Source organism: Xenopus laevis, chromosome 1S (genome assembly GCF_017654675.1).
Source record: "Xenopus laevis strain J_2021 chromosome 1S, Xenopus_laevis_v10.1, whole genome shotgun sequence".
Taxonomy (NCBI): Eukaryota; Metazoa; Chordata; class Amphibia; order Anura; family Pipidae; genus Xenopus; species Xenopus laevis.
Window position 1 is genome coordinate 54,456,785 of NC_054372.1, and position 72,089 is coordinate 54,528,873.

At 39.3% G+C, this 72,089-nt stretch overlaps 1 long non-coding RNA gene and 1 other non-coding gene across 2 annotated transcripts; both read right to left on the reverse strand.

Moving 5' to 3' along the window:
* Window positions 1-17,539: 17,539 nt before the first annotated feature.
* LOC121398337 lies at window positions 17,540-21,673 on the reverse strand. The gene is made up of 2 exons (XR_005964267.1): window positions 20,787-21,673; window positions 17,540-18,691 (listed from the first exon to the last, which is right to left on the reverse strand). It is a non-coding gene; the product is annotated as an uncharacterized LOC121398337 (long non-coding RNA).
* A 30,715-nt stretch (window positions 21,674-52,388) lies between these two features.
* On the reverse strand, window positions 52,389-52,576 carry LOC121399602. Its single transcript, XR_005965204.1, has one exon. It is a non-coding gene; the product is annotated as a U2 spliceosomal RNA (small nuclear RNA).
* Window positions 52,577-72,089: the final 19,513 nt, after the last annotated feature.

The window sequence follows — 72,089 nt, forward strand, 5'->3', positions numbered from 1 at the left end:
CCTCATGAATCTCAAATCGGTCATATAGCAAGAAGGGTCAGAACCAATGTTAGCATGATTATTTCTCATAATTCTTTATCTTGTACAATCTTATCAGGTAAGTAAGAGCCTTTGAGGGAGTTCCATGGACAGACATACAGTATGTTTCCAAAAGAAGGAAGGGCACTGTACCTTATGGTCAACTTTTTGCTGGCATTGTATACAGTTTTTATTAAAGGAAAACTATACCCCGAACAATGTGGGTCTCTATTAAAATATATTGCATACAACAGCTCATATGTAAAACCCTGTTTCTTGTAAATAAACCATTTTCATAATAATATGTTTTTTTAGTAGTATGTGCTTTTGGGTAATCATAAATAGAAAATTGCCATTTTTAAAAAAAAGGCCCACCTCTTGGGATCCTAGGATTGCACACAAACAAACCATCATCTTAGGTCACATGAGCCAATTAACAGACAGAGTTGTGCCTTTTGCTTCCACACTTCTTCCTGTTACAGTTATAGCTGCAGTATTTCTGGTCAGGTGATCTCTGAGGCAGCACAAAGACCATCATGAAATAGTGGTTCAAGGCAAGAGATTTATAAGGGCAATATTTACTTAAGTATATATACCTGTTTGGTAAGATTCTTTAATATGCCACTTAATATGATATAAACTATCTGTTGCTTAAGTATTCATTTTGAGGATAAAGTTTTCCTTTAAGCATCAGTCAAAAAGAAAAAAAAAATTCCGGTTCTGTTTTTTTATTTTCCATACTAACTTCCACTTCTCCCTATTTAGTTAATATATACTGCCATTTAGATCTGAAAAGAATCACAGATATATGCAACCAAGCATATCCATGGTGATCCCTGTGTAGCGCTATAATAACTAGAGTGGCACCTGCTGTATTATAAGCTTACTTTCATATATTTGTGCCACGGATGAGACCCTTTCCTTCAGGGAGTAAGCCCTCGCAACGGTGTGGAGGCAGGGTGTAGTGCAACTGTAACAGTGTGCTGATACACAAGAATTGGGCACCAGAGGTTCTTTATGCTTAACCAAGGAACTTATTTATTTAGAAGGTCAATCCACAAAGGAGCATATAGAGAACATATAGTACAAAGGATAGCATTATACTTACAGCACCAGAGAACACTCGATCCCTGCAGGCAAGGGAACAGTTACAGCAGTAGGTAAGCAGCAATTTCGAAGGTACCCCAGCTTTCAGCCTTTTCCCTAAGTGGAACCCAGGAGGCCTAATAGATCCCTGGCATCTGTACACTTAGTCCCTACTTGGGCAATTAGTACCCAGGATCTTAATCCCTTTGACTCTCCTCGTCGGAGTCTTGAGCTGCTTAGCTAAATAACCTATTTATCACTCCTAGAGTGATCTATTAATGAGTATAGCTATCCACTTTACTAGGGCCTAAGCACCTAGGTTCCACTACCCATTCCCTTCCTGCCTGCTTGTTAAGGGCTAAAGTAATGGACCCAGACAGCATGTTTACCTAGACCTTTATACTATAGCACAGTGCCATCTAGCGTACACTGTGAGAACTACAGGGACTTACAAAAGCAGAGCATGGACACAGGTCCCCATTACGACCCATTTATGTGTCGATAATACTGAGGATTTGCCTGCCAATACTATGTGACGGGGTCTAAATTATCACATCCCTACACCTGTATTTGTAACAATTGAATAAAGAAACTAGGGGAAGACCATCCCCCGCACACTCCAAACAAATAATTCACAATTTTAAAAACAATTTCCTTTTTCTCTATTGTAATGAAACAGTACCTAGTATTTGATATAATTAATCCTTATTAGATCCATACTGGGGTTTTTATTATTTATTTAAAGGAATTGTAGCAGGTATGGCAATCCGAATTACATAAAGACCCCTTTTCCAGAAAGCCCCAGGTCCTGATCATTGTGGACAACAGGTCACATACCTGCAACTGTTTTCCCTTTAATTTTTTAATTAATGAATGATTATTCCCATTCAAAACTTTCATTCAAACAAAAGTTTACAAAACGCTAATAGCTATAATCCTCTGAAAATTTGGTTGCATGTTATCTATCCTTGCTTGGGCCTCCTTCCTAGACATAATAAATATTGTCTGCATATTGTCTTTATAAAATATGCACTTAGACTGTACAGGTATCAGAGATAAATTGCTAAAATTGCTACAGTAAATGACTGTATCTGATTTGATACTTTATCCTCACATACTCCAGAGACATTATGTTCTCAGAAACCCTAACAATGGCCCTGTTTGGGGTGCAGCGTTGATATAGTGCGTGTTTCATTCTGCACAGGCTATTACAACATGGACTGAAGCAGCCTGATTCTAAAGACGTAATTTTATTATTCCCACTGAATTCTATGCTTTGTCGAAAGCTACAATGACAGGTATGGGATCCGTTATCCGGAAACCCGTTATCCAGAAAGTTCCGAATTACATAATGGCCCACTCCCATAGACTCCATTATCATGAAATAATCCAAATTTTTTTTAAATTATTTCCTTTTTTCTCTTTAATCATAAAAACTAAGATCCAAACTAAGATGTAATTAATCCTTATTGGAAGCAAAACCAGATTATTGGGTTTATTAAATGTTTACAAGATTTTCTAATAGACATAAGGTGTAAAGATCCAAATTACGGAAAGATCCATTATCCCCATCTCCCGAGCATTCTGGATGACAGGTCCCATACCTGTACTTTAATTCTCAAAACCAACTGAATATTAACGTCATTAGAAATCACTAAAGGAACAGTAACAGCAAAAAATTAAAAGTGCTTTAAAGTAATGAAAATATCATGTATTTTCCTGTACCTTTACATGTTCTAGTCTCTTTTAAACTCCCTCTGAGTCAACCAGCCATCAATAGTTACATACGGTAACCAAGTCTATTAAAAAGGAAACCTTCATTAACTCAGTTGTGTAAACAGATGAAAAATAACAGTTCAATTACTGCCTGTCATCATTTTGCTTCCGTCGGCTGTAATAAATGAGCCCCACTATCTTAGCTGCCCCCTAAAAGCAGTGGCATACCCAGCAATACATGGTTCTTTGTCACTTGAGCATTTAGTATCTCCACTGGCGCTGGTCAGTGTTTTTGAATGACAATTACCTGAGGTTTTTATTGCTAAATACTCAGGTAAAAAAACATCCGGAATCACAATCCGGAAGCCATTGACCTAGGGGAATATCCATGTTACTCAGCAACTAAAGAAAAGCAGCATTTAATGCTGTACAACTGTTTTCTTTGTCCTGAAGCAATGAATGGAGTCTCAGTTACTTTCTGATTACTTCACATAATACTGATTAGTTTACATAGATCTTGATATTTGGTGATATGAGAAATATGCATTTTCAAGTGTTTCTGAAGTGTGTATATTGCAGCAAGAAAGCAAATCCCGTGTCCTGAGCTGTTGAGCCGAGCTCCTCTGTAGGGGCTTGTATGCGCTCTGCAGCGGGGAATGTTCCATCTGCTCTCCGAAAGTAAAACATTATCTTGGAATGCTTCCTCTGATGAGGCATCCTGATTGCTGCAACAACTTGTTGCTAAGGTTATTTCAGGTCTGGAATGGATTTCAGCACCTACATTAGCATTACAAGTGGTTATCGAAGCTGAGCTCATCTGTTAAAAATCCACTGGGCAGCTCAAGCTTGCAAACATTTGTTTGCTTTTAACATTTTTTTTCAACTTTTTTGCTCTTTACAATAAAAAAACAGCTATTTATACAGATGAGAAAGCAGCTCTACATATATCTATTGGAGATATATTCAGCTAAGGCATCACCATTATCCCCCAGAAAGGGACTGGTGATCTGCCAATTTGGTTAAGGTGGAATTGCACTCCCCAGTACATGTTGCAGCTGATTTCTATCATGGTATGGAAGCATTTATCTGTGTATATGTGTTCATATGATCTATAGAAGTTTATATTTGTATGTTGTATGTGTTAAATGTATTCAAGACCAAGTGAGCTAAAGGACAGTACAGGTATGGGATCCGTTAAGTGGAAACCCATTATCCAGAAAGATCTGAAAGGTTGTTTCCCATAGACTCCATTATAATTAAATAATCCAAATTGTACAAAAATGTCCAAAATGTTTTTTAATAATCCAAATTCTTAAAAATGATTTTTTAATGAAACAGTAGCTTGTACATGATCCAAACTAAAATATAATTAACCTTCTCTGATGGCAAAATAGCCTATTGGGTTTATTAATTGTTTAAATGATTTTCTAGTTATCAGTTATCCGGAAAACTCCAGGTCCCGAGCATTCTGGATAACAGGTCCCATACCTGTAGTACAACTCCCAGCGTTAACTCCAGATGCAATGGCTAGACCACCACCCATTTCTAAAGGCATAAGACCACCATAAGGGCAGGGGCACACAGGGCAGATTTGGGGAGATAAGTCGCCTGGCAAATAATCGCGAGGAAACTTCAGACGACTTCTGAAATCGAAGTGCAGTGAGCGCATTGGCGCAGGCGTTTTCTCATTATAGCAGTTTGGGGAGATTGTTGTCCTGCAGAAGAGGCGATTAGTCGCCAGGTGACTAAATCTCCCCGAATCTGCTCGTGTGCCCCTGCCCTTTAAAGGACAAGAGACACTACTTGCAAGCTAACTTGTCCAGATCAGTCACACTTCCACTGTACTTATGTATTTTACTTACCCACAACCCACTTTTTGTGTATTTTTACATAGCATTATTTTTATTAAAGGAGATTAAAATGAATATAAATCTAATTGATACTTTGTTTTGCTAAAGACACACACTTACGTCAAACTCGGTTAAAAAACATTACCCTACCCCCCTTAAATCCGTAACTCATTTAATAGCAAAAGGCATTGCAATATTAGTCGACCCTAGCGAGCATGAAAAAAAAAAAACGACTGTATGCATATACAAGTTATTTATATAGTGCTGTGTACACATCGCTTAACACAGCTCTGGGAAGTAAGAACAGGTTGGACTTCCAGGAAAATAAGAATAATAACCAGAAAACATAAAGAAACGTGCTCACACCTGAAGAATGATTTCTACACTGCAAGCTCAAGTGAACATTTCACTCACTACTACCTTTTTTCCCCATTTCTTGTTTTAAAAGAGACATGGTTAATAGCTTTGTACACATATTTACTGGCAGACCAAAAAAACATCAGGCACAAGTCATCACTGTGAGCACCTGAGGGCAGAGAAATAGGCCTGAGCCTAGGGTGGCACAAATTAAGCCGGACGTGAAGTCTGTCTGTCTGGAGCACTAGGCACAAGGCATGCACAAGATGTGCTCTGCTTAAGGGCTCTTACTCACGAGTGGTTGTAGCTGCGCTCCCCTGCGTTCCGTTTTTCTGCATTCAGCCGCAGGGGAGCGCAGGAATAGACGCATTACATTTTTTCCAATGGGGCTGTACTCACACAGGCGCGTGTAGGCGCCGAACGCAGGTTGAGACGCAACATGCTGCATTTTTCCTGCGTTCGGCGCCTACACGCGCCTGTGAGAGTACAGCCCCATTGGAAAAAATGTAATGCGTCTATTCCTGCGGCTGAACGCAGAAAAACGGAGCGCAGCTACAACAGCTCGTGAGTAAGAGCCCTTAAGAAGAAGGATGTGCATGCACACGATCCTAGGGGAGGGGGTGATAGAGGATGCCGGCCTCCAGAATGCACAAGTAGTAATCCAGCCCTGTACGGAAAAAGAGTGCAGGGACCTGCCTATCTTCAGCAGCATTGTATTCATGAGTGATGGGAGGAAACATGTACCAGTACCTTAGCGCAGGCTGCTAAGAAGCCTTGTATTTACCAGGTTCCTTTCTTCTGATACAGCTGGACTCTATACACTCATGTTACTACTCACATTAGACATTGAATCCTCCATACAGTTACAGACATAGTGCAGCAACATAGAGAATGAGCACTAAGAGGAGCCATTCTTGCACTGTGCTTAGATGTCTCCTGCATGTGTTGTGATGCAGTGAAGTGTTTTACCCCAAATCCTCTTGTTCCTAAAGGCATGTAAATAAGAAAGACATAAGGCATGTAAATAAGAAACATATACAAACCTATACGATTACCTGTCTGGTACAAGAGCTGTGTAATGTTTTACCCAAAATTCCTTTCTAAAGGCAAATAAACACACTTATAAAAACATTTGTGGCAAAAAAGTCACTACAGTCTGAGCAACAGTTAGAAGCAAAAAGACTTAATAGTTCGGTACTACTGTGCGTATTGTCTCTATTTCTTACACCAAATCCTTTGGGTGTGTTGGTCAGTATAGCTGTGTAATTTGAAGGCTCAGCCAATTAGAGCAGGTAAAGCAGTCAGTGATACAGAATGAATCTGTTGTTTGCAGCTGGAAACAATTTGAGAAACTCATAAAGAAATTTCTAAGTGTATAAACTGCTGTAGGGATAAAAATAATAAATACTAAAGCGATTGGTCAAACACTCACTACTGGATAGTAGATTGATGTAATTGTGACAGCTACCTGATTAACTACCTTAATATTGAATCTGACATGCATTTTGCTATCACTATTCTTAATTAACAGAAGGCCGACCTTTTACGTGTCCCATGTAATCGCCATCCTGGATTCATTTTGCCCTGGCTAGCTTTCAAACCACATGGTGTTTCCCACGGGAGGGCAGCTTATGGGAAGTCCACCCTGGGATTACAAGATCAGAGACTGTTTCAGACTACGATACAAATCTTTTAATTCTGCGATGTAAGTATATAAATAAGAGTTTGGCTGCAAAGAGGGATTTTCTTTTATATTCTGTATATTCTGTACGTGGGAGAAGGCATGACTCGGTGTACTCTGGCACACGTATGTAAGAGCCTCATTTTTCACTTCTCAGCAAAGTAAAGTTATCCATCGCTTAACAGAGATTCTTCCTGTTTTCAAGCAGTTGGGAAGGCATGACTTCCAACCCAAATACTTGACTTGGCAAGCTGCCTATGTGTTGATAGATGCTTTTATAACCACTTCATTTCACCTGATTTCCCCCTCCCCCTTTTCACAGAAACAGAATTTTTAAAGATAAGAACACATTTTGCAGGAGTACCAATGCTAGGCACGAGAGGTGGGGTCTGCAGACAAAATGCCGCTGGTTATGATATTTCTCACAGATAAGACCGAACAGTCTACACGTACATGAAAAACATGAGAATAAAATCAGGAAAAAATTGGGTCTTGTCCAGAAATATTCACCTTTTTTTTCCACGTCTGAGAAAGATGTAACTGTATCTCTGTCACACTGCTGTATTTTCCCATAGACAACCTGCACCTTCGGATTAACATTGCCACGGGTGATTAAATTACCACCATTTTTTTATTAAGGCTGCCAGCACACAGGTTAAGTACATAACAGCTTGATTTTTTTTTCTATTATTGTGCACATAAGACTTAGGTGTGTGCCAGTGCAGGTAGACAGAGAAGAATGCAAGATTTCAGCTAGTTAACTAGAAATAATTACTACTGAAAGTTGTTATAATATTTGTGCACAATTTGCATTTTATTAAATTGCCTCTCTGTAATGTTGTGAAGATCAGAGATCGGGGAGCACCGACCATCAAACATGGAGGATGGTGTGCAGGGTCAAGTAAAGTAAATACATATCAGAAAAAGTGAAAGAACTGACCCATAAAGCTGCACCCTTCCATCCATAACATCTGATAACTCGTGTGTACTAATGAAATAAAACGTAACTTTTAATAAATTACTTAAACAATTGTCCAGTATGTATAAGTTAAAAAATAGGTTAGTAGCAGGAGGACGAAACGACAATAGGTAATACTGTGGGTTCTATTAGTTATTAGGATTAGTGTGGTTATCATATAGACAAATTAAAAAGCCGCCTGCCAAGGTTATTCTATTGCATACTCAGTATGCCCTGATGTAAATTGTAAAGACCAGCAAATCACCTATTCAATTCTGATGCCAACCCCTTCACCCACTTGGAGATCCCTCCCGTAAAGTGGTTGGGTAAATGCACCACATGTATTGTGCCGTGACTCTATTGCCTACTCAGTATTATATAGACCGGCAAAACACCCATTTCGATTCCGATGCCAACCCCTTCACCCACTTAGAGATCCCTCCCGTAAAGTGGTTGGGTAATGCACCACATGTAATGTCCCAATGACCCGGTGCCTTTGATAGAACTGCCTGTCACGTAAATTATAGTGTGCCTCAGGCACAACTAAGCAGATGCAATTGGCGCTGATACTGAACCTCGGATCAGATCTCAAACCCCTTTACCCACAGCGAGTCCCCTCCCGATCCGTAAAGAGACCGTTTCCCCTTATTTCCAGTCCCTAACCGTCGTCCTGCCTAACCAAAAGCTAAAAGTTTGCCTGACGCGCGTTTCACCAGTTATTTAACAGTTTTTCTCTTTCTGCATCATTTGAAATCCTGGCAGGGAAGGAGGGACTAAACACTGATGTTACAAATTGTAACAACTTCTCCACAGCTTACAGACAGCATGTAGGAACTACATAACCCACAATGCATTGCACTGTGATGTTCCTTTCCTTATTGAAATCACGTGTGCAGGGAATTGTGGGGTTTGGAGGATGCAGGTTGAGGACAGATGGTTGTTGATACAAAGTAACAGTAGTCAGCCAGCTCAGCAAAGTAGAGATCAGCAGGAGAGCAGGGGGTTAGGCTTAGGGACAGGGTCGGACTGGGGGGCCCGGGGCCTACCGGAGGGCTGCTGCCCCATGGCCCCCCTCCGACCCCCGTGCTGTCCAGGGCCCCTCTCTGGCACCCGCTACCTACTTTGAGGCAAAGCGCCTCTCTGCATACTCGCCCAGGCGGCGCATCGCGCATGCGCAAAGATCACTTTTGGAAAAACTGTTTGGGAGAGGGGTCTGGCCAGTCCGGCACTGCTTAGGGAACTGTCAGAAACGAGTGATGGGCGAATTTGTCATGGTTTGCTTCGCAGCAAAATAATTTCGATGCCCACTGACTTCAATGCGGTTCACAAATTTTTCGCCGTTTCGCGAATTTCACAGGAAATTAGAGAAACGGCATAGAAGTCAATGGGCATCAAAATTATTTTGCCACGCGTCAATTTAGACGCCCGTGACAATTTTTATATGCACGTCTATTTTTTCCAAATGCATTAAAGTCATTGCGCATCCGAATTATTTTGACATCTTTTCTGACGCGCGCCTACATTTTTTTTGACATGGCAGTTTTTTGCCGCAGTTTCGCCAATTTATTCGCTGTTGCGAAACATGAAAATTCGCCGTCAAATTTTCGACTGCTGAATTTTTTCGCTCAGAATCAGAAACCAAAATCATGAAAAGTCTGCATATTTTTTAAATGATGTATTTTACAAAAGTTACTTGAAATTATGTGTACTTTTCAAAAAGCTTAAGTTATGTTTCTGTGGAGTTCCCCTTTAAAATGTCTATGGGAGACAGCATCCTGTAATTAGGAGCTTTTGGGATAACTGGTTTTCAGATAATGGATCCCATACCTGTACCATGTGACACATGTGAGTGGTGACTTTGTTTCAGCGCATATGTAAAACATTTAGGATGAGTATTTGCCATTGCTGATCTATCACTATTACAAGGGAAAATAATGTGTCAGTGCTTATTAGACAATTGGGGGAATGTAATATGTTTTGTTAGCACAAAAAAAAGTTTGCCAACACTATTGTGAATCTTGACTGATTAAAGACCTCAAAGAGTTCCTCGCACAGTTTGCGAACAAGTTTCTTTTGCGAATGTTCGCAGTGTATGTAATTAAATCTTGCAAACACAAACCATTTTTTACAACAAAATATGTAACAAAACTCCAGAGCAGGTGTTAAAGGTTCACAGTGCGCATGTAAGGAACTTACCCTGGTGGTCTAGCGGCAGCAGGGTCCACGCCGCGTCCTCGGCGTGGACGCCTGTCATGTTGCGCCCTGCTCCATGCCGTTTCCTCTAGGGCGCGCGCGTGCATTATTTAAAGGCGCAGTAGCGCTGGCGTGATGACGCCAGCGCGCAATTGGCGCGAAATTCAAACAGTTTAAAAGGGGAATTTGGTTTTCAGCAAATTGCCCGTAGTTAGGTTCAATTTGTTTGTTCCTGGGTGTTTGTTCTATGAGATTCCTGTTTGTTCTACTGTGTTTGACCTTGCCTGCCTGAAACTACGTTGTTCTCTCCAATCCTGACCTTGCCTGCTTTCCGACTATTCTACGATCTCTAATCCTGATTCTGGCCTGTCTGACTATTCTAACTGCTTGTGCTGGCCTGGCTGTTCCTGGTGGCTTCCTATCTTCCAGCATCCTTGTAAAACAGTCGTGCCCCATTGCCTGCCAGAACTTATGCCTTGCACCTCTCGTTAAGTCCAGGTGGCATCTGAGTAAGCCGAGGGCTCCTCCCGAGGCCAAAGGAGGTCACTTAACTGGTGAAGTCGAGCCGAGACCAGGGTGCTTGGCATCTGTTCTGGTGTAGGGTGCCGACCGTGACAGCGCAATTAAGAGTCGCAATGCAATAAAAGCCTAACGAAGAATATTACATTGTAACAGGCAAATTTTTATTCACAAAGTTTTGCGAATTTTATTATATTTCCCCCAATGACTCTAGAATTCAATCCCTGTATTAGTTTGTGGCCTTGGGCAGGTAACCTAATCTCTCTTAAACTGAAAGTTATATAGTGCAAGAATTGTGCCTGAATAGTCAGTGTACAGTACTGCAGATATTTTCAATGCATGCAGATTTCAGGGCCATTTTACCTATAGTGGATGCCTTTTGTGGGGCCCTGCTACAGGCATAAAGTAGCACTGATCCAGCCTATTGTGCCTTAGATGTTGCCCAACAACTGCCAGTAACCCCCAGTAGACTTTAGCTGTACTCCTCCAGTTATGGCTAAAAAGCATCCTATTAGCAAGCAGTATTCTCTGAAGAGCTGCTGTTTTATACATCAAGTCCATATTTTACACAGCACTTAGTTATACTGTATCTATGTAATAAGTCCCAGAAAACTCTGTCTACAGCAGTGGGTGAGAGTTTTGGTCTGGGAGGCATATCTAAGTTGTGGGCCTGCCCAGATACCACTCTGTAGACCCCAAAAGGGCCAGGGCTTGTTGGGAACTGACCTCTGTCTGGGGAAAGATCAGGTCCAGACTATACACAATATGATCCAGGGTCCTCCAAACAGGTGTTCATGAACAAAGGTTCCCAGAAATCCTTAACGATTAAAAGCAGTTAATGAATCCTGGGAGTTGTAGTCCAATACATTAAGGCATCTTGTCTAGCCTTTGCCTTGCCTTGTTATGCTTATGATTGTTTTTAAAAAAAGTATGCAGAATGAAGAATAAAGCTCAGTATGAAAGAAATATAACTAACTAGCTGAGGGTACTGAGTATGGCATTGGATTGCACTATGCTACAATTATGTATGAATTGGAGAGTTTTGCTAAAAAGGAAGCACACATTTTCTGAATATTATAGGCATGTGCTTTCTGCAAGCCTCTGCTTTCATTAGGGAGATTCTAACGTTTATGTTAACAAAGGAGGAAGAGCTGAAGGGAATAAGAATAAACATGCTTATGTAATGCCTCCATCTTAGCTGCCAAGAGCAATGCAGTGTAGAAGGGGAGAACAAGCTAGAACATGAGCATCTTATCGACGAGATCCTTTCATCACCTCCTTTCTGATATATATATATATAGGAAGCCCCTTCATTGTGGGCAGCTGTGCCAGAGAAATCATGCTTACTTAAAGGAATGTACGGTGCAGTTTGGGAATGAAGACATGTATTGTTAATGGACCAGGAGATGTGTGGAATGTTCAATGAGTTCCTTATATCAGCAGTTTGAGGCCCTGCCTTTCCCCTTCCACACTTTGCATTTTGTGAACAAACCTCATCAGATGGCACCTTTTTATATTCTGCTTTTTATTGTTTTGATTTTATATTGTATGGAGTTTGCCACACCACTGTTAATAGCAAATATTACCATTAAATTAGGTGTTCATTCTCCATTTTGGTATGGCAGCTTATTTATTGAGCAGCCTATTTGTTTATACGCTAGTCATACATTTTAGAATGCACTGCAACTGCCATCATCCCATTAGCAGCCCTATTGTTACCTTTGTAACGGAGCAGAGTATATAGCATTAGAGATCATTATAAAATAGATGGTAGAAATTACATAAAAGAATATTTTATAAATTGTTATCAGACCCTGTGCTAGTGAAGTGGTTTAATGAGTTTAGCCCTGCAATGAGTGGTTAGAGATGTTACCTGTGCTTGGTGGAGTATATAGGTTAAACATACAGATACATAATACATAAAAGATACAGATACATAAAACTGAAGTGAAGTGTTTGGAACACGAAACGCGTCAGGCTGTTTGACACAATTAACTCTTCACTTTTGAACATCTGCATGGTGGAAGTTTTGCCTTTTTGAGTGCCTGCTCCATATTGGTTCGTCTGTGTGTGTCATAAAGACTTGATTGCAAGCCCCTCTGGGAGAAGGACTGAAGTGAATTAGTACAATGTCTTTGCTAGGAACATTTTAGATCTATATACACAATGGATTATAATAACAACACACACATATAGTATATAATGGCCATTATCCAGAGGTGTAACACGGGGACCCACTGCAAAAAATCTTTGGAGGGCCCAGGCACACTGCAAGCCCCTACTTGGCCCTCCCACAAATTCCACATACCCACCAGCCTCCTTCTCCCATCCCCTCTTGCAAGATTCGGTAGGAGCACAGCTGGGAAGAAGGGAATTCTTAGACCTGTAGAGGAAGCAAATCCTGTGATCCGGGCCCCCTACGACTATGGGGTCTGCTTCCTCTATATCAGTGATCCCCAACCGGTGGCAACCCCCTTGGATGTGGTCTCAAAGCAGGTGCTTATTAAGGTCCTTAATTTCTGGATTGGAGGCAAGTTTTGGTTGCTTAAAAACCAGATGTACTGCCAAACAGTTCCTCCTGTAGACTGCCAGTCCACACATGGGCTACTAAATGGCCATTCACAGCACTTATTTTGCGACACATGAAGATTTTTCATGCTTGTGTTGCTCCTCAACTCTTTTTACATCTGAATGTTGCTAATGGGTAGAGAAGTTTGCGGGCCCCCGCTCGATAGTTACGCCATTACCAGTGTCAAAATCAGTAATCAGGTTGCACTCTAAAATAAAGGGTTCACAACCCTTAAACCTTCTGCATCATACAATCCAGAATATGTAAAATATAATAATAATCATGTTTAATTCGCACTGCTTTTGAGTATTACTCTTTCAAGCAATTTTCTAAAATGGAGAAATATTGGCAATGACCCAGACACACAAACAATAAAGCCAATATTGGATCAATATTTAATTGAGTTGTAGTCATTCAAGTCTAAGTGCTGGAAAAGCAGAAGTTTAAAGAAAATAGGAGCAAATGATTTTGTGCTTGGCTTTTTTCTGGGCCACATACTGCTCCAAAATGAAATCTGCTAAATTATAAATTAGGATGTCTTTTTCTTTAAGTTTTGGGAGAAAATGTATTGATAGTGCCATACAGTGCTACAGAGATACAAAGCCAAAGACATTTGCATGCAAATGATAGCACATGCAAATGAGTGGGTCATTTGTATGCATAAGGCTGATGGGCTTGCATTTACAATGCCTTTCAAGCAAAACAGAATCATTTCTATCCAAGCTTTAACCTCATTACTAATAGGAAACATCTTGTCCAATTTAGTCCTGTTTCCAGTGAAAAGAATGGAACTTTTTAAGAGTTGAGAAAAATGTCTTTTCAACATTGTATGTGCACACAAACATGTTAGTGGTTTTAATGCTTAAAGAAAGCTTCTCATGAGAATCAGCCGAATTCCTCCTCAAGAGAAGTAATCAAACAATATCATGTAGAAAAGCTAGCTGCACCCTAGACAATCTTAATAAAGGAACGGCTATTTCAAAGTGCATCAATGTGCTCAGTCTGTGCTACCGTTTCTCTACTTGTCTACTAGGCTTGCACAAATGGATGGGATGTTATAACTCTAAACATGTAGGACTTAGATGGTAAAATGTCCGAACAGTCTTGGAATTTTGTGGGAAGGTAAAGGTAAATAAACTGATGATAGAAGATGAAGACTTTCTATATGTAATTATTATTATAGGTATCAAGCATGTCTCTAATACAAAGCAAATAATTATTCTACCCAAACCTAATCTTTCCCTCAGTTCCACATTTGTGTTTACGATACAGATTGCCTCCCAAGAGTGTATGTTAGCAATCACATTGGACTCATCCATCAACTTCTCAGCCCAGACTGAATTAGTCACTAGAACATAATGCTTCGTTTTTAGAAACAGCACCAAAATATGTCCCTTCCTCTGCCCCATGTGCCACTTATTACTCACATCCTCTATATTTCTGTTCTGCAGTAGTTCTCTGGATTTAAATCTCTATTTTTTAAAATCTCTTCTAATCCATTCTCCATGCAGTTGATCAAACCTTTTCACCTTCCCCAATAAAACATGAAATACAAAGCCCTCCTGTTCAAATAATCCATTATTTTGCTGTCTCTGTATGTTCATCTACCCAGTTAATTTTTTACAGGTTTTTTCTTAGCGTAACTTCCGCCGGAAGCAATGTAAAATAATGGTGTCAAGTCTGGCATTCGCATGGTGTAAAATTACACACACACCTTGATAAATTCGCCACAGCTTTTTACAATGTTTTTTTCTGCAAATTTAATTTACACAGTATAATACATATGCCCCTTACAGTTTAGGTTCTAACCCTATAACTCATAACTGGAGTTTTACTCTTTAATGTGCTATAATATGTAGGTAAAAAACATAAATAATAGTTGCATCTCAGCAACCGAACGCTGGCAAAGTTTCGCTAGCGTTAATTCGCCAGCGTGACCATTTCATATCAATCTTTCACTAGCATTTAATTCTGCCTAGCAAAACTAGGCTTAGGTCAGTTTGAATAGGGCGAGTACATATAGGTGATATATATGTCTTAATTAGAGATATTGGTGCATATGCTTGAAGTGGCCACCTATTGTCACAAATGTCCCAGAAAGCAAAATAAAGACAAAAGAGATCCTCTAATGCCCTAAACATGAGCCCACCCTAAAACAAATGTGACATGCCCCTCAAATGGTTGGGAAAAAAATGTTAACACAAAAATCTTTAATAGTTAGGACTTTTGAAGGCAATTCCGCTATTAAAATATGAAAAAACACCAGCGTTTTTTTACAATTTATATGACTTTCTGGCATACAGGATATGATGTCACTGACATAAGATTGAGGAGGATGTAGCTTCATCTTATAAATTCACCTGTTCTAGGGTGGTGAAGTAATCTCAGCGAAAGAGGTAACGTTATGTAAAATTCGCACTTTAGTGAATTTGCAGAGTAACCATTGTGCGCATGAGTGAAAATGCGCCTGGTGATAGGGCACGAAACTGTGCTAGCGACAGTCTCTTTCGTTTGTGACTTGTCGTCTATGTCTGTTAGTAAATTGGCGATGTACCTGCGGATTACATTTCTGGTGAATATACACTAGCGACGGCTACCTTGCCCTTTAGTGGATCTGCCCAATAGGTGAAGTTGTTCAGCTAAGCATAAGCCACCCTAAAATGGTGGTGCTACTCCAATAGATGGTCAAAGATATAGATAATTTTGAACAATAATGCCCATATCACTCTTTCACCCTCCAAAATTACTCATCTGACTTATCATCCTCTGGTTAAATCACACTAAAATCTAATCAAGAATGTCCCGGTACATTTCTCCATTCATACTTTCTACAATTATATGAAGTCTGCCAGTAGTATATGCTGAAAAACAACCCAACACCATGATGTTCCCACCTCCAAACTTCACTGTTTGTATGGTATTTTTGGGGGTTATGTGCAGTGCCATTTCTCCTCCAAACATGGTGTATGCAATGATATCCAAAGAGTTACATTTTGTTTGGTCTCATCCGACCAGACTATATTCTCCCAGAATTTAATTGGCTCCTCCAAATGTTGTGCAGCAAACTTTAAATGAGCTTCAACGTGCTTTTTCTTCAGCAGTTTAGTTGCGTGGTGAGTGTGCATATACTGTATGCCATGTCACTTGAGTGCATTACATATTGTTTTCTTTGAAACAACTTTACCTGCTAATTCAAGGTCTTTCTGAAGCTCCCTGCAATTGATCCTTGGCTACTGGACAATCTTCTGATTATTCTTTTGACTCCTCTGTCAGAAATCTTGTGAGGAGCACTTGGTCATGGCCAATTTAGAAATTATGTTCTTTCCATTTCCAGATTATGGCCCCAATGGAGCTCACTGGGGCATTCAGAAGCTTAGAAATACATCTGTAACTAATGCCATCAGTATGTTTTGCAACAATAAGGCTGGGAAGGTCTTGAGAGAGCTCTATGCTTTTACCCATCATGATATGGCTTTTACCCATCATTAGCAGGCCAGAAAATACATTGAATGTTCTTCAGTGGAGTGATACGACCCAAGGCAACCCGACCAGCATGCCCCGCCCTCTGTACGCATGCTTGTGCCCACGAGACAGAGAGGGGTGAGTGACAGAGGGGAGGGAAGAAGGGGAGATCGATGGAGGGGAGGGATAGCGACAGAGGGGAGGATGTCAGGAGGGAAGGAAGGGGAGTAAGACTGAGAGGTGTGGAGTAGGGGTAGGCAGAAGACAATTTTAGAGGGAGCTGTCTAGCTCCCCCCATTACTGTGATCTAGGCAGCTGCCTCTTCTGTCTACCCCTAGTTCTGACCCTTCAATCAGTCCATTAATATATTTAACCTATGACAGATATTTGCTCCAAACAGACAACAATAATACATGTACCCAGTGAATGCCATAATCTCATACTCTGTACTTTATATAGTAAGCAAAATGCCTCCTGTTTGTATCCACCAAATCTACTAACTAATCCTTGAGTCTGAGCCCAGTGAGTAATATGTATGGAGTACCTGCTAAAATCAGGCATCTTACTGGATGACTCGAGTATCCATTACATTGCATGTTATTGCTATAGCTCCCTGTATTCATAGTCCTCTGCACTCACCTTCCAACTTGGCCAAAGTTTTACTTGTAATTCATTCAGATTCACATTACACCCCGGTATAGAAATCAGTGCATTCTGTAAGTAATTATTAATCAACCTTTTAGCATCAACTGCTATGACAGATAACAGTAACCTCACTTCCTGCAGGTAATCACTGTCAGTGAACAAACTGAGCATGTGCAATGTCACAGACAGCAAAAAGATGGCCTTCAGATCAAAGATGGGGAGCTGCTGTGGGCAACTTTGAAACCATAAATAATTGTTGTCACAGAGCTACTAAACCACTGGGTTGTACAATAAATTTGGTATATAAAAGACAGCATTTCTAGCCATAATCTGTTTAAAGTTATAGTTTTCCTTTAAAAAAAACACAATATGTTTTTTTCTACCACATTATAAGCAATAACCGGATCATTCCTTGTAATGGATTATTTTCCCACATTGCCATGCATAGCCATAATTAACATGTAAGAAAACCAACAGAGCTTTAAAAGAACATCATTTATTTTACAACTCTTTTTTACACCTATTTTGGTGAAATTACTGCATATTACACACCATAATAAACACGGCCCCTACATCTTTCTTTCCCATGAACATAAAATATACCATTAAGTAAAATGATTATTTTCTCCTGTAGTGAGACGGTGCTTTCTGCTGCCTAATTCCGCACACTATGGTAATTGCTCTTGTACTTCAATTATAGATCAAGAAAAAACGGATCTTGTTTTCACTCTCAGACTTAAAGTATGTCACTGAAACAAGTTTAGATTTTGTTTCCTATAATTAAATTTTTGCTAACACATGACATGCATTACTGCTGCTTGTTAGACTTGGCTGTCATAACCTTAAATACATTATACTGTATATCAATGAATAGCGTATAACATGCCAATAAAATATATAATGTTTATTATATTTTCCACTAGCTTGTCCCCCAAGACAATCCTGCATGCAGATTACATTCCATTACTCTTAGTATAAAACTCCTCGCTTGCTACTATTGAGAAACGTCTCTGTGTCACACAATAGAGGGAATTCAGACAGAGTTTTTTTTTCCATACATTCATAATGTCGTCTATTAACCAAAATATCTTCAGTCTAGACAAAAAATAATGACAAAGAAAAGCAAAGTTCCACAATGCGAAGAGCAGAACTTTCCAGTCAACTTCTGACTCATTCAATCCAACATCAACGTTTTAACAATGTTTTTGTGCTATTAATTGGGACAGTAACAGTGCAAAGGAAAATGAAGGCATTTTGCAAGGTTCCCTGTTTTGTATAAGGCAATTAATTAAATATCACAGTGCAGGAGGATCTACTTTCCTCTGACAACAAGATATACATGATAATCCTGACTGGTAACTCTCTGCTTTTCCTTTAAGAAACTGGAAAAACAATTGCATAGCGTGTGCTTTACTTGAGCTAGGGGTAACCATGGTTGATTTGTCTTATTTTTATCGATTCACATACAAACAGAATGGTTTCCCTTCTCCTGCTTGAATGGTGATCTGGCTCACAGTTTTACTGGCCACAGGTGCTCCCCAGGGTCAAATGACGAAATCAGTGGGCCCACCAGATATCCTTAGACCATTGGTCCATTCTCCAAGCTATTTTTCTTGCACCTCTCACTTAAAGGGATACTGTCATGAGAAAAAAAAAATCAAAACACATCAGTTAATAGTGCTGCTCCAGCAAAATTCTGCACTGAAATCTTTCTCAATATAGCAAACAGATTTTCTTATGTTTAATTTTGAAATCTGACATGGGGCTTGACATATTGTCAGTTTCCCAGCTGCCCCCAGTCATGTGATAAACTTCAGTTACTCTTTACTGCTGTACTGCAAGCTGGAGTAATATCACCCCTCCCTTCCCCCCCAGCAGTCTAACAACAAAACAATTGGAAGGTAACCAGATAGCAGCTCCCTAACACAAGATAACAGCTGCCTGGTAGATCTAAGAACAGCACTCAATATTAAAATCCAGGTCCCACTGAGGCACATTCAGTTACATTGAGTAGGAGAAACAACAGCCTGTCAGAAAGTAGTTCCATCCTAAAGTGCTGGCTCTTTCTGAAAGCACATGGCCAGGTAAACTGACCTGAGATGGCGCCTACACACCAATATTACAAATAAAAAAATACACTTGCTGGTTCAGGAATGAAATATTATAGTGTAGAGTGAATTATTTGCAGTGTAAACAGTTTGATTTAGAAATAAAAAACATCATAAAAATCATGACAGAATCCCTTTAACCTTTTTATTTTCTGAGTACTTTTTCATTACGTGATATACTCTTTTCCATCTATTTGGTCCCTTTGTTTCCATACAGAAATAGGAAATTATTACACATGGTTAGAAGCAGGAGGGCTCACTGACACCTGGGCCCACCGGAAGTTTTCCTGGTATCCCGGTGGGCTTGTGTGACACTGGACAACATATTGGGCTTCAATTCAATTCGAAAGACTTATTTTTTAAATAAATTCCATATTTCCCCTTAGACTTCTATTGAGTTTGCATGTGATAAGTTCAAACGGAATCTGGCCCATTCTTTCTTATGACACCTTTAATTGGGTGTGCAGGAACCAAAAAAGTAAAACTGTGCAAATCTTTTGTGATGTAGGATCTTTTCCCAGAGAGCCAATATAATAGCTAGTAAACTGCATGCAGCCTGTTGTAGTGGTATTTCTGGCACGCCTATTTAGTGTGGTGTCAATAACTAAGTTAGCATGCAATTCACTAGTATGTGTAGCTACAAAATACTAATGGAACCATGGAAGTAACACTTCATCATGGTAAATGTTGGCCCTGTACTGTGCTTCTTGCTCGCAATCCATCACAGACTGTGCAAAGAGACTGATTTCTTAATGGGGTGGTTCACCTTTAAGCTAGCATTTAGTATGTTATAGAATGGCAATTTTTGAGCAACTTTTCATTTGGTCTTTATTGTTTCTTTTTTATAGTTTTTTTTAAATTATTTGCTTATTTACTTTTTCTTCAGACTCTTTCCAGCTTTCAAATTGGTGTCGTTGACCCCATCTAAAAAATAAATGTAAGGCTACTAATGTACCGTTTTTGCTACTTTTTATTTCTCATCTTTCTATTCATATTCTAGTCTCTTATTCAAATCAATTCATGGTTGCTAGGGTAATTTGGCCACTAGCAACCAGATTGCTGAAATTGACAACTGAAAAGCTGCTGAATAATAAGCTAAATAACTCAAAATAATGAAAAATAAAAAAAAAACAATTGCAAATTGTCTCAGAATATTACTCTCTACTAAGGGGCATTTTATACTAAGGGGGAATTTCGAAGTATTTCTGAGTTTTTTTGTACTCCCATAACTTAGAAATTCGAATAAAAAAAATTATCAAAAATATCAAAGTTTTTTTGCAGGTGAATAGGCTGTATTCGATCGTTCGAATCAAAGGAAGAGCGTATTCGATCAAATTCGATTCAAAGTATTTCCAAAAAAAACCTTTGATTTTTTTCAAAGTCCACCAATTGACTCCAAATGGGTTCTAGGAGGTCCCCCATAGGCTAAGACAGAAATTCGGCATATTTTAGATTGCGCATGGTCGAAGTCGAAATTTTAATCGAATTTGGACTATTCGCTTGTCGAAGTATACAAAAATAGCTCGAAATCTGAATTTTTTTACTTCAAATTTTCAATTCGACCCTTAATAAATCTGCCCCTAAAAGTCAAAGGTGCACAACCCCTTTAAATGAGCCCTCTTACCTTTGAAATTAAGAAATGTTCATATCTACAAGTGTTGCAACTCCAGGCATGCAATAATCCAGAGGAAGATAAGGATTAAGCAAGGGACATGTACTGATAATAAAAATAGCCGGAATTAGCATTATAATTTTGCAGAGGAAATGCTTCACATGATCGTTTGAAAAACATGGTTATAGAGCTTTGCACAAGAATGAATATTATTTCCTTTTGTCTAATATAAAAAAAAGAGAAAAGATTACAAAGGATCAAATTATATCCATTAAATATCACAGTAAAAGTCTTATAGATGCCTGAGTGTAGAGAGAGTACGTTCATCCAGAGCACCAAAAAGGTAAATCCGTCACTTTCTAAAACAGGATTTTGGCACACTAGACCATTTAGCTGTTACGGATAAGAACCGACAGCTGCTGGAGGGGGACGCGCTTGACATCCATATTATAATCGTTATATAAAAAGACATCATATTATTTCACTAGTGCCCATATTGCAAAGAATAAAACTTCAAAGTGCTGCTATGTACCACCTGCATGGAAACCTTCAGCTGCTCCGTGTTTCTGGGTATTCCAGCAGCTGTGACATGCACATGTTTACAGTTCTACCACTGTTCTTGCTTTGAACAGTCAGCCAGTGAAATTTCCATAACTAGGGGGTCTCTGTGCATTTTTCTCCAAAGGTTCTGTTAAGTCAGAAGTGTTGAAAGATGTCACACAGGGCAGACCCTCCTGATCTGTCCATCTCTCCTCACCCAGAGGGAAAGGATACTCATCACAAAAAACAGACTGCAGTGCAATAATGAATAATGACTTGTGCCAGCTGGGCTGGAAATTACAGGATAACCAAACATGACAAATCCACTTTCGGGTAGTAAATCTATGAGGCTGTTTACTCGGGAGATCTGGAGAACAGGCCTTGTTTTACTCTAGAACACTGTAATTGTTTGTGACAGATTTAAGGCTAGGTACAATACTAAGAAGAAAAAACATATTCAGCATGTTGGTTACTTTCCAAACGGGAGTTAAGTGGCAAAAGATATCCTTAATTGCTTGCCTTTTATGTAAAGGAATGTGTATATTTAATAATGTTTTATATAGTGCAAAAACAAACATAAAATCAGTCATTTTCTTTATTTGCAAAATTGCATTATACTGTATGTATTTCAGCCAGGGACACTTTAGTGAAGTCTAATTATAAAGCCCTTGGTCTAAATATAAGTACAGGTATGGGACCTGCTATCCAGAATGCTTGGGACTTGCTGGATAAGGGATCTTTCAGTCATTTGGATCTTCACAGGTATGGGATCCATTATCCGGAAACCCGTTATCCAGAAAGCTATGAATTAGGGATGCACTGAATCCACTATTTTGAATCCTGAATCCTTTGTGAAAGATTCGGTTGAACACCGAGCCAAATCAGAATCCAAACTTGCATATGCAAATTAGGGGTGGAAAGGGGAAAACATTTCTTACTTCCTTGTTCTCTGACAAAAAGTGATGCAATTTCCCTCCCGCCCCTAATGTACATATGCAAATTAGGATTCGGTTTGACCAGACAGAAGGATTCGGCAGAATCCTGCTGAATACGCCAAATCATGGCTGAATCCCGAACTGAATCCTGGATTTGGTGCATCCCTACTATGAATTACGGATGCATGCCCATCTCCCATAGACTCCATTTTATCCAAATAATCCAAATTTTTTTAATAAATTTTTTCTCTGTAATAATAAAACAATACCTTGTACTTGATCCCAACTGAGATATAATTAATCCTTATTGGAAGCAAAACCAGCCTATGGATTTATTTAATGTTTAAATCATTTTCAAAGGTATGAGGATCCAAATTACAGACAGATCCATTATCCGGAAAACCCCCGAGCATTTTGGATAACGGGTCCCATACCTGTACCTTATGACTGCTAAAAAATCATTTAAAGATTAAATAAACCCAATAGGATTGTTTTGTCTCATTTTAATTAATTATATCTTAGTTGTGACCAAGTACAAGGTACTGTAATATTATTACAGAGAAAAAGGAAATCATTTTAAAAAAGTGCAAATGAATGTAATCTATGGGAGATGGCCTTCCTGTAATTCAGCGCTTTCTGGATAATGGCATGGTACAAGGTGTATATTTAGGCTGAGTGCACATGGGTATTTGAGTCTGGCTCTATTAATAGTCGCTTTATGGCAGCCAGTAGGGAGGGAAATTGGGAATGTGACCTTCTATATTCCCATACAATAAATGTCAACCATTTAAATAAGTGAAAAGAGGTTGATGTTGGTATATTGGTCGCTGCAGTCTTCTGAGAACAGCTGTCCTATGTGCCATCAGACAAAACATCACAGATACTGTAAATACTTTTCTACTTTAAAAGGGAAACAATTGTTTGCTTTTGGTTACTGAATCATATATCCAAGAATGTGGCTATTATTAGTGAACTTTATTATAGGCATGGCATCTATTTTGCAGAATGACTGGGACCTGATGTTTTCTATATAAGGAATCTTTAAATAATTTGGAGTAAAATCAAATAAAACATTTTCAAAATAAAATAAAATAATTTGGAGCAGAATTCCTTAAGGCTATTTAAGAACATTAAAATGCAAAAAACTCACTGCCATTATTTGTATAAAAAATATTGGGAAAAGGCAAAGCGGTTTTGCAGAATAAATTGGTGCTTGAAAAAAAACCAAAAAACAATAAAGTTAAGAGATGATCGGGGGAATGTAATAGAAGTCGGTAAAGGAAAAGTTGTGCCTTTGTGCAAAAAATTTTGCTTTGCTTGAAATTAATGTAGCTTTTGCGAACCCGGAAACTGTTTAACGACCAATTCCGACAGTGGAAGACCATTTGCGAATTTTATAGTTTGGGCCAATGCGCAGTAAATGTAATAAAACTTCTTACTGAAAAAGTCGCTGTGTTTGCGAGATTACTACACCTTCAAGCACTTCTTAAGAGTGCGCAATTAAAATTCACAATGCGATAACAGTTTAAGGAACAATATTACATTGCGAGATGTGGCTTTTTATTCTTATTGGTGCAAATTGTTTTTCTCATTGCGACTTTATTTACATTCCCCATATCTCCCTTATGTAAAAAAAAGGCACTAAGTAAATGTAAATGCCGCCTGCTGATTGTTTATCACCGAGACTAAACTTCAATGGAGAGCAAATAGCCATTTCTCATGCCAATTCACCTTCAGGCAAGGGCCACTGCTCCATGCCTTCCAAAGCGGGCCAGCCCCGCACTTTATTTCTATAACCACCAACAAAAAATGTACCGACATACATATCCTGATGTTTCTTGGATCAATGATGAGTTGGGTGTTGTCTGGTAACCCCTACACCCAGCACTCAAGGGTTATCATCAGTTATCATTTGTAAGGACGGTGGCATTTAGAAGAACAAGTAAAGCTGGACATAGACACAAAGTCCCATCATTTTTCGTAGGATGGGGATGGGATTTGTTATTTTACTGCTTTATTTAATCTGAATGGTTAGTGGCAGGTCGGAAGATTGGGACGTCCGATCATTCGTCGGATACAAGGGTAAAATCTGCACGTCTATAGCCAGCTTAAGGGAGAGCCAGAAGAGCAGGATGAAGTAGGGCCCTGTACTCACCCTCAGTCCAAGCTCAGGGCTTGGCTTTGCCCACAACTAGAGTTGCCATCCAGCCCGTATTTTACCGGCCTAGCCGGTAAAACACCTGCCAAGGCCGGTATTACAAATTTACCGGCAATGCAGTTGCCGGTAATTTGTAATACCCTTTAAAAAAAGCCCCTGGCCTGCCCCAAATTCACAAAGAACTTACCTTTTTTCCAGCACTGTGGACGTCTCTGCGATTTCGCTCCGCCCCTTTTGTGGCACACCACATAGCTCCACCCCTTTTGCATCATGGACCGCCCCCTTTTGGTGCCCGCCCCCACTGGCCGGTAATATTTTTTAGTAAAGGTGGCGACCCTACCCACAACACATGCCTTGCAGTTGCGATTCAGCTTACGTTGCAAGGCGCATGCTGCACTCTCATTACCTGCCACAAAAGTGAATTAATACACATGGACTACGTCTAAACCCCCTAAAAACTAAAGGATGAAGTGACGTTATTTACTAAAGGGCGAAGTGACGTTATTTCAAGACTTCGCCAATTTACTAATGGGCGTTGGCGTAAATTCGCTAGCAAAGGGGATAGACTGTAGCGTTACTTCGCACTCTAACACCAGGCAAATTTTCACTCTAGCGAATGGGCGTAACTAGGCAAATTCACTAAGATGCGGATTTTAATGAACGTTACCTCTTGCGCCAGACTTGCCTTCGCCACCTCAGACCAGGCGAAGTGCAATAGAGTAGATAGGACTTCCTCCAAAAAAAATTTTAAAATCTTTTTAAGTCCCAAAAAAACGCTGGAGATTTTTCAGTTTTTCAGGGTGATAGGCTGCTAAAAGATCATTTCCTAACATATGGCACATAAACTATAAACTGGGCTCATGTGTAAGGCAACTCTATTTTCTTTTAATAAGGTTTCCCGGGCTTGTGTAGTGTAATGTATTTGCTGCAACATATAAATCAATTGAAATCTAACTTCCCACCGTAGCAAGTTAGCCAACGCTAGTGCAACTTCGATTTGCTTGCCGAATTAACGCTAGCGAAACTTCGCCATTGTTCGGTGCCCTGGACGCAACTTCGCATTTTAGTGAATTAGCGTTGTCCTGGCGAATTTTCACCTGGCAAAGTGTGGCGATGTGAGCGAAGCCGTCGCTGGCGAATTTCCGGAGGTTAGTGAATTTGCTCCTATAGGAGGTAACTCATTTTATGTTAAATGCTTATTTTTATAAGGAAAAATAAATGCCTTTATTAAAAAAAAAAAAAAAAGAAATAACTGCACTATTTAGAACAGTGTATTTTTTCTGCATTCCTATCTGTACAACAAAGTACAAAGTTACGGTCAAGCCAAGTTATTTTAAAGCCTGTTGCAGATTTTCCAGGGCAAGTGTCCTCCTCCAGAGATAAATGATAGGATGTCGCAGTGCAAGAGCTTGTTGAAACAATGTGCTGAGAAACCACCACAAAAGGTTCTGTTTCCTGAAGAAAAGAAAAGGCCCTAATGTATTAATTTGCTGTCAGGCGAGTTTTCTTGTTTACGTGCAATGCAAACAAAAGATGGCTTGTTTCAGCCCTGTAGCAGGAAATGCGCTTGCTGGTCCTCACACAACCCAAATCAAGATGTATACGGGCCACACGTTTGCACTTAACTCTCAAAATAGTCACAGCAGCTGCATAAATATACCCATGTGTTATTTGTCATTTGGCTTTCGAAGGAACCCGGTAGCGCTGTGGTCATTAACCAGGTTCCTTCCTTTTGTGAAACACTGTATGTTTATCATATTGTCATATACTTGTATTTTATTGAAAATCTCAATAAAAAGAATTTCAAAAGAAAGAAAGGTTCCTTCCTTTTGACGGAAAATGATTTATATGATTTACTGACTCTGGATTTGTGAAAAATCCTGAAAGGGCCAGAGTTTGCAGTGAACTATACAGTAGATCAGTAATCGCAGAGATCTGCCCAAAACATGTTACAGGTATGGGATCCATGATCAGAAAACCGGATCTCCAGAAAGCTTCGAATTACAGAAAGACCATTTCCCATTGACTCCAATTTGATCATATAATTCAAACTTTTAAAAACAATTTCCTCTTTCTGTGTAATAATAAAACAATACCTTGTACTTGATCCTAACTAAGATATAATTGATTTTAGTTAGTTTTTTAGTAGACTTAAGGTATGGAAATCCAAATTATGGAAAGACCCATCATCTGGGAAGCCCCAGGTCCCGAGCATTCTGGATAACAGTTCTCATTTCCAGGAGCTGACATCATAGGCACTTTTCAGGCATTTTACCATGAAATCTGTTATGGACTGTGGGACTACATTCAAGTATCATGGGGTCCTATACGACTTTTGGCAGGGCTCTCATGCCAAGTGGACCCAGGGTCTTTGCAATCTGCCCAACAAGGCCTCTTGAGTGACTAGGCTGGCCCTGCCAACTAAGCAGGATGGAGGACCATGTTTAAAAAAAATAAAATGATTATCTAAACAAATAATGTCTGGCCACACCCTATGTCACCCATGGGACTCCCTATTTCAGCAAAACACTCCCCACGCACAAAGGCCACATACTTTCAGCTAATCTCTTTTGCAGTGCAACACTCAGGGTAGAACACTACGGGCGATTTTACCTTCCGTTCCGATGCAATGAGACTAATTGCAGGCATCATGTCGGATGCGCTGAATGCAGCGTTTGCATCCGACAGTCGTGTCAGATGCAATCAGCTTGTCCGTGCGACAGTTGCATTACTTACATTAGATTCGGCACATCCGACGTGACGCCTGCGATTAGTCTCATTATGTCGGAATGGAAGGTATCGCAGGTAAAGTCGCCAGTGGAGTTCTACCCTAAGACACCCTATTACAATATGTCCCCCCCCCGACCCCACTCCCGATAGTGGCACGGCGGAATGCTTTGGCACCATGTTATTAGGATACACGGAGCCACAAGTAGCCCTATGTGCCATTATTCACTAAGAACATAAAGTGTCAGCAGATATAAATAGTGGCACTTATTAACTGTTGTACTTTAAGTAGTTTGAGTTCTATGCAGCAAAGCCTAAGAATCTTACACGTCACAGAAAAAATTTCATCTTGGGTGGAAGGCAACTGCCAGTAATTTCATTGCTTCAACTAACAATTTTCAACATAACCCAAAGAATGATGCACAAACCTACACACACTCACATCAGTGGAAAGAAATGAGCAATAAAGTAACTGAGTGAGTTGTAAACAGCAATTAAATCACTGAGTGATATAGACACTGATGTAGCTGGTCTTCTGAGATTCCCTAGTTTTAGAATTTTAGAAAGCAGATTACTCATTCTGAGCCAAATTATTTTAACATTCTATTTTGTTACATGTATTTATATTCAGGCCCTCGCCAATTAATTTTCTACATCATAAAATCCATACAAATGGCTGTAATGTACAGGTATAGGATCGGTTATCCAGAAACCCATTATTCAGAATGCTCCAAATAATGGAAAGACTGTCTCCCATCGACTTCATTTTATCCAAATAATATGAATTTTTGAAAATTACTTCCTTGTTCTCAGTAATAATAAAACAGTACCTTATAGTCAATCCTAACTAAGATATATTTAATCCTTCTTTGAAGTAAAACCAGCCTATTGGGTTTATTTAATATTTACATGATTTTCTAGCAGACTTAAGGTATGAAGATCCAATTTATGGAAAGATCCGTTATCCGGAAAACCACAGGTCTCGACCATTCTAGATAACAGATCCCTTACCTGTATAACCACAGAAGTAAGGTTTTTTTTTGTTCTTGGATCTGTGGCATGCCCTATGGCTGCTGTTACTGGCAACATGTGGCTCTGCATAATCTCTCTTGATATGCCCACATTGAGGTGGGGGAAATCTGGCTGATCCAATCATGGGCCCTAGGGCCCAACGATCGAATCACAATGCAGTCAATACGGGTGGTCGGATCACAGGACAGCATCAACTGACAGATGCGACCGCGATCCAATGGGATTTTTTAACCTGCCCGACTTTTCGGATGACAATCGGGGAAGCCTGTCGGTGGGGCCCCACATACTGGCCAATAAGCTGCCAACTTGGTCTGTCGGCAGCTTTTATCAGCCTGTGTATGGGGGCCTTAAGAGCTGGTAGCAAAAGGATTGAAACTATATCTAGTTGCTAGGGTAAACTGGACCCCAGCAACCAGACTGGCCAATCCCAAAAAGGAACAAATGTTAAAAAAAGGAGTTACCATACTTTTTCCTCATTTTGTAACTCTTGTTTGCTAAATTATTGCTGTATATAAAAATGATGTGATCATTTACTGCTGAACTTTGACATTCATATATAAGATACAAATGAGCTGATAGGTTACAGAACACTGTGCTGCATATAAAGGGCTGCAGCCTGACAGAGTGCTAGAGGCTTATATGGGGGAAGCCAGTAATTAACCAGAGCAGGTAATTATAAAGCTATCACTTTGCAGAAAGTACTTTTTTTCTCTATTTACTGTTTCTGGGTTTGTATAGCAAGCAGGCTAGCAAGCAGGCTAGTAAATGACAGGCACAAAGGCATCTAATTGCAGTACATCCGGCTAAACCTACCTGAGGCTCAACAGCCTAAATCCATCCCAGAGTGTTACTGGTCTCCATAAACGCAGGCAGTCTAAAAGGCTTTCAGGGGAATGTAATAAAAGTTGCTAAGAGCAAAACAATTCGCACCAATAAGACTAAAAATCCACATCTCGCAATGTAATATTGTTCATTAAACTGTTATTGCATTGCGAATTTTAATTGCGCATTGCGACTTTTAATTGCGCATTGCGAATTTTAATTGCGCACTCATAAGAAGTGCTTGAAGGTGTCGTAATCTTTTGGAGCAAACATAACGACTTTTTCAGTAAGAAGTTTTATTACATTGACTGCGCATTGGCGCAAACTATAACATTCGCAAACGGTCTTTCACTGTCGGAAGTGGTCGCTAAACAGTTTCCGGGCTCGCAAAAGCTATATTAAATTCGCACAAAGCAAAATTTGTTCGCGCAAAGGCATAACTTTTCGCATTGCGAATAGTTTTTCCGTTAGCGATTTTTATTACATTCCCCCGTTTATCTGCTGTTTGTACCTCTTGTTACTGTGACCACATAGAGCTGGGGGCAGAACTGAAACATTAGCTTCTTTCTTTTCCAATGAGAATGCTTCATACTTTCCTCTCTAACAATATGTCTCTTTCCATAACCTATTAATTAACATGCTCATTACTTCAGAGCCTTTTAGTTCCAGGAAACTTGTGTGCTTGGGGCAAGCTGGCTTAAACACCTCTGAGAAGCAGACTTTACTATCAGGGAGGCTATTCAGCAAAGGGAAGATAATTAGAAGGGGTCATTTTATTGTATTTTTTAGCCAAGGCTGGGAAATGAAGTTGGTTGGTGTAATTCAGTACCAGTATTTATAATAATCCTATTTCACTAAGGAAAAGGCCTTTTGGCAACATTATTTTGAAGGTTTTTACAAGCAGAATGGTGGGAAAGCAGGACTAACGACCAATTAATAGCTTATGCATGTTGATTGAGTGATGAAAGGTGCCTTTTGGAGAAAAAAAAGGCCACATGCTAAGCGAGTGAGGGAAATAGACAAATGAATGCATTGGCACAGAGATGCTCCAAAAAATGCATTCTTATTATTAGTACAACCCCATTTTCAAAAAAAAGTCAGGACACTATATAGAATGTAAATAAAAAGAGAATGGGATGATTTGCAAACCTTTTATAGCCTAGTTGTAATTGCAAATAGTATAATGACAACATATAAAATTCTAAAAATTATACATTTTATTGGTTTCCGAAATATATATGTTTGTTCTGAATTTGATGCCAACAACATGTTTAAAAAAGTATAGTGGCAAAAAAAGACTAGAAAAGTTGTGTATTGCTAAAAAGTGTGGATCCCAGAGAGACTTTTAGAGGTAAATATGGGGAGGGGGACTCTGTGACACACTGTGTGGGCAAATATTGCATCAATTTAAGAAAACCTTTGCTCAATTTTAAATTGCAAAAACTTTGTGGATTTAACTATCTATAGTACATGATATCATTAAAAGATTCAGAAGGACAAGGCTAAAGGCCAATATTGGATAGCCGTAATGAAAAGAGAAAAAGAAAGAAAAGAACCTTGTTTTGTAACTGTATCAAATGCTACACCTCTGTAGTTCAACCACTTCTCTCCAAAAATAGATTCAATTCGTTGTATAGTTTAGAAAAGGATACCCTTAATTATTGCAGTAGTCCGAATTGAAACTATGTTGGTAATCTTTAAGGTAAACTGATAACACCAGATTAGCAAGTTACAATGTTGCTTATTGTTAAGGTCTAGTGAATTTAACTCCTCTCTACTGGATATGGCAATTCATGTGCAACATTCACCTTCAAACACCTTTTGATAATGATTCTAATAAGGAAACAACTTTACAGTTGGTATCATTTGTTATTTTATTCCGGTTTGACCCACACAGTCGATAACCAATTAAACTAAAAATTAAGAGTTGATTACTCCCTATTCAATCACTTATAATTTAAGGTGCCGGTTATCTTATAAGGATTCCAAATTCATTGAATTCACTCTCAATATTCTTAATCAATTTAACCAATAAAAGGTTTACTATTGTAATTCATTAAAATGTATAATATAAAGTGACCTGTGCAAACAATTCAATGTTGAATAATTCTGATGTGCTCTGATTAATAAAGTGCCATGTGCAATTAATTAATTCACCATTCCATTTAGTGGCTTGTGCATAAATTAATTAAAATCTAGGAGTTAATCACTATGGTCAAAACCTCCTGGTTATCAACCTCTTAATTAAAAGTTGAGAAAAGTGAAATTGTATAGAGGGTGGAGTTGCTTCCAAGAATATAACTATAGTTTTTTCTAAGTCCCTAGGAGCACCACAACGATGTAGAATGACAGGACCTGTAGGGCTGCGGTCTCAAATGTACCTTTCTATCTGTTTGAAAGAGGCTATCATAACCTACAAAACCGCAAACCCCACAGTCCTTAGAAGAGAAAATAGATGAGTAAAAGAGTCTGAGAATATTAAAAAGATTTTTTGTTTCAATCCCGCCCCACCATCCGGTGGTTTAAAGCTAAAAACAAGGAGACCGTCAGTTGCCCTGACGCACGTTTCGCAATTCGCTTTTTCAAAAGGCAATTACCGCTCGCTTTCTATCGCGGTTCTTTATAGCCGCATCCACTTCCGCATATCCTCTGCACTAACGTCATCCTCTCGCGAGATCACGCGTCCAACTGTGACAGACGTGCATCTATGCGAGTTTCAATGACGGGCGCATATCCTAATTCCCAACCCCAAATCCAAGGATGCAAGGGGTTTCTTTGTAAATTAACCCCTACATTACTGGAACTGAAGTGATAATTTTGGGGGATTGGATATGGCGGTTTCTATACTAATAATGATACCTTCAGGCCTGTAAGGTATAATACTGTCAAATTATTACTATCATTGTATATTTTGGTGTTGTTCAAATAAATGCTGTAAATAAATTATTTTCATTAATACCTCGGGGTGCAACTGTATTAAGATTAAAAATCCAAAAGGTTTCTCTTTTGAGAAGTTCTTGTTCTAAATTTCCACCTCTAATTCCCAATGTCACTTTTTCTATCGCCCAAAAGGATAGTTTTTTTGGGTCTGATTGGTGTTTGGCCCTAAAATGTTGTGCCACAGTGGATAAGATTTTTTCTGTTTTTTTATCATTTTCGGCATTCTTAATGGTGCTGCAATGTTTCTGCATCCTTTGTTTCAGCATCTGGGTAGTCATTCCAATATATCGTAAATTGCACGGGCACTCAATACAGTAGATTACACCTCTTGTTTTGCAATTTATATAGTTTCGTATTTGTCTATTTTTTCCGAATCTATCTTGGAATGCTTCCTTTCTCACCATTTGTTTGCACATATTGCACTCTCCACATGGATAGGAGCCTTTGATCTTTTCTGGGATTTTTTTACTGCCGAAATGACTGTGGCACATCAAATCTTTTAGATTGGGGCCTCTTCTGTAGCAGACCTGTACCTGATTAGGTAATATAGATTTTAATGTTTCATCCATTAGGAGAACATTCCAATGCTTATTAAGGATGCTCCGAATTTCTTTACTATCAATACTGTAGGTACTTATAAACCGTATGGCGTTATCGCCTTCTGATTTTCCATCCTTCTTTGTTAAAAGAGATTGTCTCTCTGTACAGAGAGCCCTATGGTAAGCATTTTTTAACTTACAAAGAAACCCCTTGCATCCTTGGATTTGGGGTTGGGAATTAGGATATGCGCCCGTCATTGAAACTCACATAGATGCACGTCTGTCACAGTTGGACGCGTGATCTCGCGAGAGGATGACGTTAGTGCAGAGGATATGCGGAAGTGGATGCGGCTATAAAGAACCGCGATAGAAAGCGAGCGGTAATTGCCTTTTGAAAAAGCGAATTGCGAAACGTGCGTCAGGGCAACTGACGGTCTCCTTGTTTTTAGCTTTAAACCACCGGATGGTGGGGCGGGATTGAAACAAAAAATCTTTTTAATATTCTCAGACTCTTTTACTCATCTATTTTCTCTTCTAAGGACTGTGGGGTTTGCGGTTTTGTAGGTTATGATAGCCTCTTTCAAACAGATAGAAAGGTACATTTGAGACCGCAGCCCTACAGGTCCTGTCATTCTACATCGTTGTGGTGCTCCTAGGGACTATAGTTATATTCTTGGAAGCAACTCCGCCCTCTATACAATTTTCTCAACTTTTAATTAAGAGGTTGATAACCAGGAGGTTTTGACCATAGTGATTAACTCCTAGATTTTAATTAATTTATGCACAAGCCACTAAATGGAATGGTGAATTAATTAATTGCACATGGCACTTTATTAATCAGAGCACATCAGAATTATTCAACATTGAATTGTTTGCACAGGTCACTTTATATTATACATTTTAATGAATTACAATAGTAAACCTTTTATTGGTTAAATTGATTAAGAATATTGAGAGTGAATTCAATGAATTTGGAATCCTTATAAGATAAACGGCACCTTAAATTATAAGTGATTGAATAGGGAGTAATCAACTCTTAATTTTTAGTTTAATTGGTTATCGACTGTGTGGGTCAAACCGGAATAAAATAACAAATGATACCAACTGTAAAGTTGTTTCCTTATTTGAATCATTATCAAAAGGTGTTTGAAAGTGAATGTTGCACATGAATTGCCATATCCAGTAGAGAGGAGTTAAATTCACTAGACCTTAACAATAAGCAACATTGTAACTTGCTAATCTGGTGTTATCAGTTTACCTTAAAGATTACCAACATAGTTTCAATTCGGACTACTGCAATAATTAAGGGTATCCTTTTCTAAACTATACAACGAATTGAAACTATTTTTGGAGAAGTGGTTGAACTACAGAGGTGTAGCATTTGATACAGTTACAAAACAAGGTTCTTTTCTTTCTTTTTCTCTTTTCATTACAATTAACTGATACCTTGTGTGACTGTAGAGTCTGAGTACCCATTTATTATCGTAAGAGTTAACTTTTCCTTCTAATAAAATATTGGATAGCCATGATCTTCAGCCATCACGACAGCATTGCTTTAAAAACAGGCACAATTCGGTAGTGGAAATAATTTCATGGGCTCAGAAATACTTCTGAAAAACACAGCTCGTTGCTGCATCCACAAATGCAAGTTAAAACGCTACCATGCAAAAAAAGAAACCACATATAAACATAAATCAGAAACACCACCACCTTCTCTGAGCCCAAGATCATTTACTGTCACAAAGTGGAAAACTGTCCTGAGGTCCGAGCAATCAAAATTTAAATTCTTGTAGGAAATCATGGACACTCGGTGTCCTTGGGGCTAAAATAAAGACCATGATGTTATCTGCGCATTTATGGACTTTTGCAGCCTATCACCCTGAAAAAGTAAAAGATGCTAAAGTTTTTTGGGACTTAGACCCTATACATTCCATTGCACTTCGCCTGGTCTGAGCTGGAGAAGGCAAGTCTGGCGGAACAGGTAACGTTGAATAAAAGGCAAATCTTCGTGAATTTGCAAAGTAACGCTCTTTCGCCAGAGTGAAACTTTGCCTGGCGTAAGAGTGCGAAGTAGCTCTAGAGTCTATCTCCTTCATTTACGAATAGTAATGGGCGAATTTATTCGCCAGGCGCGAATTCGCGGGAAATTTGCGCGATTCGCTGCCGGCGAATAAATTTGCGAAACGACCGTGAAAATTCACTGGCATAAAAAAAATGGCTTCTGGCTTCCACTTTTTTGGATGCTGGCGCATTTTCACCAGAAAAACGGACGCCAGCATCATAAATGAGACGCCAGCGGAGTTTCACGAATTTGCCCATCACTACTTACAAAGTTCTGCCATTCAGAAGGCCTTACAAGAAAATGCCCAAGTGCATTCTCCATGGGTCTGTAGTAGAGTCCAAGTGCTAAACGAGCCCCTGCAACCCAGACCTCTACGATAATACAGGCTTGGGACCTGTTATCCAGAATGCTCGGGACCTGGGGTTTTCCAGATAATGGATCTTTCAGTACTTTTGATCTACCAGAAAATCAATTAAACATTAACTAAACCGAATAGGCTTGTTTTGCTTCCGCTAAGGATTAACTATAACTTAGTTTGGATCAAGTACAAGGTTTTATAATTACAGAGAAAAAGTAAATCATTTTAAAAAATTTGGATAATTTGGATAAAATTTAGTTTATGGGAGACTGCCTTTCCATAATTCCGAGCTTTCTGGATAAAGGGTTTCCGGATAATGGATCCCATATCTATATGACAAAGCAGACCCCAAACTGTCCAGCCCCACAAATCCTATTTCAGGCAAGAATGGGTTATTTGTGTTTGCACTGTGTCAACTTTTTTGTAAATGGGGCTGTTTTATTATAAACATGCACTAAAAAAGCACCAACATATTCCACAATATGCTGTACAACAGATGGTGTATAAATCAAACATACATACATATATGCATCTAAAGGCGGCCATAGATATAACAATTACGATCTTTCTTGGAAAAGATCTTTCCAAGAAAGATTGTTAGTTTCAATACACACGTGTAGAGCTGAATCGTCAGATATACAGGTAGAAACAACAGAATTCTTCCTGTATCTGACGATTCAGCACTAACAATGGGCGATGTTTGAGTGCAAAATTTTCCATCCAGCCCAATCGACGAGATGACCAATATCCAAGTCTAACCTGTCCAGATTCTTCAGTTACTATTATGTTTTTTACTTACTAACTAAACTGTATGACTACATAACATACCTCCCAACTGTCCCGTTTTTAGTGGGACAGTCCCCGCTCATCCCGCAGTCCCTCATTTTTTTTGTAAAGTCCCGTTTTTCTCTGCAGTGAACAGCCAGAAAAAGAAACAATGTTTCTAACTTAATTGGCTTTTGGCAGAGTCCAGAACAGCCACAGTAGCAGATAACATACTGTACATTTGTAACAATTTCAAGATAAGCAAATAAGTAATTGTAACAATTTAAGATAACAGGTCTCTTGGGAAAAGTTAGACTCACAGCTTAAAGGGCAATTCGCCTTCATTAGCAAAATGTTACTGTAATAACTGGAAAAAAAACACAGAAATATGTTCAAACTTTCATAACCTGCCAAATTTTGTAAAATGAACATGGTAATTAGGGGGTGTGACCATAAAAATGGGCGTGGTCAAACAATTGTGCGGCAACTTTAATATCCCTCTTTTTATTTCCAAAATGTTGGGAAGTATGAAATAATACCTTTGGCGTATCAGATTATAGCACACCTGCATTAAAGAAGATCTACCAAATATAAAGATGGTGCCATTTTTCCCTTCAAGGCCTCAACGAATATGTGGGTTTGGTGCATTTGCTCTTCTTTTGTGAAGCCCAAGGTGCAGTTAATTAATATTCATAGAATTTCCTGTAGCATGTTGTATGTCTTGACTTGATGTAAATCTTTATGGATAACAACAGCAGCACAGAGAAAGGTGATACATGATGGGACAAATTGGCTAGTGATATGGCCACATGGAAGGTAATCCCTCAAAAATGTCTAACATCTAATGGAAAGCCTTCCCAGAAGGATTAAAGGATCATCAAACTACACATTAATAGCTATGGTATGGGAATGATATAAGTGTATATTAGGTGCTCCCTGCCCACATGTGAATTGGTGACTGTGTTACCTGGCAAGGCAGTGCTCCTGATTGGATCACTGAGTATGTATTAGGGACCACAGAAAGCAGGTATATGGCATGTGTAAAGGGAGGGGGCTGTGCCCATTCATGTGTTTTATTTTAATAAAGAGCTTATCTTCATTCTGCTCATAACTATACAGGTAAATAAAGTCAAGTATTGTCACCAACGGCAGGGATGGAAAATTGCAGCAATCTTTGGAAGCATGCATCTTTTGCTTTTTATTTATGAAATTAGCTCGTCTCAGAGTCTTCACTGATGAATTTAACATTTTTGTTTTTTGAATGTATAAATATAAATGGGGTGACCTAATCATGTATAAATGTTTGCCACCTATATTAATATAGTCCATTTATTTAGCAGCTTTCCTTTTTTCTTTCCTGAATTTAGGCCCCCAGATGCTTTGCTACACATATGTGGACAGAAGATAGCAATGGCAGACAGGAGAGGCTAAAATGGCCAGTCTGCAGTCATCTCTGGGCACAGTTTGAGCCTCAGGCTATATGTAAAATCAGTAGAATCAGGTGAACCAGTAGAATCAGGTGAAACAGCCACTTGATATGCACCATAAATAGAGGAAGCTTGTAGGACAGCACTGAATTACTGACACTTCCGGGCTGAAGAGGAGACCTCCAGTGTGTCGGCTCCTTTCCAGGTCACATAATGTACACATAATGATGAGTGAGAGGAACAAAAGCAAAAAGGCTATGGGGGTAGACCTCATAATATAGGTATTTAACTCGTGCAGGCATGACGGTGGCAGAAACATGCCATTTGTTTATCTGAATCCTGTCCCCTTAAGGTGGCCATAGACGCAAAGATCTGCTCGTTTGGTAACATCGCCAAACGAGCGGATCTTTCCCCGATATGCCATTAACGAGCATGGCTATATCGGGGGTAATCTGATTGTTTGGCCGTATGGCCGAACGATCCGATTACGATGTGCCATGGGCTCCGGCAGGATCGGTCCGGTCAAAATCAAACCTGACCGTTCGACCAAACGACCGATCTCCGCCGGACGAAAGATGTGGGCGCACGCCACACACGATCATCGATTCGTACAATAGGATCTGTGTGTCTATGGCCACATTTACAGAGCAGATTGGTCTATGTGTGGGAGAGCCCAACATCAGTCTAGGACCATAATAAACCTCAGTCTTAGTCAAACCCATCACAACAGTTGTGTAGTAAGGACTTAAAACAGGAGACACATTCATTTGTAGTCATTAGCTGAACTTAAATGACAGTTTATAAATATGTTTTATTCAAATCAAGAACCCCTGCGAAAAACATCACCTATCAATGGCAGCTCTGTTCTGCAAGGTGATAAATGTAAAATGAATTTGTAGCTACCTTGTTCTTGTTGCAATAAATACATAGGTGGGCTCTTTTTCATTCACAAGTACAGTGACTAAAGTGCAATTTCCAGCACAATTGCCATGTACAGTATTTTTTCCCCACAAAGCAGCATTTCCCCCCCAGTATTCCAAAGTTATTATGGGGGCAAAAGGGAGTTGGAACTGCCACAATTGCTCCTAAATTGACGCAGGGTGCTGTGGGTGGCGGTAGCTCGAGGATTGCCCAGAATCAATAGGTGCAGCAGCTCAATTTGAAACAGAAGGCAAGGGCTGAGCACAGCTATATGAAAGTGCAAAAAGTGAATTTTGACGCAAGTACCTTTAACAAAAGTGGTTTTATATGCAACTTGCTACAGGGTAAAGCACAAGTCGCTCACTGCACTTGCGCTCATAGATGAGCCCTAGGATTTTTATTGTCCTGCAAAAAAAACCTACGGCAATGCTCTGATGTGCATAACATAACCTATAAATGAATGGTCACACTTTGCATTTGGTATACAGTAGGTTACATAGCTGTGCCCCAGAAACTGAACTGTGTATCATACCAAGGAGCAATACACGCCACATTTATTTTTGGACTGGTTACAGGTTGCTCTATTCACATGAACATTTTCCCTGAAAGAGTGATATGAACATTAGTAGGCAAGCTGCTGTGGCCGGGCACAAAGAATCGTTTAGAATATACAGACAAAAGGAAGGAGTTACAACAGTCTTGAACTCCTCAGTCCATGCCAATATTTGGTAAATATACAACTGCTTTATAACCTGTGTGCTTACAATGTTTACCCAAGAGAAAAAGAGGAAATCATTTATCAGGCTATTTCATCAGGTGCTATAATAAATAACTAGTCAAGTGACTTGCCCAAGATCACACTCTGCTGTTATTGGGCAGAAACTGAACTGACAGCCTTGTGTACCCAATGGAAACAACGTAATCCTAATGACTTCTACTTCCCACTAAAAGGCCACTGCTTCAAATTGTTAAAAATGTTTCAGCCCTGGCACTTCACAGTACAGGTATGGGACCTATTATCCAGAATGCTCAGGACCTGGGGTTTTCCAGATAATGGATCTTTCTGTAATTTGGATTTTCATACCTTTAGACTACTAGAAAATCATGTAAACATTAAACAAACCCAATAGGCTGGTTTTGCTTCCAATAAGGATTAATTATATCTTAGTTTGGATATAGTACAAGTTCCTGTTTAATTAATACAGAGAAAAAAGTAATCGTTTTTAAAAATTTGAATTATTTGGATAAAATGCGGTCTATGGGAGACGGCCATTCCATAATTCAGAGCTTTCTCGAAAATGGGTTCCCGGATTACGGATCCCATACCTGTAGTAGAAAAGCCACTTATGTATCATTATAACAAGGTTTTTAAAAAGGCGCGAGGTGGAACATTTAGTAAACGTACAAAAGTAGAACATGGAAACAGTGCTAAATAAATGGAGCCGTCTCCTGGCAGAAACATCAGTTTATTATTTCCTCTTCCAGTTTTCTCATGAAGGAGTAACATTTATGGATATTCAACAGGAGGGTCTTCATCTGCTGACAAACTACAGCTCCAAATTCAGCTGTGAGGGATGCTGGGAGCTGTAGTTCGCAAACAGCTCCAGAGACCCAGAATAAACATAGTGATCACGTCAAATAAAAGTGAAGGAAAAGCCACATATTGCATACTTTACGGGCAATTTTATATTCCGTATTGCACAAATGTAGAATAGAAAAAGTTGCTTTTTGCCCTTTTTAGCCATAACATAAACAGACAAATGGATGCTTTATATGTTTTGGGATTTGTGTGTGTGTGGTCTGTCTTTGTAAACAGGAACAATGTTAAGTGGCCACATTTAGGTTTTTATTTGACCTTGGTGATATTATCACTACGCTGCCAAGTCCACAGCATTTTTCCACTGTCAGACTCTGGCTAAAAGCCCTAAGTATGTGCTGTCTGAGGACACCATCATCCCAGCAAAAGCTTTTAAAAACATGAGAGTACTAGTGACCTTTCAGTATTACCCAGCCAGCTTAAACCAACCAGCCTCTGTGCAAAAGTGAAGCAGCCATGAAACCACTTTCTGTTCTTCACATGACTGCAGGGAAGAACACCAATAGCCCCTTTTTCTTTTAAACTTGAATTGCCCAAATAAAGAACTCGGAGGCTAACTTGTGGATGAAGGTCGGACACAGCTTTTATTAAACATGTTTTATATAAAGATCCTTGCACCTTTATAAACACATATTTCTTAAACTGACTTAACCCTTTATTCAACTCGAAAAAACACCAATGCCGGCCATTGCAAGAGCAATGGGCATGTGATAACAATTATTTTTTAATAAAGTGCTAAGGCAAGGATCAAAACTTTTTTCGCCACAAGGAGTTCATGTACCCCTACACTGAACTCCGACCTCCATCCAACAAGAATAGCGCCCGTTCAACCCCATCTTGTATACCTGAAAGGAAAATATCCAGGCCAATGTCGGTCAAATGAACACCATCCGGACTCATCAAATCCGAATTATCGCCCTCTAGTTGCTGGTGGCGGATGGCCACCCAGCCCCTTGCGCATGCAAAACGTGAGACTCTCATGTTTACCAATCTTCTGGCGCGTTCAATTGCGTCCCTTGCGCCACACCACACAAGCCTGGGGACAATCTCTGACCAGACTATGATTATTTTTGGAAAAAAGGCTGGTAAGCGATCAAAATCAAATTTTATAATGGATATTAACTCAGCTATCCTAACGTAACATAAATCATTTCCACCAGCGTGTACTACAAGCACCAATGGGCCGTTGTAGTTCTTGCTGAAGCTAACAACCTCAGGGAGGATACGAAGCCATCGCAATCCAGGTATACCCTTCCAGTGCACATGCACCGCTTTGAAGCCGAGATTGAGCCCTCCAGGGCGGGATTCTGCACGCCGCCTGGCCCGATGTTACATAGTTACATAGTTAAATTGGGTTGAAAAAAGACAAAGTCCATCAAGTTCAACCCCTCCAAATGAAAACCCAGCATCCATACACACACCCCTCCCTACTTTTAATTAAAATTCTATATACCCATATAGATATTAACTATAGAGTTTAGTATCACAATAGCCTTTAATATTATGTCTGTCCAAAAAATCATCCAAGCCATTCTTAAAGGCATTAACTGAATCAGCCATCACAACATCACCCGGCAGTGCATTCCACAACCTCACTGTCCTGACTGTGAAGAACCCTCTACGTTGCTTCAAATGAAAGTTCTTTTCTTCTAGTCTAAAGGGGTGGCCTCTGGTACGGTGATCCACTTTATGGGTAAAAAGGTCCCCTGCCATTTGTCTATAATGTCCTCTAATGTACTTGTAAAGTGTAATCATGTCCCCTCGCAAGCGCCTTTTTTCCAGAGAAAACAACCCCAACCTTGACAGTCTACCCTCATAATTTAAGTCTTCCGTCCCTCTAACCAATTTAGTTGCACGTCTCTGCACTCTCTCCAGCTCATTTATATCCCTCTTAAGGACTGGAGTCCAAAACTGAACTGCATACTCCAGATGAGGCCTCACCAGGGACCTATAAAGAGGCATAATTATGTTTTCATCCCTTGAGTTAATGCCCTTTTTTATGCAAGACAGAACTTTATTTGCTTTAGTAGCCACAGAATGACACTGCCCAGAATTAGACAACGTGTTATCTACAAAGACCCCTAGATCCTTTTCATTTAAGGAAACTCCCAACACATTGCCATTTAGTGTATAACTTGCATTTATATTATTTTTGCCAAAGTGCATAACCTTGCATTTATCAACATTGAACCTCATTTTCCAGTTTGCTGCCCAGTTTTCCAGTTTAGACAGATCACTTTGCAAAGTGGCAGCATCCTGCATGGAACCTATAGTATACCTATATGTATATATGAATGACCCACCAAGAGGACAATAGGCGGAAAGGTACCTGTAAATGAGAAAATGTTTAGTTAAACAGCAAACCCGGCCGGATGTAGGAGGTGTAGCAATCAGATTTCCACCACCCGAGCTGCTTAAGTTGTGTTTCGCCCATACCACCTAAACTGGCTTCGGTAGCCGCCCCTATTCTAAAGGAGTGAGTACCAAAATCTTTGATGCCCAGCCCTAAGTTGGCTAAATATTTTTTTGAAAATCGCATTGAATTGGAAACGTGTAAGGGGGGAACCATTTTCGTGAGTCAAAAATCTATCACCATGGGTTCGCAGCAAGGAAAATGATCGTGCAAGTCCGACTGGACACCCTGGGCTATTTATTCCCAGCAGGGTAACCCATGCTCCCTTACCGTATATATCAGTTTTCGATGTTCTGATGCGGAATCTAAGAAAATAAGTTCTAGGACAATGTCTTCAGCTAAAAGGCCCCCTGGTTTTGTTTTGCTGGGAGGAACTAGCTCGCTAATCCTAAGGGCACCAAAAAATGTGATGCTAAAAGCAGTGGCAAATAGGACCTCTTCATAATGAGTTTTTACAACCTCATGGATGGAGCTAATCAGCTGTAATAAAAGACTAAAAGACACCGGTCTACGGGTATCCTTGGAGACGACTTGTTTTCTCCTGCCCTTTAATGCTTGGAGTATGGCAAAATGCTTTGTCATGTCTTTGAGGTCCAACAATTTAAAGAAAAAAGCTATGCCCGATATGCGCTTTTGGGCCGCTCCAGCGGATTGCCCCTTATTTTGTAAGTCAAGGAGGTAGTCAATTGTAAGCTGCAGCCGCACATGATCATCCAGCAGGTTACATCCCTTCCCAAACGATAACCATTCCTCAAAAGCGTTACCATAACCTCTCCAAGTGGCCGGTGAAACAGATGTCCTGACCATGTTCATAAGCTGTTCTCTACCAGGTAGAATAAGAACATTGAGCAAGTGGACCCCTCCTTGTCTGCTCCAGGAACTAGCTGCCGGAAATTTTGCCACTGCGAACGAGAAAGAGAATCAGCAGTGGTATTGCATTTACCTGGTACATGTTGAGCCCGAAACCAAATATTATGCTCAAGGCACCTGAGCACCAAGTGCCGTAGCAGGGCAAGAACTGGAAGGGAAGCAGAGGTTAGTTTATTTATACAAAAAACCACGCTAAGATTGTCTGTCCAGAAACAAATTGTATGGTTGGTCATGTACTGCCCCCAGAGTTCAATGGCCACTACAATTGGGAAGAGTTCCAGCAGTGTAAGGTTTTTGCAAAATCCAAGTGGTGCCCACCCTTCAGGCCAGCCGCCTGAGCACCATTTGTTTCCATATATGGCACCAAAACCTAATGCTCCAGATGCATCTGTGTAAAGGGCTAACTCATGGTTAGTCACTTCCTACTCCCACATGCAAGTGTGCCCATTATACTCCTGTAGGAAAGAGTGCCATACCAGTAAGTCCTCTCTCATCTGCCGAGTCACCCGAATAAAATGGTGTGGCTTCTTGATACCTTTTGTGGCCAGTGACAGCCGTCTGTTAAAAGCCCGACCCATTGGCATCACACGACAAGCAAAATTCAAAAGGCCTATGAGGGACGGCATTTGTTGTAAAGTAACTTTCTTGGCCTGCATCACCCCATTAATTTTGTCCAACAAGTCAGTGAGTTTGGATTGCGGCAGCCTAAAAACCATCCTTATTGTGTCTATCTCGATTCCCAAAAAGGAAAGTTTGGTTGTCGGACCTTCGGTTTTTTCAGGGGCAATTGGTACCCCAAATTTGCTCATAAAGAATTTGAATGTATCTAGAAGCAATTTGCACGTGCGGGAGGAGGGTGGCCCTACAAAAAGAAAATCATCCAAGTAATGTATAATGGAATTGTGGCCAGATTCTCTCCGGATAACCCATTCAAGGAAAGAACCAAATACTTCAAAATATTTGCATGATATCGAGCATCCCATCGGGAGGCACATATCGTAATACATGTAACCTCAAATTGACAACCCAACAAGTGAAAACAGTCTTCATGCACTGGAAGGAGCCGGAAAGCGGACTCAATATCAGACTTTGCTAATAGGGAACCTGGACCTGCTTTTCTAACCAATGTGACGGCCCTGTCAAAGGAGACATAAGTCACAGCAGCTGCCTCCTTACTGATCCCATCATTAACAGAATCACCTTTGGGGTAAAAGAGGTGATGAATAAGACGGTATTTACCCAGTTCTTTCTTGGGTACAACACCCAGCGGTGAAATTCTCAAGTTAGGGATGGGCAGGAAATTGAAGGGGCCGGCTATTCTACCTAATTCGACCTCCTTTTCCAATTTTGATGCCACTATATCTGGGTAGTCAACTGCTGATTGTTAGCAAAGGTAGGGGTTGCGTTATATCTGAAAGGGATAAAGAAACCATATGTGAATCCATCCCTAAGTAGGGCGGCCTCCTGCTTCTTGGGGTACATGTCTAACCACGGGGACATCCTTTGCACGCTCACTGGGGTTCTCAACCATACCCGTGATTGTGTGGCATGGGGGGACACTAGGTTTTTTAAAGCAGCGGAGTGCTGAATGTGCTCCTCCACAGAAGGAGCATTCGTGTTTAAATCTGCACGAACCAAAAAATCGGCAATGCCCTTCATTAAAGAGCCAGCAAGCTCCGGGCTTCGGGGGGCCTCAGCACTGGACGCCCCAATAGCATTCTGTGCTCGGCAGGGTACTGAAAGGGGTGTGCTCGTTGGGTCGTCATTAGACGCAACCACACATCAGTAGCTTTATTATCCCAACCTAAGTCTGGTTTCAGTGCCAATCTACATCTAAATTCCTCATCGTATCGCCACCAGGCTGAACCCCCATGAGTCCTGTATGCACCGTAAATTATATCTTAGGTATATGAAAAGTTCCGAACATTTTGCCGGAGACTTCTGACCAATTACACATGCTAACACTGAAAAGGCTTGAAGCCAATTACCAAAAGTTTTTGCAACTCTCTTTCTATCCTCTTGTCTATCAAAACGTCTTTCCCGGTCTACTGTGGGTTGTTCAGAGGAAACAAGGGACCAGATATCTATGAGTTCATCAGTAATATGACAACCTAGAGGCGTAACCCACAAAAATGAGTATCTTTTAATGGTGGAGGTAAAACCACCTTGTTATCAGACGTAGTTTGACCTTGAGTACCTTCAAGCTTACCCATAATGGAACGTAAGGTCAGCAGTATTTTGGAATTGGCTGGGGGTTCACCCCATGCACCTAGACAGGATGACTCACCATGAACTTGTGTAGCCGTAGAGGAACCTGGTAATGGTGCAGCAGCGACGGCTGAAGAGGCCCCTAGTTGGGCATCTGTAGTCCTGCCCCGTGAAGCTCTTTTCTTGGAACGCCTGGAGTGCCGATGGTGATGTGTAGAACTGCCAGAAGAGGAAGCAGTCTGTGACGAGTTAGAGCCTGTAACTGTCGACTCTGCCCATGAAGACTCAGAACTGCTGCGTCTGCGGCTGGTGACATCTCTATGCCGTACAGCTTTGCGGGACTTTTTTCCGGCAGTCTGGTGGCAGCTGCGCCGACCAGAGCTCCGGGTATCAGAATCCCTTTGAAAAGAGTGGGATCTCCTCTTATGCGCCCGCCCATGACCCCTGCTAGACAGAGAAGGTGGAGCAGGAACTGGGGGATGGACAAATCTGCCCCTGTAATACGGGAAATGCTGCCCTTGCGCTGTAGGCACAGCAGTAGAGGGTTGAACAGAAATGTGAATCCCGGAATTGGCTTGAGGCGGATCAAAAAGGGAAAGTTCACCCTCCTCTGAGCTGGATGAAAAAACTGCAATATCCAACTCAGAATCCCGATAAACAGGACCAGATGAACGTCCTTTTAGTGACACGTGTCTCGTGGGCGGTTTATTTTGAGTGGGTGGAATGACATTAGGTGAATGAGTATCCCTTGCATTGGTACGACTAGTAGAAGCACTACCACTGACCTGATGTATGATATTGGAAACTGTGTGGCTCCCAGCCGCTGCCGCTGTAGCGGCTTGAGCTGCGGTTTCACTGGTAACTGTGGAAAGGGGAGGGGGTGCAGCTTTTAGGGCAGAGGCAGAAAGGGGCCCTCGCCTAGTCCGGGGTGGACTGGGACTTAATTTAGTAGGTGGGCGGGAGCGGCGAGCTGGCCGAGTGTTAACCACTTTCAACCCCTTTCTCCCTGATCTTATAGGTGGTTGCTGCCTAGGAGTAATGAACTCCTGAAGCCAATCCACCCCCTCAGCTGCCACTTTGGCCTTCAGTTGCTGTAAAAATGTATCGGCCATTATAGAGTTTATTGGCCACAAAGAAAAAGGAGGGTATTGGCCACAAACAGTGCAGAAAGGAGAAGAGCTAATGAAGGAAAACAACAGCTGGCTGCTGATGACCCCCTAATCTTACCCAGAAAAACGCTCGTTGCATAGGGGAGGGAGGCAGGCAAAAGAGAATGCGCACTTGCGCGCAGCACTATTAGAGAGGACGGCGCCAAGCGATGACGTCATCGCTGCGACGCGCAGGGGGGGGCAGGTAAGCGCTCCCTCTCTCTCCCTAACAGTCATGGCGCGCCTCGCTAGGCGCTGTGCCGCATTAGAAGAAATATGTCTAATTAGATTGTATCTAAATCTTATGGGTGTGTGCTCACTGTAATACTCAAACATACCCATTAGGGCTCTTGAATATACAGGTATACAATCTATTATCCAGACAGCTCGGGACCTGGGGGTTTCCTGGTCCATAATTTAGATCACTTGCATCACCATCACCAGGCAGAATAATGGAATTAGTAAACTCATGTGTTACACTGAAACTAAGCTCTTAAACACAAGTCTAGTAGATATTACATTTGTGCACTAAAGAATATAATGTTAAGCACATAAAAAAAATCTTTGTGTAAGCTCTAAAATCAAGTAAATGAATGTATATGTTGCACACCTATACACAAATAAAGTTTTTATAGGGGGCCAAATGATTTCGCTACTGTTGCAGGTCAGCCTTAAGTTGTCGCCCTCCCCACCCCCGCACAAAAAAAATATCACAGGTGGCTACCAAGGGGGCAGGCTTCCCTACGGGCCACCTGCAGCCCAGAGCTATCCCGCAGCTGTCAGGTCTGCTTCCTTGGTAGTTACGCCACGGGTTATATCAGTTGCAGTCACACAGTTGCTTTATTGATGCTATGCTTTAGATGAATCACTACTGGAATATGTGTCACATATATTAAACTGGTTTAGGAGTATGTCAAATAGTATACTAGAAAATTAATGCTAAATAGGGTATAGCACAAATATTAAGCTGGGTATACATAGCACCACTAACATATTTGGCCATCAATGTTCTTGGCAGAATTTGGCTGATATTTGGTCCCTGGACCAAAGATTTCATAACAATGGAGGGCTATGCAGCCCCTTCCCTCTGGCAGCCAGATAGCAGTCACATAACTATTAGGGTGCATGGTGAATAAAGGGTAACATTATCCCTGCATAGAAAAGCAGAATTTGAACCCCAAAGAGCACATGGTTTAACTTGTATCAAGGAAATGTGTGTACAGATATCTGTGTTAAAGCTGAACTGCAGCTAATACAGAATAAAGGACTGATGTTGTATAGGTTATGATAACCCTGGGGCTGCTCCCAAATCATAAATACTGTCGGAGGGATTGGATGAAGTGTACTTGGGAACTGTTTCAGCCTTTTAAAATCTAGATACAGCAATGTTTTGACCTTGTAGTAATAAATATTTCAGCCTTGTTCTAATAAAGGCTCGAGAACAAGGCCAATGTGTTCTAGCTGATTGTATGTCAAAATAAAAACACATGGGGTGCACAAAATGTACAGTATACTATATATACACATATATCAGTGCTCCCCCTAATTCCTTTCTCTGCTGTATGCCCAAAAAAATTATTTTGTGTGCACATTTTAAACTTTTTGTGTGCATTTAGAATAAATGGAAAATGTAGTGTTTCCATGCATATTTCTTGGTGTGCACCAAAATTTGCTGTGTGTGAGCTGGGACACACGTGCACACAGTCTAGAGGGAATATATATATATATATATATATATATAATGAAGCAATAGAATTCTTAATGAATCAGATAAAATTGAGCATAGGACTGGCCAGATATGGGATGACTTTGACGTAGTTGGCCATCTTAAATATATTGCAATATATGGACAAACAATCCCTGTTTTGTTTAAAGGGTAAGGCATTTTTTAGTAGCAGTATGCACAAAATGTCTCTGTCTTAAATATATTGATAATGGGTTGAGTGCAGAGGACCTCTTGTATTTGTCTATATGTATTTTGTGGTCACAACCTCATTGCACCCCCGCCTAATGTTTTTTAAAAATTAGTGGTGAGCACAACTTTCCCCTATATATATATATATATATAGTATATAAATAATAAAACAGCACCAAGGGTCTTAAAGTGTCAAAAATAGTCCAATAGCGGTGCTGGTTTTTGTATTTACTTATGTATACAGTATATTGAATTTTGGTGCTCAGGGGCATCAGCACAGTAGCTTAATGGAAGGTGGTGCTGAACATGAAGAGCCACAATAATAATAATATAAAAATTTAACTATGTTTATGCCAAAAGTTAGCACAATTTGACCTTTAGAGATCATGGCTATATCCACTTGCTCTGTATCTAATTCAAGTTGCTGGTGCAAAGCAAACAAATCAGCTAGCGATTGCTTGTTTACTTGAGCATTTAATCAGGCCATTTCAAATAACAATGCTTTCAGAATGATGCCGGTTGAAAACATTCCAATAATACGTGGAACTAAATTGAATAACTGGTTTAGTTCCTTTTTCCCAGAAAGGCTGGTCTTTAGCTGTCCTCAGTTTCCCTTGTAACTGTACACACAAAATGTATAGGTGGCAGAGGTGCACTGCCTACTGGTAAACTGATAGCACAATGAATGACATTCACCTGAACATTCAGTTCAGAACAATCAGTAACTCACTGTGAAATGAATCCAACAGTCATCTGTGGATTAGACCCAGTCTACCCCTACTCCATCCTTACCTTCCCCGGATCACTTACATTAAAGGGGCCCTCCACCAAAAAAAGTGTTTGTTTTGCATAATAAAAGAAAACATATGTTAATTAGGCATGTTCTTGGTTTTAAGGTAAAAGTAGAATGTAGAAGAAGCCAGCTGGAGTGCCTTTTTCTAAACTGTTCCAACAGTCACTACAGAAAAGGATAACAAAAATACTGTTTATAATTGCAATTACATTTAGAAATAACTTTAAAGCCATTGACATTTTGTAATGAATGTATCTATACGTAAATAATTGTGATATATGTATGCCCGGTGCTCTGAATCTGCATGTAGCTACTGCACTTGTTCAACAGTGTGTGGCTTTAAAGGGTTAATAAATCTAAGTAACAAAACTCTGGATTAAAAATTCTTTGACATCATGTTAGTATTATGATTTTTTTCAGGTACAATAAATATCCCTTTGAGGAACATTATGTTAACCCTTTCCAGACTGTTGCACAGGAATACATCATTGCAGTTATTCACTTAAGGATGGAAGCCCTGCTTTATATAATCTTACTGGACAATAGCTGGATTTTCTCTATCTCCCTACAAAGAGAGGATTATCTGAGAAGCACCTGGAAAAACAAGGATGTGACCTATTTTTCAAAACCAGCCCCTACAAACTCCTTTTTCCTTTTTTTTCTCCCTCAAAAGCAGATGCTATATACCCACAGGAATGCAAAAACAATCCTTAAAGGTAGCAGGGAGTGTGAAAGTTTGCACTTTGATGTGCTAGACAATCACAATCAGTAGGGTTTGATTTATCAAGGGTCGAATTTCGAAGTGTAAAAAACTTCTAAATTCGATCATCGAATAGGCTAGTTCAACATTCGAAGTCGAATTCGTCGGATTTTTAAGATCGTACGATCGTACTACAATCTTACTACGATCATACTTCGAATCGAACAATTCGAACGATTTAATCGTACGATTTCACTTCGACTTCTAAAAACGTAGCCAAATGTTGGCTATATGTTCTAGGAGGTCCCCATAGGCTAACATAGCAATTCAGCAGGTTTAAGGTAATATTCACTTCAAAATCACTTCAACCCTTAGTAAATGTGCCCCTTGGTGTCAACATTTCTTCACCTAACATCACTAACTCAGGTGTCTTCCTGTGTATTCTTTAGATTGAAAATGGATTGTTATTATTTATAGCACTAGTATTTTTTATTGAAGCCTAAGCATGCTTTGTTCACCCAAGATGCAAAAGGTGCAAACACAATGCATTACGGGTGCTAAGACTAATAGGGATGTAGCGAACGGCGGAAAAAATGTTCGCGAACATATTCGCGAACTTGCGTCAAAAATGCGAACGGTTCGCGAACGTCGCGAACCCCATAGACTTCAATGGGAAGGCGAATTTTAAAAGCTAGAAAAGACATTTCTGGCCAGAAAAATGATTTTAAAGTTGTTTAAAGGGTGCAACGACCTGGACAGTGGCATGCCAGAGGGGGATCAAGGGCAAAAATGTATCTGAAAAATACATTGTTGACACAGCGCTGCGTTTTGTGCTGTAAAGGGCAGAAATCACACTACGTCACTCAGGTGATGTTTCTGGACACGGAATGTGAAAAAGCTCACACAGCTAGGTGGCACTTGGTTAAAGACTGGGCAAACAATGCCTGCAAGGGCAACGTATACAGTAGTGGATACGGAATATATTATTGCTGCTGTAAAAACATCACTCAGGTGATGTTTACGGACACGGAATTATTATTGTTATTTAGACAGAATGTGAAAAAGCTCACACAGCTAGGTGGCACTTGCATACCTCCCAACTGTCCCTCTTTTGACCACTCAACCCCCTGTCCCTCTTTTGTACTGGAAAGTCCCTCTTTTCTCTGCACTGAACAGCCAGAAAAAAAACAGTTTCTAACTTAATTAGCTTTTGGCAGAGAGCTCAGAACAGCTAACAGGTGCAAATAAGATACTTTGTAACAATTTTGACTCTGGTTGGTGCTGGTAGTGGTGAACTACTAGGAGGAGCAGCACACCAGTCCCTCTTTTCTCTGAACTGAACAGCCAGAAAAAAAACAGTTTCTAATTTAATTAGCTTTTGGCAGAGAGCTCAGAACAGCTAACAGGTGCAAATAAGATACTTTGTAACAATTTTGACTCTGGTTGGTGCTGGTGGTGGTGAACTACTAGGAGGAGCAGCACACCAGTCCCACTCCCCAACACAGCTAGACTAATAGCACTGGGCTCTTACAGTAGCAAAGTAAAAAAAACAAAAAAGAAAATAAAAGCAGTCCTTACAAGGACTATTGGGTTACAGGCAGCAGTCAGCAGATGAGAGATCAGCAGCAGGACAGCTGCCCACAGCAGCTACATACAGAGCACTGCAGTAGAAGGTAGATTACTAGCCAGCAAAGCTACCTAACCTAAAAGTCCCTCAAATCCCTGCAGACTTCTGTCCCTACAATACAGAGCAGTATCAAGTAGATTACTATCTAGCAAAGTTACTATCAACTGTCCCTCAAATCAGTAACAGCTCTCTCCCTACACTAGCTCTTCCAAGCACACACAGGCAGAATGAAAAAACGCTGCAGGGCTTCAGTTTATATATGGAAGGGGAGTGGTCCAGGGGGTGTGGGGGTGGTCCAGGAGGGAGAGCTTCCTGATTGGCTGCCATGTATCTGCTGGTCTGGGGTGAGAGGTCAAAAATAAGTGCCAGCTAAGGCGAACCCAAATTGGGTTCGTCGCGCGACGTTCGCGAACATTCGGTGGACGCGAACAGCCGATGTTCGCGCGAATTAGTTCGCGGGCGAACAGTCCGCGACATCCCTAAAGACTAACTCCAAACTCTGGTTCATCTGGCCAAAAGGCGCAAAGTTGATCAAGAATCTTCAAGCTCCTTTTCACCGAAGCAGAGGGTTAGCCTATTTATCCACCCCCCCTGCCAAAAGGCACCGACAGGAGGCAAGGGTGTTCAGACCCCCTTTGCCGTGAGGCTAGGGGAGCCCTTTGTCCATTCCCCTCCAGCCCACCAGCCCAAAGGCTTACTAGGGAGTCCCTACCACATGAGCATTCTAGGTGCGGGTGCGGGCGTGTGGCTTCCGATTGAGTGTAATAGGCTGCTGCTGCCCTGACAATTGTTGGCTGTCCTGTTCTCCTGCTCCACAGTGACATTGATTGCTGGATTAGGATAGGTGCCCCACTAGGTGAGTTCCCCTCTGCGGGTTAACTTCACTCAATCTGCGGGTTTGCTTCGCTCAATGGATGGAATCTTCTTTTGTTGGGAATGTGGTTGTGTAAAAATGATGCACTGAGCACACAGGCCGGATAGGAATATGAAAATCAGCTAGATTTTAGAAATTTCCTCACCACCGTTGCCAAAAAACTGTGGTAAGAGGTGGAAATACTGCATAAGTGCCTAAGCATAAAGTGTGCACGTGCCAAACCACAGGTAAATAGTGTAGACCTGTGAGTTACTGCACCCCAGGGTATGCAAGGCAAGGGGGGGGGCAAAAATGGCTCAGGCCTCAATGCAGGCAACTCTGCCCCTGGACTCGACCAAGTGTTTCTCTATTCTACCAGTTAGGGTGGGTGCTACCATAATTGATTAGAACAAATACTGCACTTGATCTTAGCCAAAAGGCCGAGAAACGACTACTAATAGTACAGAGCATTTAGTCCTCCCCCTGTAAAGCCTACAAACAAACAAAGTTTTTACGCTAATAAAATGTGTAAAGGAATTTATATGTGTGTAACCTGTTGGGATGCATTTAATTAGACAGTAGTTTGATAGATAAAAATCTTTCCCACCTTTGCTCTATTGTTAAGTAATGTGTAAACACATTGGGGCAAATTCACTAAGCGCCGAACGCTAGCGTTACTTCGCTAGCGTTTGGCATTTTCATTACTGCGCAAATTCACTAACGAACGCTGGCGTAGATTCGCTAGTGTTACTTCGCACCCTTACGCCTGGCGAATTTTCGCTAGGGACGTAACTACACAAATTCATTAACACGCGCAGTGTACTGAACGCTACCTTTTACGCTAGACTTCCTTCGCCACCTCAGACCAGGCGAAGCGCAATAGAGTAGATAGGGATTGCTTCAAAAAAAGTCAAAATTTTTTCTAAGTCCCAAAAAACGCTGGCGTGTTTTCTACATTATGGGTGATAGGCTGAAAAAGATCGCACATTTTTTTGGGGCTCCCCTCCTTCCCCCCTACATTTCCTGACTCATGGCAACTTACCTAGACAGTGGGCACATGTGTAGGGCAAAATAAAATTTTTATTTGATGTTTTGAAGGTTTCCCAGGCATTTGTAGTGATTCTACATATTCCTCCATTGAAATTTGAATTTGGCGCCGTATGCAAATTAACCATCGCTAGCGTAACTTTGCTTCGCTTAGCGAATCAACGCTAGCGCAACTTCGCAACCTTACGCTACCCCGAGCGCAACTTCGGATTTTAGTGAATTTGCGAAGCGCTGGCGAAACTACGCCTGGCGAAGTGTGGCGAAGTGCGGCGAAGTTACGCCTGGCGCAACTACGAATCTTAGTGAATTTGCCCCATTGACTTTGATCAATGACCTTGATCCATGTGTGAGTTGCTGGCCCAAAGTCGGTGGGTGGGTAAGTGCGTAGGCAATGAGACAGCTGACAAAGAATAGGAAGGAAAGTGGATCACAGGAGGGCTAATTATTCATTGCATAGGTATACTGTATATGTGAATACAAGGAGAAGCTCGTGCACAAAGTTTTCATTGTCCGAGACGTCACATGCTGACTACACAGTAAATAAACACTTGCTTTCCAATGGTGATATCTAAGAACTATGGCACAAGGCGAGTATTGTTTGCAGCCACTGGATAACAATTATCATTGGCCACAGCCCACTAATCATAACGTGATTGGTAAATCAGGTCATAAAAACTTTCTAAGCTCTCTACAGATGTTCCTTATGTATCCTGATATACATTTAAAGGCGTGTTAATCAAAGTTCATGTCGTTTTAGAATTGACTAAACTCAAATTTTAAAGAAGCAAAGATGTCCAGTTATTAATTAAAAATCCAAATGTAAAAAAAAACATGAACAAATAAAAACGCACACCGAATACAAATAAGACTACTAAAACCTCAAAATCCTTGTTTATTCTAATTTTTCTTCACACAAGATTTATACACTAAAGACGAAGAAGTGAATATTATGTCCTGAAAATTTTCCTTTATGCCTAAAAAATGTTGTGTGTGGATCACAATAAAGTTGCACCTCAGCAGTGATTCTGATTTTGTCCTTTAGTCCCCTTCTTTTTTTTACCCCAATTTCTTGTATGTTTACTAGGTGAAATATTTTGACTTCTACATGACCTTAGCAGCTTTTGGATGGTATACTTTTACATTAGAGATTTTCTTGGTTTCTGCACTTTTTCAAATCATGAAAAAAATATGAACATTAATAATCATAATCAGCCCCTAAAAGCTTATTTAATTAAAATATAAGGCTACGCTAGGACTGGGTTCTATAGCAGTGGTGGTAGAGACCATCATGGAACTAAATCAGTGTGAGACTTACAGAGAAAGCTAATTTGCTAACCCAGATATTCCCAAAATTATATCACAATGACTATTTCACTGATATCTTATATGTGTAACCTATATGCTATGGAGTTGGGTCCCATAGAATGTAGGGCCTTACAATGGCCTTCAGTCCAAACTGTCTGAAGACATCTGACTTACATGGTTATATAGTAACAGAAACATTATTATTATAATTTTAAGGAGAAACTAACAAAATGTTAGTTACCCCAGTGATTATAACTGCTTACCTAATACCCTGGACCAGTGCTTCTGTTAGCAGAAAACGTCACCGGCACAGGGTGTCGCTATTGAAGCTGATCTACCATGACCTTCTTCCTCTTCGGTCTTCTTATTTCTGGGAGCAGGCAAGTGCATGCACAGTAGAGTGAAAATGCTGGCTTTTTGCCCTTCTACTCTACTGCGCATGTGACTGCTTGGACTGGAACAAAGAGAAAACAGAAGAAGGCAAAGAAGATGGAGACAATGGACTTCTACAGAAATTCCTCTGTCCAGTGCAGTTTTTAGCAAACAGGATCACCACCCAAGGTATCAGGTTAATGTTATAATTACTGAGGGGTGCCCAACATGTTGACATCCCCCAAGTGATTTTAACTTTTGTTCTACTTTAACAAATATTTATAAGGCCCCAATATATTCCAAAAAGCTGCACGGCAGAACAGTGCATACATGAAACATGCAAATTATATACAAATACTGATCAGTACAGAAGCTTCCAAGGAACTTTGAGGTTCTACAATGAGGGAACTTTCCCATGTCCCATAGCTTTTTTGCAGGTCATGAAAGCTTGAAAATAGAGATGCTGATACAGAAGTTTGCAGTTTGATAGTATTATACTAAAGAGGAAGTTTGTTGGGGATTGGTGCATGTTTATGGGTTTTGGATGCTTTGCCTGATGTACCAGAACACAATGTCTTAACCTTGCAATCTTCACTACAGAAACACAAATGCATTAGGGGATTACATTAATGTGCAAAGAACTGGAATGTGCCTCTTGTGTTTCTTGGATGTTATTAAATGTTTCCTCAGATGAGAGTATTTTGGAACATGCTTGCTGCAATACAATTTGTTTTTGTATAAAGGAACATGTTGCAAAAGGAAAATACATGTTCATTTAGCCATTTGGACAAGTTCTAACATATACAAGTCCAACAATGTACTTTACATGGGTAAACATAGCTTTGTAAACTGAAATGGTCCCCATATGGGAAACAAACCTTCTGATCTTAATATCATTTTGGTGGATTATAAACTTCATGGCTGAAATGCATAGCAGCTGGACCCAAGGAGATCTGAGCCTATAGTTCTGCCTATTTAATGCTATAATACCTGAAATGGGGAACATGCATCTCCATTGGTCTACAAGTAGCTGTTGTGAGAATACACAATAACAAAATGGCAATTAATAAGCTTACTTTAGATTTATTTTCAAGGGGACATTATTATAATCTGATGGGTCTATGGTTGAGGCGTAGGAGGTTCTTGTAATTCTGAGTGACTGGACCAAACAATACAGTATATTTACACTTGGTCCTCCATTGTCTGTTCTGCAACTGGAATACTATTAAACATGTAAACATCACAACATAGTCCACAACAACACTTCATTCCTCCATTGTCTTAAAGAAACAGCCCACAAGTTGCTGAATATTTTCTGCTGTAGTTGCAATGTATGGGATGTATTATCTGGAAACACGTTATCCAGACAGCTCTGCAATACCTGGAATGCATGAAACTGTACATTAGAAAATTCCGTTATATGGATAATAGATGTCATGCTTGCAAATGGGTTTCATACACCATTGGTATGCATTCACTGAGCTGCTAAAGCATATACATGTTTAGGCCCCTGGTAGGACCTGTTTGAGTGACTTTTTAGGGCTGCTACACAGTCTGAAGAATATGGTTATTTTGAAAGACAGTAGCCCTTTAAATTGTGTTGTTTACTACTTAGTAAAGCATGTTCGTACGCCTCTGAAAAGGATTGATCTGAGGTCAAAAGTGTCTCAGGTTGTGTAACTGTACTCTGTTTTGTCAATGTGCTTAAGTTATTTTGTTCACACTCCCCTAAATCCGCGTTCTTTGCCCGAGGCACAATATTCTCTTAGCATCTCGATCCAGTCTTAAAAGTCAAGGTGACAACCATACATAAAATCGTACTTTATGAAGTTCTGACTTTATACTTGCCATAGTGATTAAACTTTAATCATGTATAAGCCATGAATACTAAATCACTGGCAGATCCTTACAAGATACATGTAAACAGACAACTGCAACACCAAAAGCACAGCACCCAAGGGGAAGAAAATACCTGGAAATGTCTTGTTTGCCTTTGTACTATTGAAATGAACCTGTAAATTTCTAAGTCCACTTAGTGTTTTTAACCTCTACCCCTCTCGACAAGTAATTGCTGAGCTGTAAGCCCATAGCCCAAGGCAGTCATTTATTTTTGTTTTTGTCTTTAAAACTTCTATAACTTATGTCAGTTATTTGTAGCAGTCCTGAGCATTACTACAAAAACAGCATTAGGCAGCCACCAATCCAGTACGACCAACAGAAATAGAATTCAAGAGCCAAGATGGAATATAAAAATCTAATACTTTATTTTACACTACATCTAAAAGGATAAACCCTGACGCATTTCGTGTCACACAGGGAGCACTAATCCAAATCAGTTCATATTGTCCTTTGATTCTGGTAGGTATAACAAAGTCCTTGGGATTCTTATTGTGAACCAGGGGCATAACTACAGAGGAAGCAGACCCTGCGGCTGCAGGGGGGCCCAGGAGGTACAGGGGGCCCCATGAGGCTCTTATTGATGAGCAATTTCAACATATATTGTTAAAACAGGACAAACACTAGATATTTCGGGGCCCTAAAATTAATTTGCTGTGGGGCCCAGCAACATCTAGTTACGCCACTGTTGTGAACCATAAAATTTAAAACAAATTTAGCTACCTTCTTTTACCCAACCCCCCAGCAGAGATCTGACCATGCCTGCCTTCAACCTGGCCCCCATTCCATCAAAACCCCACCATTGTTCATGCTCCCTACTCCATTACTTCTAGACAACACTGGAGGACAATTCTATGAATGTCAATGGAGCAGGGATGTTATTCTTTGAGTACATATTTACTGACAGACAGCGATTGACATGTTTCTGCAGGTGACTGGGTGAGGGGGCCTTAAAGAAGAACTAAAGCTTAACTAAAGAAGTAGGGTAGAAATGTTGTACATTATGGGGCAGATTTATTAAGGGTTGAATTGAAAATTCAACTTTTAGATTTTTTTTATGGTCAAAACTCTCAAATTCAAATTGTGAATTATCCAAACTCAATTTGAATTTTAAATCAAATTCAAATTTGGAGATTTATCATACTCTGGCCTTTTAAGAACTCAAATTTGACTATTCGCCCCCCTAAAACCTGCCAAGTTAATGTATAAATTAATGGGAGAGGACCAGGGACCAATTTGGACATCTTAGCAGCCTTCCTGACATTCAAGGTTTTTTTTTTTTTGAGAAAAAACTCTAATCGAGTTTAGTCAAATTCGATTTAAGTTTTTGAGTCGATAAAATTCGTCCAAGCTTTAGATATTCGATTTTTTTATGAATAACCCCCCAGTCGTATTTCGAGTTTTAAAAAACTCACATGAATTCGAAATTCGACCTTTTATAAATGTACCTCTATGTTTTCAGCTTATGCACCAGCCCAAGGCAACTATAGCCCTTTAGCAGATCTGTGTCTCCAAAGATGCCTCAGTAGCTCCCTATCTTCTTTTCTGCTGATTCACTGCACATGCTCAGTGCTGCTGTCACTTACTGAGCTTAGGGGCCGACTCACAATATACTGAATGTATAAAATATCAATGTCACAAAACAAGGCTGGTTAGCAAATAATTCAGATTATTGGTTCATGGCAGCTCAGAAACCAGCACAATTAGCGTCATCATTTAATAATAAGTCCTGTAGCATCAGCTTATATGTCAGGCAAACATTTTCTGGTCGATGATTTGTTACGATCCCTAAACTTAGCATTCCCAGAGCACACTGAGCATTTCCGTGTCACCTGCACTTCTAACAAAACTGCAATATGGGAAAACTCCTGCTACAACTTTAAACGCCTGGGTCATTATCATTATAAAGATGCTGAACTTTTAGGCTAGTTCGGTATACAAACTATGGTATTTCTAGCCATAATTATTTTTAGGTTTTAGCTCTTCTTTAAACCAGTGTGAAAAATACAGATGAGCTGCTGAAATGACTGTCCAAGTATTCTCATTTTATCATTTTCACTTCAGGAATCCAATGGTTAGTAGATTATGACGTATCAACTGGCTCACCCCCCTTTTTGAAACCCTCTTCTCCACCCAAATACATATACAGTATCTGCTAGGATATTAAAAAAAGTATTTCCTTTTTTAAGTGTGTACATGTGTTCTGCAGGTTTAGTAAGCTAAAGAAATTATTCCAATGCTTGTATTCAAACAGCTGACCATTAAATGCTTTCTGCTGATTTCTATAGGTTGCTAATACCTTCTATTACATTAGCTATAATGCATAGAAATAATCATCAAAGCACATTCCCCGGCCCCATAATTCATTGAACAAATAAAGTCAATGCATTTTTATAAAGAAAAAAAAATTGCACTGGGCGTGTTCTTACTCTCCCTGATATTTTTTAATGAGACATGTGATTAATGGCCTAAGCCTGACTTTAAAGGCGTAGTTAGAAGGTGCTTCGACCACATGGAATAACTAAATAAAAAAGCTTGAGTCAAAGTACTCGATGAAAGCTAATTACATATGAAATCATACATATGAAATCAGACAAAAACATACTTTCAATAATATGTGTCCTTCATGAAACAGGAAACATAGAGTGAAACAAGTTCTCTCTTTTCATAGGAATGCCCCATGCCCAATATATTAATACAGGTTCAGGTATGTGACCAATTATTCAGAATACTCAGGACTGGGAAAATCATTAGATAAACCCAATAGGCTAATTTTGCCTCCAATAAAGATAAATTACATCTTAGTTTGGATCAAGTACAAGATACTGTTTTATTATTACATTTTATCATTATCATTTTTAAAAATTTGAATTATCGGAATAAAATGGGGTCTATAGGAGATGCCCTTTCTGTAATTTGGAGCTTTCTGGATAATGGATTTCAAGATAATGGATTCCATACCTGTACCAGGGGTTTTATGGTTAACAGAACTTTCTATAGTTTGGATCTTCATACCTAAAGGCTACAAAAAAATCATTTAAACATTAAACAAAGCCAATAGGCTTGTTTTGCCTAATTATATCTTAGTTCTGATCAAGCAAAGGAACAGTTTTAATAAAACAGTTAATAATTATTTATATCTTAGTTAAGATCAAATTCCATGTACTGTTTTGTTATTACAGAGGAAAAGGACACAGGACAGACCTTCATGAAAAGGCTTATAAATAAATTATTTATCTGCAATAAGTAACAAATAAATACATATCCAAGAAATAGTCAATTTACTGTCCGGAACAGATGTTGTATCCATTTAGAACCCTTAGAAGTGTCATAAAACGCAGAGCAGGAAGTCACTGGCGCTGGAGGAAGGTTGAATTTCATTCCAGCTCTTTTGTGTTTTGCCTAACACAACATATTTAAGCTTTCTACCAGTGCTAGCAGCAATAAATACATACAACATTTCAAGCTATTTTAACAACTTTAGCAGGAATAACAATTGGCAAATTGTTAATCTGTTTTTCTTCTCTAAGTAGGTATGTTAATAATTTTAAAGAGCGGGGCCTAGAGCTTAACTCTTCATAGATACCCATCATTCCTAGCTGATGGCAACTGCAAGTTGGCTATCGTTAAATAAAAAGGGAAGGTTTGTGCGTTGCTCAATGGTTAGGCTATAAATGTAGATTTCCAAATAACATTGCTCAATTCATTAAATTGAACGCTGAACTAGAGGATCTCAGTGTAAAACACTAATAATATAAGCTGCTTGCAGAAACTTTCATAAAGAAAAAATGTTGCATTTGGCTTCTGTTCTTCCTGGAGAGAGCAGTTGGATATGTTAATACAGTTTGGACTGGTAATACAGTATGGGATCTGTTATCGAGAATGCTCTGAATTATTAGAAGGCCATTTCCCATAGACTCTACGTTAATAAACACAGTGGAACATACTACATTCTTGTTTTTTCTTTCTCGAGATGCAGGGGCGCAGGGAGCTGAGAAGAACCAAGGACAAGTAGGGCAACATGGGGACATTCAAACAGCGATATGGGATGGGGGGGAGGTTGCAAAATTCCAGGGGGAGGCAATTGCATTTTAATGTTATATAGTAGTTCTGGCTCAAATTCAGTGTACCGAAACAAGGCAAAAAAAAAAAAAAAGGCTAAGATAATGCACCTGTCTTCCAACCCTGAGGCAACAAATCGTGTCTAGAGCGAGGCACATCCTATCAAAACTTCATGAAAATAGACAGGAAATTTAAAATTCCAGAGCAGTTCTTCACAACGGCATGAGAACTATTTGTAATATGCTGGCTTAAATACATTGCTCGATTTTCCAAACTTTGCTGATTGCAAAGTGAACGGCTTAGAGCCAAAGATAGTTTGGAAACACAAATACACCGAAATGTATTTATTTGTTTAACATTTATTTGTAACAAAAAAAGTCATGTGTAAAAATTGATGCGCATTAAAATTATTTTGACGCCCATTAACTTCAATTTTTGGTGAACTAAAACAGGACAGATTCGCCCATCACTAGTGACAAGTCAATGGAGAGAAAGTTCAAATGAAACAGTCTTCTGCATCGTCTCCACAACACCTTGCACGTTGGGACTGAAGTGAAGAAATGTGAGCACAGCTTTCTAAACAATGGAACTGTCTCAACAGGTGGTCACATTGGCCTGTGTAGTGTTTGTAGAACCCTTTCACTTCCTCTGTGCCATTTGCCTGTGTGAGCGGATAAAGAGATCAAGCGCTGGAAGCTGCTTGCTTTTACAGTTAGCTTCAAATACAACAGGAAGCTCCTGCAAAGATCAAGGTTTCCCAGCTTCAGTGGAGAAAAGGGAAGGCACATCTGCAGGGAATTGTCACAGGACATTGCAAATCCAGGTGCACCCTTTATACATGAAATACCGATTTGCACTTTGGAGCAAATAAAAATACAAGCAGCTGCCTTCCCAAGAATCTTCCTATATAGGCACATGTTTAGGGGATTAAACTGAAATGTAGTAAATTTAAAAACCCTTTCCGGTTAAATCTGCAAAACTGAAACCATTTGGGGATCATCACCAAATTCTTTTTCCTTAGTATGTACTCTCTACAGGGAAGGCTTTAGCTGTGCCTGTTAAATTCTGTTCCCCATGTGTAATAAAAGGAGAGAGCCATCTAGTGGCCAATACATGGTAAGATTATACTGAAGCATTTTCAACATGCCTCAACTGAGGCATTGAACATGGCAGCCCCATCTGAACATATAAATAAAAATATATTGTGATCTTTCTTTTAAAAATCTTTAGTTTTAAAGTTATATCATTTTAAACATATAAGTAAATAAGAACATATTTGCACTTGTAAATAAAGTATTATTATTTTTGCCACTTAATAATAATATACAATAAGTATTACAAAGGAATAAGATACACCGGGATACATTCTATTACTATGACTATAATTTTATTACTTTCTCTTGTACCTTCACTGTTTAACAATTAAATGAATATAAAATGTTAGCAAAATGACAAGAACATACTCATTCTGTTATGACAATACATGTACAAAAAAACATTATCCAATTTAGAGTTATTGCATCTGATAAATGCACCGAAATTGCCAATAACCATATATATAGTGCCACGCTATAGCCAAAATTAAATTTCAAAATTTCACTTCTATAGCAAGATAGACATATTTTCATAGAAATATATTGTAAACCAAGGGGCAAATTTACTATAATTCAAACAAAGGAATCCAAAAGGATTAATGGACAAGGAAGGATGAATTCACTGGGGGCTGCCAAAATGTTAGGCACCCCCCCCCCATCAATTCAGTTCATAGTTCTCCGGCAAGATATATCCACTGAAATTGGATTTTAGAAAACACACACAAATAGGGCTTCATTATAAATCCTACAGGTGCAAGGGCGAGAGCACCTTCTGACCCATGTACCGAGCACTAATATGTGCAGTCTGCACTTTTGCACCTTGCACTGAATCCAGAGCAAGATGCAAAGCGAGCACTGTCAGCACAGCCCTGTACTCAATGCCTGTAAGAAAAACAGCAGTTCCAGCTGTATCTTACAATCATTGGCCTATGTACCACTCCCAGGCTGCCCTTCATAAATACAGTGCTGCCAAACACCGGTAGGGTTGTATGCATGGGAGAGCCATATAACAAAGTGCAAAGACCTCTGTCTATGGTGTGGAGTAGGGAGCATGGTTTTCACCCATTTTTTGCACTTTGCACCCTGATCCCGCAGTTCTAAATGAGCCTTATGACCATAACATGAATGGGAAGGGGGTGATAACAAAAATATAGGGAGAGTTTCAGAGCTTCTTTTACAAATGACAGTTAGGGATTTACAACAAGTCACTTCTAGTGTCCTTGTTTACGGATATTAAAAGGCACTGAAACGTTCCTCGGTTGAGTTATATTAAAAATAATCTATTGCAGGCAGCTGCAAGGTAACATGATAATGGATAGGTTAAAAAATAACATTCTGGGCACTGAATGCTCACTTTGAGAAATACCTACACCACTGGATGTTTCTCTCATCAGGGAATGGAGCTTTCTGCAAAATAAATCAAACCGTTTATTACCGAGGCTGTCAGAAGTGTAAGTACAGAACAGATTTTCCATCAGTGTGCATGTATCAGTTTAACATAGATTTCTCCCAAATTCCAAATTGTTGTTTGGCCCTGAGGCTTATGGAAACATAAGGATTTAATATCATTACTGCACCCTGAGCATTTCCTGTGAGAGGCAATTGTCCTTCTAGCCAAGGCCCACATCTGCTTGCTCTTTTCTAAACAGGAAGAGAGAAAGCGCAGGCATGTCACTTGTACCAAAGTCATTCAAAAAAACAGACTGATTATTTTTTTTTATATGTATATTTTTTATTTGCTTCCAGCTCCTGCCATTACAACCCTTACATGCAGTGCTTTCCTTTCATTACCTTCCCAAACTCTTCACCTTTTTTGTATAATTTGTTTCTATCGTTTTATTGAGCTGGCAAGCTCATTAGCAGGAACCAAATGGTTTTTACATACAGTTCTTCAACTGTGATCTTTCAAAGCCTTTGTAACAAGAATGCCTTGTTATATTTTGGGGGCCATTCATATGGGACTTAGATACACCAGGTGAGCAAATGCAGAAAGCATATCATGTAACTAATATGTTTTACGGTCAGATGCACGGCTGGTATAGGGTGAAGCAAAGAAAATTCCCCTGGGCATTTTGTGTAAACGACATATTGTTATAATATACAATAACTGTACCTGTAGCAATCATTCCTGGGATCTCCTGTATTTGTTACGTAACATAATGACTGCACTTCTCCTTTAAAAGGCACTCTCCCTACTGGGTACATTCATCATAACCTCCAAAAGCTGGTCAATGCCACAGCATGGGTTAGACCTAAATAATAAGGCAGCAGGGCTGGAACTTGGGGTAGGCAGAAGGGGCACGTGCCTAGAGAGCAACAGTTGGGGGGAACTAGGAACCTAGAAGGTATAATATCTGTTGTGTTATTTCAAGTAGCTCTTTACTGTGGGCCAAATAATGGCAACGCAGTGCCAAATAATATTCAATACATTTACAGATGTACCTAAATTCACTGACCTGGGAATGACAAAGTCTGTCTCTCTGAGAACCACTTGTTTGTACCACTAGTTTGCAAAGATAGAACAAATGCAATATGACCAGCTCCATTGTGATTGGATCGCCCACAATCATTTACAAGCCTCTTAACTGGGAATCCACTCAGATCATGTATGGTTGATCATGCACTATAGACTTACCTGCCAGAGTGTTTTGTTACCACTTTGTTCAACATTAGCTCAATAAATAAAGCCTGGGTAGAATATACATTTTTCTTATTGCTTGATGACAAAAAAAATCTAATATTTAAGCTACTCAATGTTTTTTCCTTGCAAGGTAGATTACCTTACATAACCTACTCAAAAGGACCAAGCATGGAGTAGTTTCAAGTTCTCTGTTTGCCCTGCTTAGCTTAAGAAAAAAACATGGATTTTTCAAGATTAAACAATAAGCAGAAAGTTCTATGCATGCCCTTTTCATTGTGTTTAACTATGGGTAGGGGCTACCTTAATAGGCTAAATTACTGTAAAAACCCTAGGCACCTGCCTACCCCTAGTTCAGGGTCCTGGGCTTAAATATAATTATCCCCGTATTATGAGGCTAAATTGGGCAAGGTAACCAAATAGCATATGTTCTGTTTTCTAAATTAGCTGCAAAAGAAGAGGTTTGATCATTTTTTATATTATTTTTAAGCATCATTTTGTTACACTTAGAGGCATATTTAGCTAAGGTCGAATTTCGAATTCGTGTGAGTTTTTAAAAACTCCCATGAACTCGAAATTCGACCAATCTAAATGTGTTTAAAAAAAAATTGAATTTGTAAAAGTCAGGTGAATAGGATCGCCCCGAAAATGCTAATTGAATTCTACACAAATTTGAGTTTTAAAAACTCGATTCAAGTTTTTTTAACAATTCCTTTTGGCCATAAAAAACCTCGAAAATTTGAATTCGAAATTCAAATTTTCAATCGGACCCTTGATTTTAAATCCCCTTAATACCATGTTTGATACATGTTTGTTGATTACTGTGTAAGATTAAATAAAGTGTTAATTAACGTACTAGATAGCACTAATGTTAATCATTTAATTTATGTTAACAGTAAAATATCCACTTCCTCACACTTTGTTGTGCAGATCATCAGTAGATCTTGTATTTTCAGAGGTTCTAGAGAATTTACTTGAAAATTAATTCCTTTGACAAGAAAACCCATCACATTAACATGCCTATTTAAAGAGAGCACTGCATGTTACTAAAATGTCCAATTATTATAATCCCAGAGCATCCATTCTTTTGAGGGTGTGGTAGATAAAATACTCTATACAAATCCTGTTATGCTACTTCTGATGACTGACATATTTTACAAAAGTCTTAGGAGCAGATTATCAAAGGTCAAATTTCAAAGTTATTCAATTTGTACAGACACCACTAATTCCTCTAATTCCCAAATTCTTCAGACATACAAGGATTCAATTTGGAGTGAAATAATTCATTGATAAGCACTTGCACTTTATAAGTAATCACTTTAATTTATTCATTTTTAGTTTCACAGATTAATTGTTGTACTCAGAATTGATGGTGTGTTAAGTTATCTTTGGATATATATATTTCAGATAAATCAATCATTAATTAATAAAAATCGATTGGGTTCACTATCACTAACAAGAGATTAACTGATAGTTGGAAGTAATTAATTGGTCTTTAAGACATTGGATTTAAACTTGGTTCGTTTTAACAACTAAAAAAGTATTAAGCATAAGGTTCTCTGTTGAATCTCTTAAACTGACCACACATTCTTCTAAACTTTGTGCTGATTAAATTAAATCTGTGGCCAATATTACAACAATTGCAGTGGGCTGACTGGCCCTAACTATACAGATGTTATTGTAAATGAAATGATACACTGTTGGGTGAAATAATGGTCAAAGCTAAATTTGGGCATGAAAAACTAGAGTATTTCTCCAGGCCACATGCAGTTGACATTTAAACTGGATATGGATGTAATTATATTGTATTGCAAATCATAATAAAGGGCAAGTAACACCAAAACAAGAAAGGGGTTTGCATGCATTTAAATATAATCTGCCCTGCATTTGTTAAACTGTTGTGTTTGCAATGGTTTAGTACCTAAGTGGACGTAAACTGGTGTCAAATGTCATTTATGACTCTCTAAAAACCTTTTTCGTATAAAATACGACTGTTGCTGCAAGTATATTTCATTTGCAGATGCTGGACAAATACTTACTAACATATATTTTTAAATATATATAATTAAAATATTTTCCCTTGTTGATATTTCTGGCACAGTCACTGAAAAGTAATGTAATGACTTTACAATTTGTTCCCAAACTCAAACTGTGAGCTCTTTTGCCTTCAGAGATGTCATTGTAATGCTAAATAGGGATGTAGCGAACTGTTCTGCGGCGAACTTGTTTGCGCGAACATCGGCTGTTCGCGTCCGCCGCAAGTTCGCGAACGTCGCGCGACGTTCGCCAATAGGCGTTCGCGTCAAAATCGTTCGACCATTCGATCATTCGATCGCTAAAATCGAACGATTTTCGTTCGATTCGAACGAAAATCGTTTGATCGAACGATTAAAAATCCTACGATCGTTCGAATCGAACGATTTTCGGATGTTCGAAGTTCGCGAACAGTTCGCGAACTGTTCGCATTTTTTGCCGGTGTTCGCGAACGGCGTTCGCGAACACATACTCGGCGGTTCGCTACATCCCTAATGCTAAATACCATGACAAATGGACTTATAATTTTTAAAGAACATTGAAAATTGAAACATATTTTTCTACTAAGGGTAAACCTTCCTTCTACTACACCTTTGACCACTCCATCTTACATGCCATAATGAGCAGAAATATTTAGCAGAAATTCTTAGCTCCCCAGTGTCTACTGTCCAGTTAGATACAGACAGTCAGGCACCAAAACCAAAAGTCCAATTTGCTAAGGCGCACTGGAGGCTGCAATAAACTAGAAATGATTGCTTTTGTTTCCGAGTTCATAATATGTTTGTAATGAGACTTACAGGTAAAAATTATTGGAATGTTATTATTTGATAAATAAATCAACATCATCGGTTCAGTCTCCGCTGACTATCCCTGGGAAACTTTTTCAATTTACTCTTCTGTCTAACCATAAATTGTCACCATTCCTATAAAAACATCAGCTCCACTTGGAGCTTTACAAATAAAACTTGACCTTTACAGTGGCAACCGACTGCTACTAAGATACAGGGGTAGATGGTAGAAAGACATATACCATAATGTTTTATAATGGGACTAGCATTCATAATGTTTCATTTAGCATGAGCTCTTCTTACACATACATTGCCCAACAGTAAAGGCTGAGTATGTTCCCACTGTGAATTCCCAACTCTCAACAATGTGAAAAAAAATATTTTTGCGAGTGCTGCATATGTTTTGTGGAATTCTTTTTCGAGATGCTTTTTTTTTTATGCTTATGAAATTCTTCTCCCGAAGGGGGATCGTTTTTTAAGAGCATATACTTGAATTCTATTCATGCACTTCCATAAATGGTAAAAGTTATGAAGCCATGCAAATGTTTCTAATTCTTTGAAGCAAAAAATACAATAATTAACACATGCCTTTAATATATTTGTAGAGTGAAATAAAATAACTTTCAACCGCATTAAATTGTGTCATAAACACTACAGTAATTACTGCAGGAAAGTAAGAAGAGGAGTGTAAAGAGCCCAGTAAGACCCTGGTTGATAAGCAGTTTCGCTATACTTTTTTGAAATGTAAGCCTTGTGATATTTTAAGGGGCCCTAAAATGATTTGTCTGTATGGCCTAGTTTGTTCTCATATGCCCCTGGAGTGAACATGCCAAAACAACTACTACATGCTCCAACATTTCCTTATGGGTATCTTTTTTTTAATACATCAATGCGTCAAACCAAGGGTGGAAGCTATACTATTGCCTTAGATTGCTATATCCAGTTTATGGGTCTCCAGATGGACAGTCCTGCTTTAAACAACTGCAAGAAAAAACACACTCTCAGGAACACAGTGTCAATGCTGCATAGCAACAGGCTGGGCCCACAAAATGGAATATGAAATGGAAATTAAATGATGCTAGTTTCTTTTGTTGATAAAGCCTGTTTAACATGAAGTGAAATTTTGTCAATGAAACATTAACCGCAGCAGGTGAGGAGGTAAATTGTCATATTTTAATCAACTGATTATCTGTCAACTCTAAAGGAGGCAGACTGGCTCATCTGAAAACAGAAGAACAGCTATTAGAATAACATACATGAATACTAAAGGGAAATACACAATGAGTGGGTAGGAAGCAATGTTAAAAAGGACAGGTGCAACTGAGACAGAATGATATGAAATGTACAACAACCTGATCAAGTGACACAAGTGAAAAGTGTCTGAGAACTGAGATGATGGATTGACAGCAACTTGCTGTAAGTAGGTGGTGAGAAAAGACTTAACCTGGAGACATGAACTGGAGAAAATTATTGTGTCCATTTTAGTTTTAAAGTAACTTCAAACCATGACAGAATTAGCAGAAAAAGGACTAGTTATTACAGCACAAAACTCAAACTTTTGTCACTTAGTAAAATTTTTCACTTGTATGAAGAGCTGTATTTAAATGGGCACATACAGGTCCATACACTTTTACATGGTGACCCAATTTCCATAATGTTCCCACCACAGTGGATTTAAAATAAAACAATCAAGATGTGATCATAATCTTTGAGCATTAATTCAAGGGGTTAAACAAAAATACTGTATGACTCCTTTAGGAATTTAAAAGTAACTTTAGGCTTAAAAGTAACTGGACAGCATAATCATACCTATAAAAATCAACACTTCATTCTAGGCCAATATTGTCTAATAATAATAATCAGTAACTTTCTGTGTGGCAATGTATTCAATTATTTAGCAAAATCTAAGTAGATCACATCCACTGCCTTTCAAATATCTAGGCTTCTGCCCACCTTCTTTTAGAAGGCAATTCAATTTGTCTGACAAGATCTATTGAACATAATACAATGCTAGCACAAACCCATAGGAGCATATTTATTAAACCTCAATTATTTCTGGTAAATTTTTAAATGGGAAAAACTTAAATATCTATAGGGGAAAAAAACTAAAACTTTTAGAGATTAATATGCTCTGCAACTGCTAAAATTAGAATACAAAAATGGTAAATATAAAAATACCAGCTAAAACCTGTTGAAATCATGAAGAAGTCAATGGCAGATGGTACCATTAACAATTGGAACATGTTTTTACCTTCAAGATTTCAATAGTTTCGGGCTGTTTGTGCTAAACAGAGGAAATTTAAACTACTCCATGTTTGGTCCTTGAGTTAGAGCATTAATTTGAAATTCTCAGAAAATTCCCCTGCAAAATAGACTGCTTGTCTGTTCATTGTAATCATCTAAGTTGTAAAGACCACACGTGGAGTAGATTTGGCTTGTTTAGCTAAACAACATTTAACTCATGTTCAATAAGGGGGTATACTGCCCCTTTGAGTAAAGAGGTTTAGCAATCACAGAGCTGAGAAATTTTAGTACCTCGGGATGAATACCATTAGTTTCTGGACCTATGTTTACTTCAACAAGTATCTTTTAAATTATCTTCTAAGTCAACCAGCCATCAATAATCACATCATTAGAATTGGGCCTCCACAAAGTTTTAGAGAGGCCAGTAATGCTATAAGTTGATAGATTTGATCTGTTTGCCCAGCATCTGAAAATATAATATTTTTGCCAGAAACAATGCTTTTTGTATAGGCAAAGTGGTCACCTAAAGCTAATGTCTAATGTCAAACGATGCATTTTCTCTATTGTGTAGCTACACTAGCTGCAAATCCACCATTACTGCCCATACTTAACTACCTAAAGTCTGCATAGGCTGTAGTATAAGATTAGCCTTAAGGGTGCAGTCACTATTGCTTATATATTTTATCTGATACATTTTGAATAGATATTTTTATGTTATCACCCCCTCTTTCCTATTTCTTTAACACTTGTCAAGTGGCATAAAAAACATGGCAGTTCCTATATCCAGCGACAAAAAGTTTAGGCCTTATAATGATAGACACAATGAATGTACTCCATGAAAGCTTGTAAAACACCAATTCAGCACCAATGCACCCCAATTCCCAGGAAGCAAGGGAAAGCAAGTACACAAGGGTGGTTCAACATCTCTCACAGAATTTTGACAAAAGAACCAATACAGAATTCTTGGGTCTGTAAATAATCTTGCATTGAAAAATGACTTTGCTATGTGACAAAGTTAGGATATTAAACAAAATTACAGCAAAGGCTGTTTTCTATAAACATAAATAATGTCATTTTAACTTTAGATTATGTTAAGAAAAAAATATTTTCACGTTTATTCACCCTCTCACTGATTTTGACATATTTAAAGACATGTTTCAGTGATCCGCATCTGAAAATAAATATCCCATTGATAATCACAAACAAGAAACATGCAGGAAGAATGTTTATAAAGCTGATATCGGGGCAAAGGTTGTTCCATCAAATTTAGCTTAAAGCCAACATAGAAATGCTCCCATAAATCAGCTTTAGAAGTAGCCTACATATTGGTTACATTAGGCATCCCACATTTACTGCTTGTCAGTTTGTGATAGCTATAACCCCCTAGTGCTGGAGTTTTAACATGACTTCTGAGATGCACAGTTGCCTTCATTCTCTACTCTTTACCATTTCTTGATTGCCTTTTCCACATATTTCAAGGAATACTAAATAAGAACCTTATGCATGGATCATGTGCTCAATATAACTTCATTCTGTTCTGTGTGTGAGCCCTGTCAATAAGTTCCCCACAATCTCTGTATATTTCCATTAAGAAAACTGTTTGACTGTTGGTTCAACTAAAACAAATCATATGGAAACATAAATGTGGTCCAGTCTCTAAATGGACATATTTAGCATATGTATGCAGCATTGAAAAGTATTATGAGGTTCTATTGCCAAAGCTGAGTTTCTGCCCATAAAAATCATAAGATAATGTTTGTGATAAAATTAATTGATAAATAACATGAGGAAAGTAGACTTGAATTTTGCTGCATAATATATTGAAAGGCTTTAGTGCACAAAAGCAGTTATTTTAGAAAAGTCTGTATGGAAAACAAACATAAAATATGGATCTTAAAGGGTTACATAGTTAAATCCGTCCAAAAAAATCATTCAAGCCATTCTTAAAGGCATTAACTGAATCAGCCATCACAACATCACCCGGCAGTGCATTCCACAACCTCACTGTCCACCACAGGCCCATTGCAAGAATTCATTGGAAGAATTTATTTTTCTTTTGATCTATTGGTTTACAAGTTGAATTGCATATATAGTAGTAATCAGAATAATAGCAGTGTGTATTAAAAAAGTAATTAAAGCTCAAAATCCTTATAATATATTTATTTCAATACACGCAAATGTATTGGGAACATTGCACATTCTATTCCAAATGAAAACATGAAGAACAATTTATAAAATTTGTGTTATTCCTTTACAGAAAGTAAAAAAAAAAGGGAATATTAGGCTACTCAAAAAATAGCAATGTCTGCACAAAGTCAAACATTCACTGAAACTGAAAAATGTTTCAAGATTTTGCTTTCCTTTGAATGACTGAACTAATATTTCGTTGTATAATCACTGTTTCTGAGAACTGCTGCACATCTGTGTTGCATGAAGTCGACCAACTTCTGGCACCTGTTACATTCCACAATTCTTCTGCATTTCT